This window comes from Triticum aestivum, chromosome 5A, assembly GCF_018294505.1.
Source record: "Triticum aestivum cultivar Chinese Spring chromosome 5A, IWGSC CS RefSeq v2.1, whole genome shotgun sequence".
NCBI classification, from domain to species: Eukaryota; Viridiplantae; Streptophyta; class Magnoliopsida; order Poales; family Poaceae; genus Triticum; species Triticum aestivum.
In genome coordinates this window covers 61,007,141-61,079,229 of record NC_057806.1, presented here as the reverse complement: position 1 = coordinate 61,079,229, position 72,089 = coordinate 61,007,141, and the positions used below count along the sequence as shown (strand labels likewise).

The following is a 72,089-nucleotide window of genomic DNA, read 5'->3' as shown; positions in this document are numbered from 1 at the left end:
TCCAAGGTCTTCCAGCCCCGACGAGGAGGAGAACCGCCTGGCGAATCCATGGGAGCGGCGACAAACTGCCTTCTCTTCGGGGGGAGGGGAACTAGCGAGGAGGAGATAAGAGCGTAGTAACCGCAGGGCCTCATCCCTTCCAACTATAGATCGTTCCTCAGCGAAGGGGTGAGGCTATTATTTACTACTAGTACTCCCTCTGATTCTTTCTACTCTATGCATAAGAGCAGACCCGGATACCAAGGCAGGGGCTCACTGCATGCTTTCTGGACGGAAATACCCCTAGTGCATGGATGGGAGGAGTTAGCAGCTATAAATGCCTCATGCAGCCCATTGGCTGTCCGCCCGCGTTCTCCTCTCTCTGCATGCTGCATGGATGTCTCCCTCTCTCTCACATGACTGCATGCGGTGGCACTGGCCTATGAGAAGCTCGCGTGGAGATAGCAATCTTCTCTCCAGAAGTGATTTTTTTGAAAGAAAGGGATTATGGAACGTTATGGGATTGCATTATACTGTAAATAATAGCACTAATAAGAAATTTTTGGCACTAGGTAGTAGTTTTTGGCGTGGATTAAGAAATTTTTGGTATGTTTTTGCCATTTTTTGTACACGGCAACTAGTGTCAAAAAACGTCTTACATTATGTGACGAAGGAGTACGTACTTGTACTGTAGCAGTACTAGTACTACTTTATTCAACTAGTAGTGCGATGTACTGTACTTCTAGTCTAGTCTAGTATAGTGCACCAGTTTTGAACTCTTGAATCTCAGGGCCAAGGAGCTACAGTTGGAAGTGGAGGGTACTACTGTTCTCTAGAACCATCGATGTACTATCAATGCAGGGGAAGTACACTTGCGTAGTGGCCTAGTGGGTACTCTCGGTGCTCTATTCAGTCGCTCCTCTCACGTAGCTCGCCTACTCAGCCGCTCCTCTCATGCACACACTAGCAGCCTGTTTATCAGCGACGGTTACTGCGGGGGCAGAACATTTGAGTTATTTGATACAGCGAGACTAGGCTTTTCGCTTCCATTTTAGGAGGTGTAATGGATCTCGTTGAACTTTGTTAGTAGTTCCTTCTTTATGAATGAGATGAAGCAAAGCTTTTGCCTCTGTTTCAAAAAAAACACGACAAGAGGAATTTCTTTTATAGTAGAGCCGATAATGGAGTGAAGTCCATGCATGCAACGCCACAAGCTACAGAGTAGTAGTAGAGCACTTTACGTACAGAGCCATATTGCACAGTTCCCAATGCCCCGCCAGGCTTTTCCGGCTCCTCGGGCTTAATTGGGAGGCGCTAGTTTAAATATGCTACTAGCTGGAAGCTGCAAGCAAGGTGCGGCTAGGGCAAGCACGCGAGCCATGGGATGCTGGGAAGGAAAACCCGTTCACGTGGCTAGGCTGTCCAGTGCACCCAGATTGTGGGGCCGCATGTCCGTTTGACTTCAAAACTCAAACTACACGTGTAAAATATTGGCTCGCAGCAAAGTTTAGTAGTACTATTTTTTTAAAAGGCCGTCGTGCGTTCGGCCGGGATCGAACCCACAAAATGAGGTATACACTCCCACGACCACTAGTAGTACTCGTCAGAGTACAACGCAACCAGAATCACCTTTTGTCGCTAGTAGTACGTACATTGTTCCTTACAAGAAACCCCTAAGAGCATGCTTAATAGTATAGCCAGCTGCTGGCTATAAGCCAGTGCCATGTCATCTACGGCCCATCTTATAGCCAACATGTAGTAGTAGTTTATTTCTTATAGCCCGCTGACTCAGCTCTATTGTACTTGCTCTAATAATGCAAGAAACCACTAAAATGCCAAGAAACTACTACCACTTTCATACATGGCAGACTTAAGATAAGACTACCTTATCAGCCATTGTACATGCTCTTACCAACAAAAATCCTCGAGTGACCTCCTACCTCCGGCCCGTCCACATAGCCATCCTTGGCCATGGGACGCAGCTACCGCCGCCTGCAGAAGGCGAGGTCAAAATCGCCAGCGGTGCAGAGCCCATGTTGCGGTAGCCCAGATGCCAGCTCCGTCCGGCGCTCACGGCCGCTAGCTAGCCAAGATAGCTCCATCCAGCTGCTTGTCTGCAAGGTTTGCTAGCTAGATTGGCAAGGCAGCGCGGGGTCTTGCTCGCGCGCGCCGCGCTAAGGCCAGCCATCTGGCTCGAGCGAAGGCCAGCGTGGCGGCTTGCTCTCTCTTGAGTCACGCTTGGGCCAGCCTGCCAACCCGTGCGGAGGCCAGCGTGGCGTCCGTCCCGTCCGGCGGAGCGGCGGCCAACTCGCTCATCACCGGCGCCACCGACGAACACGCATTAGTACTGTTTGAAGTAATGTTCAGGAAAAATAACGATTTGAGGGGGAATAACAGGATAGGAGGTCATATGTGGGTCCCTTGTGTCAACGGTCAAACAAAATTTGTTGGTTTAAGCTGCCTTGTCAGCACGGACATGTGGGCCAACCCTGTCATAAATGGGTTTAAAGAACCTAATCAGTAGGAGTACTAGGTAGTTTTTGGCGTGGATTAAGAAATTTTGGGTATGTTTTTGCTATTTTTTGTACAATAGATTCCTCCTAGGGCTGGTTGAAAGTGGTAGTTTTTTTGTCAAATACTCTACATATTGTAAGTAGGAGTGAAAGTTAAGCTTTGGAAGCCAATAAGCAAGGCTAGTTACATAGTGCATATGTGTACATGATTGAAAGTAAATATCAACCATGAGTGACTAATATCTTGATGGAAAACTCGAAACTATGGAATACTAGGAAAAGAAATGCATGGTTGGAAATACTAGCACTGTTCATGTCCGTTGCAACGAATCATAATTAGAATAATACATATTCACAAACTTGGTACAAAACACTCTAATTTTGATATACATATGTCACTGGAGATATATTATGTTTCAATTAGAATATATTCCTTGGGCTGTTTTGGTGAGGTCAGGGAGGGATGTGGTTGGTTTTAAGATACTAATTATGAGTTTTTCTGCAAATTGGTAGACAAGTGGGATGTTGGTGAGAAAAGGCAACAACTTACCTCACAATCGTTAGATGTAGATCTAATGGTCAGAAACGACGGATGGCAGACACACTAGCATCACCAACTTAGTCTTGTGTAGGAGTACTAGCAAGATCTGTGCATTGCACCAAACATCAATATGCATTTTTTTATAAAACACTTGTTGTGATTGACCCTTGCGGGAGTAATCCCATGTGTAAAAACTAATGATATCTCGAGAAATATGAGATAAGGTGAAGAGGAGTGCGGTGTGGTGGTGGTTGGTGGTCGAACTGAGCGGAGGCATGGGGATTGACAACACCGGCAGCGGCCACCAGGCCAGTTTGTTCGAGAGGCTTCCTTTCTTAATTGCTCAACAATGAGGTTTGTTGGAGATATGGATGAACGAGGGAAGGCCTTGTCTGCAAATGTGGAGAGGGGTGCGGGTATCTTTTAGTTTAATTTCCATCCTTCGGATATAGATCGGACGGTCTATATTGCAAGATGGCACACATACCATCATCACCAACTCGGTTTTTTATGAGAGAAGAAATATAAGTATGGAGATACAAACATATTATCGATACTTTCTTCCGTAAACTAGCATCTACATTCTATTCAACGCCTCGGCATGTGGGCCCTTAGCACAATGACTTCTCGACTGTGTAAAATGAAGATTTTCCCGTCGCCGACAAGGAGGGGGTGACGGCGGCGCGCTTTTTGGCTTGCTCTAGTCCTAGTAGTCATACTAGGTGGTCTAAGCACATGTAGATTTATTCTTTTTCACGTCTTGTGTTCGCCGTACTACCACGACTGTTCATGAATAGACGGTAAGTTATTCACGGGGAAACCCTTGTTGAGCATGTTTGCGAGAGAGAGAGAGAGAGAGAGAGAGAGTGCGTGTGTGATATGTTAGAGACTGAGGCAACGATAACAGATTCTTTGTGTCTATGTGTGTGGAGGATAGAGAGAGACATGTACATGGGGCTTTGTGTTGTGTAACGTGGAGACACATATACATAATTAGAGAGTGAGTGTGTGAGATACACATGCAGACATGAGGAGAGATGAGGATCCAGCTAAATGGGTGTTTGTGCGTGTCTGTGTGTGTTTGTGCACGCGTTTGTGTGTGGGAGGGAGCGAGTGTATGTGGAGTAGAGAGACCACTGATGATGTAAACCTAGTATAAGGGAAGGGGGAATGGTGTGAAATGTGTAGTAGCGAGATAGCATGGGTGCGGGCGGGGGGAGCAGACTATTTGGAAGAGTCATCGAGTGTGTGTGGGGGAGAGGGGTGTGAGAGCGAGAGAAAGAGAGAGCTAGCGCCGGAGAGAGAGAGAGAGAGAGAAAGAGAGAGACAGAGAGCGAGGAAGAGAGGGGGCGAGAGGGGTCGTTTGTGTCCATAAATGGCGTATAGATTGGGAGACAATGTTGATGTTGTCCGAAATTGGCCTATGAACGGAGACGCAAGGGAAGCGAGTCATCGTGTGTGTGATAGGGACTTCATGAGAGATCTAGAATAGATGGTGTAGTGAACAATGTGTGAAATCGAGAATGATTATACATTAGGGAGGTATGCAAAGAGTCACGACATATATGTATACAGGGAAGGAGCTGGGGCGGGTCTGCATGTGGTTGAGATAGAAAGAGGAGAGTGGTGCACAAGGAGACAAAGTGTGCTTGTTTGAAGTGGGGGTGGTGTGTGAGGTGAGTGCGCGAGAACCACATAATTAGGGAGATAGACGTTTGGGGGCGACGTTTTGTGTGTATGGGAAATATACACTCTACATAGTGCGTGTGCTTGGGTAAGAGAGATAGCAGGAGACCTAGAGAGTGAGAGAAGAGATGTGTGCATGCCCGAGAGACAAAGTGATAGAGACCTATGTTGGGGTCCTGACTTTACAAGAGAGAGGGGTGTTAATGTGCTTCAGATAGACGTTTGGGGGAGAGAACGACTTCTGTGTGTTTGTGGGGGGTGACTTCAGATAAAGAGTGAGGTGTCTATATTTGAGGGACTTTAGCGTAATTGAGATATTGTGCACTCATGGTTGATCAATTTGTTTCACAGTTTGTACTATGAGATAACGATACTTTTGAACATGCGTGATATACCTTGATGTACCAGAATTACAAACCTAAGATTGGAATTTTGGAATTCGACTCCATCATTAGCTTTTGTAATTCATTTAAACCGAGGTACATTTTTTAAGCCGGGATTTCGTGATTTCAAATTCATATATCAAACCTAGAGATATACACATACGGGCATGTTCAAACTTTATAATCATTCACTTTATTCATACACATACACATTTTTTCTTTTTTCATCATATTTAGGATAAACACATTTGGAATTTCATTTGAATTGGACCGTATGATGGTATTTGCTTGTAGTAGCTCAATGATCCATATTTGAATTGAATGTACAATATAAGTTTCGAGTTGGAGACATTGATTTTCAGAACTTGCACATTTTTTTGCATGCAAAACAAACAAATTGTCGGCCATGATATCACAGTTGGCCGTACGAGAGCAGAATACTTATAATTTTAGGTGCCAAAAGCTTTCAAACTTCCCGCTCACATCGAAATATCACGCGCCCGAAAGTTTAGCCCTGCGATATTCCTGTTTTACCCCTGCCACATGAACGGAAAAGGGCCGCTTTGGTAACTCCATTGTTTTCCCCTCTTTGCCCCCAAAATTCTTCCCCAGAGCCCCTCCCCTTCCCCTCCCCGACCCCCCCAACCACGGCAAGCCGCCGAATCTAGTCCTCCGCCGCAGCGGTGGACCTCACACCCCGCCGGATCTACCTTCCACACCTTGGAACCCCCAACTGCCAACTCACCACTTCACCGGAGCCGCTTCAGCGACTGGCTTGTCCACCGCTCCAGATCTCCTTGACCGCCATCATGGTCCACCGCACCGGATCTGCTTAACCGGCACCCTCGTCCACCACAGCGTAGGCCCTTCACTGACTCCCTCGTCTGCCCCTTCGCTGGCCCTTCATACAAGCCCTCGTCCGCCACAACAGATACACCTCACCGAAAGCACTGTACAACGCACCCGCCGAAGCCTTCGTCCACTGCACCAGACCCGCTCCACGGATGCCATATTCAACTCCACTGGCCCTGCTTTACCGACGCTGCAGCCTGATCAGGTTATTTCGATTTGTACTCCTTCGGTTTTTCTCTTTATCGTGCAACTGTTCACTTGCCACAGATGAACTTTCTTGTATGTCGACAGGCGCCGCAACTGTAGCACCGGAGCCGCTTCAGTGACGGCGACAGCCGGCCCAAACTCAACCGCAACACGAGCACCATCGACGATCCTTAGCTATCAAGTATGACAATGATACCCATACGCCGCCGAGAATCAGGTATTATTATCCAACGGCCGGCGCCTACGTTCACTTTCCTAGCATAAGCACCGCACCTTTGAATTTCTTCAGGGCATCATTCAGTTTTTCATGAGACGCGTTATTCTGCTTGCACCTGTAGGGCCATACTTCTGGCAGTGAACATGTTACATGTGCTAAATTAAATACCAGTGCACATATAGTTGATATGCTTTAGTTTTGTTCTGATGCCACCTGTTGGTTCCATCAGACTGCTTAATGTTCTCTACACTTAATTACACATCAGTAAACTAGCATGTGGTTCCGCTGCTTTTTGTTCGTTTTACCCTACATTTTCTGATGCTAGCTATTACATCACTGCTCCGAGCCTCTGTTCGTTACTTGTTTCTGTGTTCTTGATCTTCCCAAGTTGCATGACTAATTTGATGCTTCTATTAATTATGGAGTTGCCAACCCCATGAAGCAAAATATTTGTTCTTTTGGGGCTGGCACCTCGAGCAAGCATAAAAATAGAGGGATGCAGATATACTCCCTCCGATTCTATTTACTCTGCACATAACTCTTGACCCGCATACCAAGGAGGGCACTGGTTTAATTTTTCTGGACTAATTTGCCAATTAATTAGGGCAGAGGTGGATGGGGTGGGGCACAAAACGAAACCAGCGCTAGGAATCGGCAACGCGCAGACTAATATGAGAAAACTGAGAAAAAGTTATACGCAAAGTAAAAAGAATCGGAGGGAGTATTGTCGTGTATGCACACACCCTTTTTTCATTAGTTTAGATGAACCATTGATGATCAATTCGGACCAGTGCATGCAATTAAAATTAATTTTACCTAAATAGATGGTGTAGAATAAACTACAACAACTAGATTTGCAACCACGGGATGCTGACGATATCTTCAAAGAACATTGCAACAGCAGCTAGGCTTCACAGCAACATATGGTAAGCCAGTGTGTTTTAGTACATGTGAAATGTAATGCGAGTGGGATGCTTTCTTGCCTTGTGCCCTCAACGTGTAATCCTACCGAATTACAAATAGTTTAGTTGTCTGCTTTGCTGTATTGCTTGATTTGAATGCTTATTTGTTGTTACGCTATACCTGAGTTGGCCAATATGTCAGTAGTGCTTGTTGTACTATCGGAAAGAAATGCATGCCTATTTCATTTGAGTCCTTAACTTTTCCTCTCAAATTCATCACATCACTGTCTTTGTAGTTTATATGAGGCCACACTGTTAAGTGCTTTCTCAGATTATCTCAACTGCTTAGATGCCTTGGCAACTTAAATATAGCTGTTGTACACTCCCTTTCAACTAGGGATGTCAACTGGGTCCGGTTTAATCCCGATTAAAGTCCACTAGTGGTATGATAGTTCAAAAGAGTTTTTGTTTTTTTGAGGGAAATGAACTAGGGAGGTAGCAAAAACTAACTAGATGGGACTGGCGGATTTCATTTATTTTCCACTTACATCCCTAGTTTCATCTTACCATTTTAATTTCTTTTCGGCTGATGCTGCTTCGAACCATTTAAATATAGTTTGCCATGCTCGGCAATAATTCGTCCGTCGTTTACCATGTAAGCTTACTGCCTGGATCATACGATAACTATCTCTTACCGATGTCCAGCGGAAACCTTTTAGAATGCCATTCACACTAGGACACAATGTACAACCCCCAGAATTTATTTGTGGAAGCAGTGCACCATCCATGTTACCAGATGGTAGCAGTTTAGAGGCAACACCGCCGGAGAGCAGTCTGAGCACAGATATTATAGTGCTTAAGGCTCTACTAGAGGCAGAAAGAGATGGTGTGGCTGCCATGAATGAGGTAATATTTATCTTCAGGCTGGAAATTACGGAATTAGCGGCACGCATTATGCAAGCAACCAAAGAATTGGAGGAAGTAAGAATGTTGCATTTGAAGACGGAGGAGGTCCTGCTATTTCTGCTATCTGAAGCCCAAGATAATCCTGGTTCTTCTTTAGATACCAGTTCAAATTTTCATTAGATTATTATACTTGCATGTTGTGTCCTGTCTTTGAATGGATTATGTTGCAAGACCCCCTATTTTGTCCATGTGTCGTAATGATCCGAATTTTTTAGGTGAGGTAATCCTCAGAACTTGTATGATTGACATAAGGTGAACTATTTGTCGTGTGAGCATATTGTATTGGATGAAATAACTGTTTGACTCAGAGTGTATCCAACCTACTGAATTCGAAGATCACGACATTTCTAAATCATAATCATATATAAAGGTGGAATAAATCTTTGTTGTGGTTTTGAAGAAATAAATAACAAAATGTATAATTATCTGTGGATATCCGTAATCGAATACAAATTGGATTTGAATTTAGTTTGCCAGGTCCCAGGGAAAACGTGAATGCTAATTCTCCCAAGTTTTCAATGAAGCGGCTAAACAACCATTATAATTTGTGGGCTGCTCGAAGCAAGTGTTTGCAAGATGGAAATTATTGTCTACCCCTGAAACTTGACATCCTTATCGACAGGATTTACACTGCTGTCGATAGGGGTAGACTAGTAACTTCAATCAGACGTGACACGACGGCCTTTGAGCCCATCCAGACACGGTGGGCGCCAAACGTGGGCGGCAAAACACATTTGATTCAAGCTCATATGAAAGACATGTGTCTCTTCCTCCATTTCCCCATTCTTACACGGTGGGTGGCAAAACAAACTCTCCTTGTCCGAAATCGATGTAGGCTTATATTTTAAATAGGGGCAGATGTGTAACTTCCATCAGACGTGACACAACCGCCCTACCTGTCAGCCCCGTTCATACACCGTGGGCGCCAACCGTGCACGGCAAAACACCCTCTCCTCGCCCGAAATAGTTACCGGCAAATATTTGGGAGATGAGAGATTACCGCCCTATCCCCAACCGACGCGTTGTCCGAAATTTTAAACAGGGGATAAGTTCGTAACTTTCTCCCATTTCAGAGAAGCGCGTCCCAAATTTTGAGATCCCCCCTCCCCTCCATTTCCCCATTCATACAACGTCAGCGGCACGACAACCTCCGCACTGCGGCCAGCCTCCTCCGTCCGCCACCCCATCCTCTACCTTGCCGGAGCCCCTACCCCTACCCCGTCGTCCACTGCAAGAGATGGACGTCTCTCATCCACGGCGCTGGACCAGCATCCTTTCATCGCCTCCTCCCGCTTCATCGGCGTCGTCGTCCACCTTGTCATTGCTGCTCCTACGACCGCCTCATCCACAGCAACAGGATATATCCCCCGACCCGGCCGTCTGCCGTCTAAAGTCTTCTTCCCCGCCGCCGACAGCCATCGCACCCGCAGCGCCCTCAACGTATCAGCATAGGCCTACACGGCGTTGCAAGAGAGGTGGTACTCTTCCATATGTGCTTAAGTTATTGATCTCTCCCGGAAAATAGATCGTAATTTGTTTATTGTACTTTTCTTGTCCGTACCAAATCGTAGTGCCTAGTTGAAAGCAAACATTGGTTGCGAAGTAGCTTTGTCCGGTTTGCACCTTCAGATCCGCCATGGCACGGGCACTATACTCGTAAGGCTTATGGTTTCCCCCCTTTATATTCACTACCATCATCGTAGGTGCTTCGTGTCGTGCTAGCACTGCTCCTCAATACCTCAACCCAAAGCTTACGTGTTGAAATATGAATCGGATATGATGCTCATATCACTAAAACAGAGAACGTTTAATTGGTCACCTAATGTTCCTATATTCGTTTCGAAAAGCATGTGCGCCACCCACTGGTCCAGCTAGTTCCACTTTCCTGATTTTTCTCTAGATTCTTAGGGTTTTCCCCTTTTATCTACTCTACTATGATCTGCATAGGTGCTTTCTGTCGTACTAGCATTACTCCACCCTTCAAGCTAAATAACACAACACTTAGAATTCGAAAGCTTACTTGTTCAAATATGATTGTGATATGATACTGATATTAGTTAACCGACACATTTAATTGGTTAGCTAAAGGTCCCACTTGAGTTTCCAAATGCATGTCGTGACATATAGAGAGACAGCATAATTGCATTTCTTTGTCACTTGTTGACCGTACTTTCTTGTCCATACCAAATCTTAGTTGTTATTTCAAAGAAAACATCGGTTGCTAACTACCCTTTGCGCGGTTTGCAGCTTCAGATCTGCCATCCCACTGCCACGGTCAACACTGTACTCATCATGCTTATGTTTTCCCCATTTTATGATGACCACAATCAGCCTGCGTGGTTCATGTCGTAATAGCACTGCTCCACCCATCAAGCTAAACAAGCTTAGTTGTACAAATTCATATCTGATATTATTGCTGATATTAGTAAAATTGAGAGATGTTTAATTGGTTAGCTAAATGTTCCTACTTTAGTTTCGAAATGCATGTGAGCCACATATGGAGAGACCGGAAAGAATAGTATTTCTCTGTGCGCTCTGGTTCATCATGGGTGGCCAACCGACATTGTATTAAAAGACTTGTAATATCTTCAATCTGCTTGCTCTTCTGCTCTTCTTTAAGATGATACTCTTCTCTTGCGGTCGACTGGTCAGGTCGAGTTGTTCTCCCATAGTATATTTCGAATCTGTCAGGTCAGGTCGACTTGTTCTTCTTTACTATATGTTGAAGCTATCATCTGCAAAGTGTCATCACTTCTGGAGCTCTCATATTTTGAGTAGTAGGCCACATTATATTAATGCACACAACAAATTACAGCATGCATGGCATCTTTTAAAAGAATTGCAGAGATAGCACAAAGGGGTTTACAGGGAGGCAGTATTGGATTAGAATCACTTCTGCATTACAAAGAAAATCTCACTTGTTTTTATGTTTTCATGCATGTTAGATATTGAACATTATCAAAATGAATATGAGAATGGGTGCACGAGAGGAATATTGCGGAATGATCCACTGCCTAACAAACTTGGCATGGTGGAGGATGGCCTATCTTATTCACCCATCAAGGTGCTTGCTCTAACTTTGCAAAGTTGCATTGGTCGCACATATTTTGCTTCTGACCTCTTGCATTACTTCTACTTTGTTACACCATCTGCTTAGTTTAAGCATCATATATGAGTATATGCCATACCTATCCATTTTCTGTACCTATTCCATGTGTCGTCACACTATGTTTTTCCAGTCAAATGTTGTTCTTTTGTAATAGGTGTCCAAAAGGAAGAGGGTGAGTGCAGGTCGTCAAGGAGTACAAACTAGGTATTTGGAAAAGGTAGTAATACCTGTTAAATCAGATAGATCAGTAGCCACAGAAAACATAGGCCCAACTGGACCACACTTTACCCCTACTCCAGTGGCCAAACCCCTATTAGAACTGCTGGGAGCCCAGCATCAGGTACTATCTATGATATCAATTCAAAATTTGAACTCCTAAATTTTTGCCTGTGCCTTACCTTCTCTCTTGTATGAAAACTAATTTCGGATGAATCTCCTTGCTCAAAGGATCATACGATCTCAAAACAATAATGGGCTCTGCTTTGCTCTTGTCAGTACCTCTCTCCCTTTTGCCTTGTAACGATGTACTTAATTAATTGCTATTTGATTATGTATCATCAGTCTGCACCTGAGCTTCATTATCCTCTGTTTCTTCCAATATTATTTGATCTATATTTACTCTTTGCAAAATGTAGAATAATGGCAACACTTTATAAAGAATTTTCTTTGGGGAATTTATTGAATTATCCTTCCATCAACATGGAGAAGGGCTTTTGTCCATCCCGTGTTAACATGTAATGTAAGTTCATCCTTCTCAAGCCTTCAAACTTTGTTCTAGTATAGATTTGGGTAGGCATCATTTCCTCCACTGTTGTTTGCTTTGCTATTTACATCTGATTGGATGTTTGCAACAACTACCAGTTTCAAATTGTAGTTGTAAAAACATGTTCCTTATGCAGAACAGATCCATTTATTTGCTTATATAATTGTGAAACCTATTACGTGTCTCCTTGTTTCTCTTTCAGACTCGTATCTCTTACGCCAGGCAGAACTTTAGGGAAGATAGTGAGCCAAACCATCTTGAGGACATCGAGATGACCCCAAGGTCCTGTCTTGATGAAGACAGTGAGTTGAAGCTACTCACCAGCAGGTGTGAGACAACCTCTGTGAAGTCGCTGCCTCAATCAGTTCGACTTCTTCAGTCTCGACTTAAAGCGGAAAGGCTTGCTTCAGCTCAGCTCCGACTTGAAGTCAAAGATGCAATGAAGATGTCAAAGGACTGCCGTGGGCACCATCATGCCTTAAATCTAGTGTTGATGCATCTATCGTTGACACAACTGAGGTCTACTCAGCTTCTTCAGCTGTTTGGGGGGGGGCGACCTGGCCAGGCCTAGTGCCTTCTGAAGTGCTCTCAATTTTGTATATTCTTTTATCGGCGCATTTATTTGCACTGGTGGCGAACTATGATGCCCAGTGGATGTAATATGTGTGATAGCCATGATAGCCTAGCATAAGTTGCTTGCTTATTTATTTCCTTGTTGTCTTGTTTATTTGTTGCTTCTAGTCATTGCAGTTCTTTTTCTGCGGTTTGCTAGTGGCTGCAATAACCTATTTTTTAAAACTAGGCCACAATAACCATGGTCTAATATTTACTGTAGTGACACTGGGCCTCCTACGGGCCATAGAAACAGTGGGCCTTGTACGGGTCGTAGAAATAGTGGGCCTTCTACGGGCCATAGAAACAATGGGCCTTCTACGGGCCGTATCCTCAATGGGCCTTATACGGGCAGTATGATCGATGGCCAAACATGGGCCAATAACATGCTGCATTATGGCCGTAAACGGGCTAGAGTTGGAATCATCCGTTCAAGGGCCAACCATAACAGGCCATCGTTAATAGGCCGTATTTGATGACGCTATGAAAACGGCCCAACGTATTAACGGGCCACAAACGGGTCGACTATAACCACGTGCTGAATTTGGCCCACAAGCAGAAAATGACAGTAACGGGTCGTAAGTAAATGAATGCTGGAAATGAGCCCAAGAATAAATGGGCTCTGAGAAGGCTGAAAGATAACATGGGCTGGAAACGGCCAAACGGAATAACGGGCCGTTAATGGGTATAAAGTGATACACTGTTCATTACGGGCCAGTTTCACCACAGGCCGTAATGGGTGTAAAGTGATACACTATTCATTACGGGCCAGTTTCACCACGGGCCGTTAGTAGGCCAAGAGTTACATAGGGCCTCATATGGGCCGAAAGACGTCATGGGCCATACATGGGCCAGAAGTGAAAATGGGCTGGAATCATATTGGATGGCCCAGATGACGCTACTGGGCCTAATTCAAATAGGGCGTAATGGGCCTTGGGTTAGCGGGCTGTAAATGGGCTATATTCGAACATGCCGTTAACAGGCTTTCCATGGGCCGGCCTGCCAGCTTTTGACCAAGTCAAACGGGCCATCCTTTTCACAGGAATGGGCCTCTGTTGGGCCATGCCACGTGTCGACGTATCATAGGCGCCTTCCGTCCAATGAGTGGTTGACATCTGTCCCAACGATGAGCCGACACGTGTTTCCTCCAGCCAATGATGATTTTACACGTGGAAAATCCCCATTGGTCGGGGCTGTTAACGGGTTATCGAATCCAAAACCCGACCCGATAGCTTAACGGCGTTCCGTTACGGTGGATGCCACATGTCGGTCACCCTTGATGAAAGCACTTCTGTGACGCGCGATTTATCGTCATGGAAGTGGACACTTCCGTGATGATAATTTTGCTAATGTCATGGAACACTTCTACGACAGCACAGGTATGACTATCTTGATTCTGTCATAAATTTGTCATGGATGTACATGCATGACGAAAAAGCGACCTACTGTGACAAACACGTATCATCACGGAAGTGTATTTTTTTGTAGTGCTTGCTGCAATTTATTTTATTTAGCGTTCGATCTATCAATATTTACAACTTTAGCTCCCGTCACACGCCGTTTCTGGCGCCATACCCTGAAAGGGATTAACAACCCCTTTAACACGTCGGGTTGCGAGGTGTTGTTATTTATGTGCAGGGGTTGTTTATGATGTGTTGCTTGATTCTCCTACTGGTTTGATAACCTTGGTTTCATAACTAAGGGAAATACCTACCATCGTTGTGCTACATCATCCCTCCCTCTCTAGGAAAATACCGACATAGTTCCAGCTGCCATCAAGCGTGCTCCCCTACTTGTCCGAAGCCATCACCGTCTGCACCCACCGCTGCGCCCTGGACGCGTCCCCGTCGCGCCCCTGACCGCATCTCGCCGAGCCCCTGCCCATGCCGCCATGCCCCCTGCCCATGCACCCTCGCACCCATGGTCGTGCCTCTGTGCGCGCATAGCCTCGCCGCCTACCTGCTGCTGCTTCCCCGCCGTCGGCCGTGCTGGTCGCCCCCGCCGAATGCTCTCGTAGCCCATCATGGACGGAGCTCTGATGCCGGTGCTCGCTCACCCGCTCCAATCACGCCACACCACCGCCGGCTCATCCAGCCCGTGCCCACGCGCCTCACTGCTGGCCGCCGAGTCCGGCCTGTGCCCCACCGCTCCCCTGCGGCTTGGCCCGCCCGTCCACCGACGCGCGCCCACCACTGGCCACGTCCGTCGCCGCTTCCTGCCACTGTCCCCGGCCGCCACTCCAGCTGTTGCGGCTCCTCCCCTGCGCCTGCACCTGCTCCGGCCACCGCCCGTCTACGCCGCCCTACTCGCGGAGCACTGTCGCCGGCCGCCGCAGCCCCCAGCTGGCCGTCGCCCGGGTTCTCCCTGCTCGACTGCACAACAGCACCCGATGCCCGTGGCCCGTTAAGGCCCAAAGGCCTATGACAACGGGGCCCCACGCCCCTTTTTCAAAAAAAGAGTTTAAAAAAATATTAATAAATAAATAAATTAGTTAATCAATTAAAAATTTAATTAACTTAATTAACTAGCTAGTTAATCTATAATTAGTTAAATGTCTCAATGATAGGGGGGCCCACCCCCTGTTAACCAGTCAAACGTTCACTGGTCAACTGGGACCCCCTGGCCCACTTGTCAGTCACTGTGTACACTTTGTGTACACTGTGCTGGGTGCACCTAGCATTTAACGTGTATTTACGAATCAAAAGTATTTTCAAAATATTGTTAAAACTTTAGAAAATCATAGGAAATAATCTGTAACTCGGTTGAAAAAGTTTTATACATGAAAGTTGCTCAGAACGACGAGATGAATCCGAATATGCGGTCCATTCGTCCGCCATGCATCCCTAGGATAGAGAACATCAAACCTTTCCCCTCTGGTTCGTTTGTCCAAAAATACCAAACTTTGGGAAAGCATTCCCGGATGTTATCCCCTTCGCCGGTAACGTGTAGCACCGCGTTAGAACTCGTCTAGCTCTGCCTATTGTCCTATTATGCACTTGCTTGCTTTGTATTTACTGTCCCCCCCTCTTCTCTTCGGTAGACCCCGTTACGGCTGCCGATGCCGCTGTGATCGACTACGTCACCGGTGACCCCTCGTTCTCATTTGAGCAACCATGCAAGCCCCCCTTTGATCATCCGGATATCGCCTATTCCATTCTCTCATGCTTGCATTAGATTTTGCTACTGTTATTGTTTGCTCCTATTCTGATGCATAACCTGCTTTTGTAACCTGCTCATTGTACCTTACCTGCTTATCCTCAACTGCTTAGTATAGGTTGGTTAGTGATCCATCAGTGACCCCACCTTGTCCTTGTTGCCCCTGCTTCATCATCGATGACTCAATCAACGTGATCGACGACTAGAGCCCGACACCTCACATCACCTCACACCCCTTTTGTTGCTTGACTCTGCAGAGTTACCATCGAGTGGCGAGGGTGGTACCTCATACATCACTCCTGGTGAGATCTCTGTAGTGTAGCTATTCGGTCGTGGTCATCGAGGGTGATTCCTCCTTAACCACTTCCGATATGACTCTGTCGTGCAGCCCCTCCAGTGTGAACCATGAGGGTGGTTCCTCTTACATTCACCTTGATGATTCCATCGAGTGGAATCCACCGAGGGTGATTCCTCGGGTTTTCCTCCTTGATGCTTTGGACACACGGTTACCTGGACTTTACTTGAGACCATTGTTGAAGTCGGGTCGGCCCTGCGGGGTACCCGCAAGATGATGTGAAAGTCGGGCGGGCCCATAGAGCACCCATGAATTTTCTAAGAGGCACGGTGGGGCATTCTGGGCCCTTGTCGTAAGTTCATGAGACGGGGCGGTGGGGTTACAGTATCATGAGTCTCTGCTTGTCTCCGCGAGCCCCCAATGCACTAACAGGTTTGGGTATTTGTTCTGAGTTAGCCTCTGGCCTTTACGCACTAACCACCACGCGAGAATAGTTATGGGCCTCGACGTCGCAGTATCAGCCGAAGCTTTGTCAAACGTCCAGTTCAGCATTGTGGGCCTGTCGGGCCAGTGCCATCCAGTATGAGGTGGTGCTCGTCCCGGCTCATCGCACAACGACCCGGAATGCAACGGGCGATGGGCCCAAACCCCGGAGTGCTTAGGATGTAGACCGGCAGGGACCTCTCTACTGAGTCTAGGTAGGGCTATGACGTGTTGATCTTCCGAGGCCGGGAATTGACCCAGAAAAGTGTGTCCGGCAAAATTAATCAAGCGTGTTGGAAAACGTGGTGCACCCCTACAGGGAAGATATCTATTCGAATACCGTGTCCCCGGTAATTGATGTTCAGACTTGTATCTCGATCTATTACAACTAGAACTGGTTACTTGAGACATGAGATGGATATGTGGCTCCGGGATTGCTTTCTCGCAGGGAGTCCAGGAAGGACCTCTGGGCGTTAATGTTACAACATGTTTGTTAATTAAAATGCTATTCTTTACTCTTTTACATGCTGCGAGATGCTTGGAGCTACATGAAGATGCTAATCTTTGATAGGCTATGCCTTCCCCTCTACTCTGGCATTCTGCAGTTCAGTCCATAAATACATACCTTCCATTTGATACCAATGCATACTTAGTATAGATCTGATGCTTGCGAGTACTTTGGATGAGTACTCATTGTTGCTTTGCTACCCCTTTCCCCCCTTCTTCCTTCTTTCCGGTTGTTGCAACCAGATGGTGGATCCCTGGAGCCAGATACCACCGCCGACGGATACTACTACATGGAGGCCACCGAAGGCCAGGAGTAGTTAGGAGGTCCCAGGAAGGGGGCCTTGCCTCTTCGATCATTGTTGCTTTTGTGTTTTCCTTCTTAAGGCATCCTTGTCTAACTTTATGTCTATACTCAGATATTGTTGCTTCTGCTGACTCTTGTGTATCGAGCTATGTATTCGAGCCCTCAAGGCCCCTGGCTTGTAATATAAAGCTTGTATTATTTTTATTTGTGCCTAGAGTTGTGTTGTGATATCTTCCCGTGAGTCCCTGATCTTGATCGTACACATTTGCGTGTATGATTAGTGTACGATTGAATCAGGGGCGTCACAGACGCCTCATGTCCATGGTCAGGAAACCTTAACCATCCTTGATCAACGAGATTCACTAGGGACACGGTGTTTGTTTATATATTCACACGTGTATTTAGGTTTCCGATCAATACAATTCTAGCATGAATAATAAACCTTTATCATGAATAAAATAACAACTTTATTATTGCCTCTAGGGCATATTTCCTTCATGATCTCCCTTGCTACACGAAGATCTTGCTTGCATGCCAGGATCTCCGTCATCTCTGGATCAACAACATTTGGAAAGTGATGACACACATCTGCTCTAAAAGCTCCATTGTGATCTCTAAGTACCGCTCCACCACCACCCTTGTCACCTGTTTTTCAAACTGCTCCATTTGAATTTATCTTGATCCATCCTTCATCTGGCATCTCCCATTTCTGCATTTCTCTTTGCACTGGTACATGATTCTTTGTCGGATGAACATCTTTCCATTCCACCATATGGGCACACACAGGCGCAACTATTTCATGGGGAGCCTTGATCCTCTTTCCATCTCTTGCCTCATTTCGGACGAGCCATAGCCCATAAATTGCCTGCACCATCACCTCCTTCTCTTCTTCAGCTGCAGTAGCGAACCACCTGAGTAACCAGCGAGCTAAGTCACTCTGGGACTCCAGCGGATATGGCCTGATCACCGCTACAACGCCCTTCTCCGTTTGAAATAGCTACCCAAAAGAACTGAGTGTTGGCACCCCAAAAAACTATGGTAGATTGTTTCTTCCCTTCCACAGGCTACACAAAAGACACTGGTTTTATTCTTTGCCAGTAAAGTTCCAAGCCAACTGCCAGCCTGTTCCTGATCAGTCTCCACATATGGATCTTTGCCTTACCAGGCGCACACGTGTCCCACAACGCCGTGTACCCCTTGTGTGTGTTAACTAAACTAGAAGACTCCGGCATTCCGGTTCTCGCTCTGATGATGGATATCTTCAGATGGTAGGCCAATCTGATGGTGAAACAACTGTTTTTTGTGAAGTTCCAAGCCAGTTAATCCTCCGTGCCCATTTCCCCAACAGCTGTCTGTTTGATATCTGCCGCATCATCTACAGAAAACATTGCATCCACTCTTTCTCGATTGCAGCTCCTACCATCCGGTGATAGCAGGTCTGCCACCTTAGTCCCGCCGGGTATGAAAACTTGACCCAGGGGAATGCATGATTGCTGCGATGGCATGTGAGATGTGACACCAATACATGTTTACTGAATTTAGCAACAAAACTATCACAGACCGGAACACGCATCAAACTCATGAGTCCTTCCAACACCCAAGTCCGGATAAAATTCAGTGAAACGAGACGGCCATACGCTTCGAGGGCACATAAGCACAACTCAACCAAGTCATGATCCAGTGTTACTCCACTCTTTGCCAAAATATGAAATTGAACTTAATTTGATGCCTCAAAATGATGCCAGATAAAATAGTGCCGGCTGATTAAGAAGATGCGCATCATAAGGTTGAGTTAGACATTGTCGGACCCAGTCCAAGAGACCACCAATCTTCCTCATCCTCAGGCTCAGGCGCTCAACTCAGCTTCCACTGCCACTCCATTCGCTCGTAGCACAACGACCCGGACCTGCATCCTCTCCATAATAGAGATACCAGGCGAATTGGAATTTCGATAACTTTTATTTGATTTTAGTCCGGTTATAAAAATAAGATCCATGGGCACTAGACTTGAACTCTGGGCGCAGGGTGCACCACCTAACCTTTGCCACTAGGCTACTGCCTAGTTCTCAGCCAAGGTAGGTTATGACGAAGAGATAATAGAGTCGCTCACCATGAACTATGGACCCTCCACCTTTGACCAAGTCCATCGTGGAGTAGTAGATCAAGTTTTACCATCATACGCTCACTCCTTATCACCACCAATGGTGAATTTGTCAAGGACCAATGGCCCATATAAGTGTTGGAGATATTCCCTAGAGGCAATCATGTATGATGATATTTCCTATGTGTTTATGAATAAAGATAGTCCTTGGACATTATCAATGATGTGTATCAGCAAGTATGTGACTTGTTTGTGGGACTATGCATTGGTATGATGACTGTCCTAAAAGGTCCCTAGTCGAAAGGGTTATGTGGACGCACAGCCAACTAGACTAGCATATGACATGGTCGATGGCTTGGTCTCACTAGCCATGGAGCATTGGATGCTAACCGGATAATATGGACTTGGAAGGATCTGGTCGGATTCGACGTAGTCAGATCCGAGTCGAGATAAGGTCCGAGTCGGACAGACCCAACTATGAGACGCAGCGATATGTCATCTGTGAGTCTCTAGTACAACATATGTTCTATGTCCTAAGACCCGAGCTGACGCATGTAATTGGGATGGTGACAGACTTGCTTTGGGCCAACCAAACGCTACTCCATAACTGGGTAGTTATAAAGGTAGGTTTCGGGTTTGTCCAGAACCATGCTGCGAGACATGGTCGAGCAAGATGGGATTTGCCCCTCCGATCATGGGAGATATACTCTGGGCCCCTTGTGTGATCCGACCAGGATAAGCATGGCCATGCGACAAGGATTATGAGATAATCCGGTTTGTGGTCGGCATCACTTGAACGAGAAAGAGGTCGGGCTAGCACAAGGATGACAGACTCGCCTTGAGCTCGACAACATATATCGTGTGGCAAAAGGAATGGAAGTGTGATGTACAGGTCCGCTAACCAGCTTCATAGTCTGCTTGGTTTTCGGCATGCCTTGCTAGAGGCCACTGCCAACCGTGTAGTTCGGAGGTGATCCAAACTGCGACCAAGCCGACTTGAACCTAAGGGGTCGCGCGCTTAAGGGAAGGAACCTACGAGGTCGGATCCGAGGACACTGGTCGGATGTGATCCGAACTGTATTCGGATTGTGGCCGAGTAGACTTATGTGCTTTAGGGTCCGTGCGAGGCCCAAGTGTTGAGCCCGTGATGGACGCCTATACATATAGTGGAGGTGCGACACACTTATGAGCTAATCGCTTCGGAAACTGGCAAGCCCATAGGAAAGATTTTTGTCTACAACTTTCTATTCAAAAGGATCTTTTACCTCTCTTCTCTTCCGAGTTTATTCAAATATACCCTTTTAGTGAGTCCATACCCCTTTTCATTTTTTGACCACTCAAAGATTCGGCTGATGAGACCACTCCAAGAAGTACAAGATATGGGACCACTAAGACCACATCAGAATGAAGAGGATTTTACCGTATATTATAATGATGGAAACTACAATGGTTGAAGACTCCGAAGACTAGGGGAATTTGAAGGCCCTATAGAATTTTCCAGATTTGTATGACCTAGGAAGGCACCCCTTATGGAACTTGGCATACTAAGGAAGCCGTCAATACCTAAGATCAAGGTGTACCGGAGAAAGACCGAGCATGGAGAGTTAAAAACCTCAAAGTTTTGGCAAGAAAACCCTAAGGCAGGAGATATCAACTATGGAAGATAGCTCATGGCAATGACAAGGGCAGAAACACAGTTATCCATGATGTCATCGCCACTGATACTATGGTCACCGAGCTGAGCTAAGCATGCATTTGTTTGGAAGGATTGGATGGTAGAAGGCTGATGGAGCATCTATCAACAAAGGATGCAGTTTTAACCTTAGCTGGAGTATCACCAGGATCTGGAGAATTACATCATGAATTTTAACACGGGCCCGCAGGAAGCCATATTTTGACAAGGAAGCATTTCGTGAAGAACTTAGGTCCAAGAAGCTGAAGTAGCCAAGCTGGAGGAGCAAAACCTCGAGATACTAGAGATTCGTCAGGAATTGAAGGACAGTAGGACCATGGTTCATGTGAAGGATGTTGAAACCAGAAGTTTGGGACACAACTCCAGAATATTAAAGGACGTCACGAGAGACTTCGCGTCAACAGAGTTGATATGGCAAAAGAACTTGAGAAAGACAAGCATGATCGGAAGAAGCCATTGGAGGCATGAACAAGGCTTGAAGAGTTTGGAGACGTTGAAGATTTATTGACCTTTAGAAGACCAAACCCCTGTTATATACCTATGTTAGATGCGACGTTTGTGAGATGTCATTTGTTTGATGTTTTTCCCGATAGCCACAAATAAATTCTGTCTTTTCAAAACTTTTGTTTGTATTGTGTGTATCTCTCTCTATCTCTCTTATCTCACCCCAAACACATGGACCCAATAGAGGATGAATGAAGATGAGCTTATATTTTCTGGACCGATGAGTCAATTGGAGACGGACCAATGGATTCAGAACATGGAGGATCACATGAAGAATAACCCTATAGTCGGAAAGGATATGACCCAGCATGCTCTTCAGTGCTTTGAAAGAGGTGCTGCTACTTGGTGAAGGATGTACCAAACCATCAATGGATGGCAAGGAGTAACCACTTGGAAAGAATTTAAGTTGACTCTGCCAAAGTCCCGGCTTGTGTCCCAGAAGTTGAAGCCTTATGGAAAGGATATGAAGAAACCTTGTGCATGCAAGATTTGTGGAGAAATAGGACACACCAATAAAGAACACAAGGATGAATGCCCTGATTGTGAAGGAAGTCACCCAGTTGAAGAATGCCCAACTAGGCAGATTACTTGTTTCTTGTGTGAAGGGACTACCCACTATCCTGCTTAGTGTCACATTTACCCCATGGTACAACGAACCATCCAGCAGAAGAAAGAAGTAATGAAAGGAGCCCTCATGGAAATTTTAGAAGAAGCTGTGATGAAGGAAGAGATGGAGGACACACCTAAAGAAGACCCGAGTAATCCCTGCACTGAGTCTTGCTATTCATGTGGAGAAGAAGGACACATCTCCCAAAATTGTTTGAATGGGGATCTAGTAGAGTTCCCGACAGAGGAAGTAACATATGACCCACAGGAAATAGAAGCCCTGATTGGAATGGAAAAGTCCAGGAAGATAAACCGGTTGGAGCCTAGGAGGGACCTGAGTCATATCACCTGTTATAGGTGCAAGGAGTCAGGGCACTACCTCAACAGTTTCCCAAAAAGGAAACCTCAATACTTGTCAGAAGTAATATGTTTTAGTTGTAATGGAGCAGGGCACTTTGCCAGAGAATGCCCCAAGGAGAAGGAAACTTGTGCTAGATAGTTGAGTTTGCAACAAAAGAAATGGAGTAGTAGAAGTGAGAACATTTTCTTTTATATTGAGGTGTTGAGTTGAGACATGTAATGGAAAAGCGAGAGATTGTAATCAATTGAGAGTGAATAAAGTTAGCATCGTTGGTACTTATATGGATTTTATGAGTTGTTACTCTATGAAGAAGGATTTTGACCATTTATGAAGATATGAGAAATATGGTCTATGGAAGATTTGTGCATTTTAAGGGTGGTAGTACCCTATAAGAACCCTTGACCCCTGGAAAAGATAAGGATACTCCACTGAGTGGATTTCGGACAAAATGAATACGAGTTTTGTCTCGATATGTGCGATACCCCAAGAGTGTGTGGGATGAAGTTGGAGACCGTCAGTTGTTTGGACCAAATGTGATCAAGGAGTCAGAAGAGAATGTTAAGTTGATTCGAGATAGACTGAAGGTAGCTCAGTCCAGGCAGAAGAGTTATGCAGACTAAAAACACAAGGAGGTAGTCTATGAAATTGGAGACAGAGCATGTCTTCGTGTGCCCCTCTGCGAGGAGTTAAATGAATTGGAGTTAAGGGAAAGTTAGCCCTGAGATTTGTAGGACCATACCAAGTTTTGGAGCGTATGGGAGAAGTGGCCAACAAGTTGGAGTCACCCGAAGGACTGTCAGGAGTTCATGATGTGTTTCACGTTTCCCAGTTGAAGAAGTGCCATGCAAAGATGGCCAATATTCCCTTGTAAGGACGCTTGACCCTAGAAAGGATAATGATGTTCCACGAAGTGGAATATGGACTTCATAAGTATAAGTTTTTATCTCGGTATGAGGGATATCCCACGAGGATGAAGAGATAAATTACTATTAGATATAAAGGAGGTATGATGTCGGAAATATGGATCAATGGAAACTCCATGATGAGTCTGAGTAATCATGTCCTAGTTTGGTGCCAATAGAAGGAAGGAAGACAGTACAATTGGATGGATTTAAGAATACTAGGAAGTTGGAAGTTGGAATAATGATCAGTTGCCCGATGATAAGTTCAAGGACTACAAGTGATGAGATGGGCCATAACCCACAGGCCACAGGACCTGCCAAGAAGCAAGCACATTCTTGCTGAAGGAAAAACCCTGGAGGAAGATACGACGTTTATCGGCAGACAATTTTATAGGAGTAACACAAAACCTGAGAGTTGTGAAGGAACGATAGATGTTTGTTTGTCTTGCAGAATCAATGGATTATTACGAACGCAGTTCATGGACAAGAGAAATTCTGCAATGCTTGTGAGGATGACCGAGTGTTAGAATGCGAGATTCGCTAAACTGTATACAAGGTAATGATTTGGGTGCGGGATGGATTGATCACCATACCGACTTACTCTTATTATTCGCCTTGCTATATGGGATGGTAAATCTGAGTGACTTACCTATAGTAGAGAGACGATGATCAAAACCTTGTTTAAGCCTTAGAATGGTATAGGTATTTTTCCCTTGTACAAGGCAGTTTTTGCCAACCGTAGGTTATACGCTGAGGATCAACCCAGACCCATTTCCTGCAGGAGAAACCATAAATGGTTGACCACCATGAGATATCGATAGTTGTTTAGTATTGGCGCCAGACCCGTCAGCTAAGAAGACCCAGTCACAGAAGAACCTTACCTAGATCAAAGACACAAGAATTGAGGAAAAGGTTATGCCACTACCGAAAGAGCCCAGATAAGGAATTATCCTGAAGATTTGAGAAGACCGACACTGTTAACAATATGGATGAAGTATATGAGTTTTGATGGAACCGTAACCATGCTTCTAAGGGTGGTAGCACCCCAAACCCCCTCCTGCGACAATCAATGGATTTTGAGGAGACCCCAAACCTAACCTATTTCTTTCTAGCCTCTCCAAATCTCGAGGACGAGATTCATTTTAAGGGTGGTAGGTTTGTAACATCCCAAAATTCTAAATTTTGGAATGTTATATTAAATAGATAGATTTGATTGATTGTTTGATTGATTGACTGAAAGTGAGTGAATTCGAACTTTTTGAAAGTTAAATGAGAGGGAATAAAAGGACTTTCCCAAACTTCCATTTTTGTATTTATGATCTCCGTGAATTCAAAAAAAAATTCAAATACAAAACCCTCGAGAGAAGATGACATGACTTCTTCTATTTAAATAAATGAAAAGGGTTTTGAAAAGATTTGAATTTCATTTGGAAATATTTTTAATTCATAAACTTCAAGCAACTCAATGATTTTCATGAGAGAAGATAAAATGACTTCTTCAAATTATATGAAATATTAGTTGAGAGTTTAAAAGGATCAAAATTTAACCTTTTGAAATTATTTTCAATTTGGAGTTATTTGGGTTTTATTCAAATTATTTTTCTCCAAAAATAAAATATACGGAAAATAGGGTAACATGAATCCCTACATCAGAAATTTGGAGAGAAATAAATTTGAATTAATTTTGGTGCTTTTATAATGATTTTTATTGGATTTTATTAGACCAGTAGCACTCTTTGAATTATCTAAATTTGTGTGAATTTTATTTAATGCTAGGTAAATGTGCATCTTGTAGAAAATCTTTTTCTGAAAATTTTGATATATAATATGCCTATATAAAGTTTTAGTTTTATTTTCGTTTTTCAGTTTATCGCTTTCTGTTTAAAAAAACAAATAACAAAAACTGCGCGCGCACCTGAAACTAACTGTCGCCCACGTGCGCATCATAGTACCAGCGGGCGCCCCATCTTTTCTTTTTCTTTATCCTATGTGGGCCAGCCCAGCCGACCATATTCCTTCCCCATATATTTTTTTCTTTCTTTTTCCATAATTTTTCTTTTCTTTTCTATTGCTAAAAAATATATTTTACAGTGTCGCGGCCGGCTGAACCGCCTAAAGGCCATCTGGCCCATGGCGCACCTTCCATCTCTGTTTTGTATATTTTCGTCTATGTTTAGTCTCACATTGCCTAGCCTTTAACCTTTAAGCCTCTTTTCTACTAATAAATATAGACCCATAAAGCCTCCAAAAATCATCCGATTCGGGTTAAATCAATATTTTGGTTTGACTAGATTCATTTAAGAAAAATATATTTCTCCTCTCCGGCGCGACTTTTGGAAATTGTCTCTTCTCTCCAAAATCGTCTTTTCTCTGCCTTACAAAGGTATTTTTCTTTGTTTTTTTTGTTCTTATACTTCTGTAGTTTATTATTTTTAGACTAATACGATAGAATACTTAGATTATCAATTAGTCTACGTATTTATACGTTAGACCTTAACGATAACTATTTTTCTTTCGTAAAACAGCTTGACCCTGATTTTTCAAATAGCCATAACTTTTCAGTCGTTTATCCAAATTAGATGAAACCAGCGCCTATAGCTTCGTCTTGTTTTCACCTATCCAGTGAACCTGTCACATCAACTTTTTGAAATTTTGAAATTTCGAATTTTGTTCAGCTTCATATTCAAACTTCTTTTGAACATAACTTGAGTTTCGTAACTCCGATTTAGTTGATTCTTTTTGCAAATCGAAGCTCTTGACCTAGACTTTCTGATAAGGCCAAATTCACTTAATTTTGGTACTGTTAGAAATTGTTTTATGTTGCAAGAGTTATTTGCTTGGTTTTGACGTTTTCTGAATTGTTTTCTTTGTTCTCTCCGATCTTTGAGTGATTGCTTATGTGTGGTTACTATTGCTTGCTTAGGATAGATTGACCGGAGTGTGACGAGTAGAACTATCAAGAGTTTTGAGTGTGAATCATCTTCATCAATATTGCAGGCAAGTTCACACTTTGATCATACCCCTTTATCACCTAGTTTTTGTGCATTAGTTCCAATCCTCAAACATTGCATGGTTAGGATGTGATTTTAACATGTGGGTTGGGAAGTAGTTGATGAGGTAGAACCTATTGCTCTGTTACATTCAAACCCTTGGGAGTTACTTATTTTAATTGCTTATATTGCTATGCTATGCTCGTAGACATGGTTTGGGTGAGTGAAATCCATGATAGATGTGAGATTGTTAATTAATGGTTCAACTTAAGGTGCAACTTAAATACACATATGGGTGGACTGAGGCACCTGGGTATTCCAGCGATTGCCTGTTTAGGCACCTGGGTATTCCAGCGATTGCCTGTTTTTCTTTATGGACCGCCACCCAGGCTCAAAGGGATCATGAGATTATTCATACTAGAAACTTTCGTGTGCAGCCGCAAGCTACTATGGGCTCTAGCATAGTTGATTAAGTCGTGCAAACTCTTACAATGGTAGACTAGTAGATGTACGGGAAAGTAGGTGTAACGGTCTACCTGATCGTAAGGTGCTAGCGCTTCTGAAAGACTATGTCTCGGTCATCCGTTTCTCAAACACCATGTAGTGCGAGAATCCCAACGGAGGAGATCGAGTCTTGTGGGGAAAAGTGCGCAAACCTCTACAGAGTGTATAAACTAATCATGATTAGCCGTGTCCCCGATTATGGACGTCTTGAGTATCTAGTACTTGGATTATCATGTGAATCTCATCATGTTACTCTAATTAATTTTGTTGGGTTTTAATGGTGATGCTTAATTGGGATTGAGAGGGTGTCTACACTCTCAATGTTTAACAACCACCATGATAGTTAAATAAAATTTATTCCTTTGCAGTAGGGAAAAATTGGCTTTATGCAAAACTGTAACCATAGAGCTTTCCACCAGCCAAATATGCATATAGTATAGTCTTATTCCTTCATTGCTCTCTATGTGTTACATTGCCAGCATATTCCATGTGCTGACCCGTTTCGGGCTGCAACGTTCATGTTGTAGACTTTTCAGACGACGAGTAAGGTGCCTTTTAGGTCGTGGTTCTATACTCAGTGATGCCGTTGGAGTTGATGAACTCACTTATCTTCCAAGCCTTTCGATGTTATCGTTATTAGATGCCCTTAAGCCATATTTATTGTAATAAGTTCTCTTTTGAGACACTCGATGTAATAAGTGTGTGATTGCTACTCTTTTATAAATCCTTCAAGTACTGTGTGGTGTCAACATTACTGATCCAGGGATGACACCTGAGCATAGAGATTGGACCGTTTGAGGTCTGGTCACTACAGATGTGATCCAAACTGTATTCGGATTGTGGCCGAGTAGACTTATGGGCTTTAGGGTCCGTGCGAGGCCCAAGTTTTGAGACCATGACGGACGCCTATACATATAGTGGAGGTGCGACACCCTCATGAGTTGATCGCTTTGGCGCTATCACTAGGGTTTGCATGTGTTGCGAATAGACACCTCCACTCGCCGCCGGTTGTGTGATCGTACCTAACAGTCCATCGCACGATGTTCCTCCTGCATGCGCGGATACCGTTAGAGGTGGTGCACTTGCGCCGCTCCGGCGAACCTGTACGTGGGAACCGACCACCGGTTGTACGAGGGAGATCGGACGAGGAGGAGACAATCCACGCGGACGCGCTTCCCCAACTCTTCTTCCATTGCACGGCACTGCACGTCTAGTGGTAACGAACTATGATCCATCTCCCATAGCATGTTCTTGGTTGTTCTGTGCATAGGAAATTTTAATTTGCAGTCGACGCACCCTACCGTAGATCCCAACAGTGGTATCAGAGCCTCTGCTATAGGATTTGGATTCAGATCATATGCATATTAGATATGTGGAGGCAATAGATGAGATCTGTTGTCATTGATAAGATTGGATGTGTGCCCGGTTGATGATATCAACTGCACATGGTGATCGATGTGGCTATGTTTTCTGTTGATTGGAATCGATGAGGTCGTGACACGATCTACCCCTACCGGTCAGTTATCCGCCATCGGGGTTAATAGTGAAACGTAAATTCGAATCCGAATCGGGACCGCCATGTGCGTAGCGCCTTGTATTTCATACACGATCACTCAAACCGGTAGAATGTGATTCTATGCATAACTTTATTTTGCAGGGTTTGATGTGAATAGTATGGCTCATGTGTATGTGATGCATGTGTGTAAATTATACAAGACCTGCGTGTCATGTTTGTCAGCCGGCAGGAGCCAAAGTGTTGTCATTATATTGTATAACGACCTACATGTCGACTTGTGACTCTATGTAAAATTCATTACTAGATGTAGTAGTTGGATAATAGAGATCATGTTGGTGGCTTGGCATCCCGGCGTGACAAACAAGATGGAGTTTCTAGATGGTCATCGGAGTTGAAGCCGACCTGGAAGAACATCCATGAAGGAGCCATGCTATTTCACAATATGTGTTTATTTGTGATTGTTATGCTTCTTTGTTTCTATGCATGTTAGAATGGTAGAAAGATCCCTCATGAATATCAAGTAAATTGCCATTCCCGATGTTGCACCTTCGCATGTCAAGTACGTCTAGTAGTGGGATCATAAAATTGGGGTGCTGCTAGGTGTCCTTGAACTGAAGGGTTCATGTCGGACACGGACATGCACTGCATTAGGTTAGCTTGACAAGGCTATCAAAACGGTTTTGGGCCTTGTGGCAAAAGAGGTCGGGAGCCGGGGTATGAGATACCTACCCGACCAACAGGAGTCGTATAGAGATACGATTAGCAAGGAGTTGCTTACCGGGTAGGCATGTTGTCTAGCGGTGATGCCAAAGCTCACTAGTCGCATGTGCTAGTTGGATCCTGAATCACTGAGAGTTTGCGGAGGGATGCTGACTTCAGTGGGAGTATTTCTGTTTAAGGCTAGAATTACTCTACATAAACACATTGCTTAGTGATTGCATATTTTTCTGTTGTAGATCAATGGCACCACCTGCTCAACCCAACTTTGCATTGAAATCAATTCTGGAAAAGGATAAACTGAATGGAACAAAATTTACTACCTGGTATAGAAATTTGAGAATTGTTCTCAAGCATGATAAAAAGGAACATGTTCTAGAGGATCCGCTTCTAGAGGAACCTACCGATAATGCTAGTACCACAACCAAGAATGTCTACCAGAAACTCATTGATGAATCAAACGAGATTAGTTGCCTCATGCTGGCTTGTATGGAGCCCGATTTGCAGCAGCATTTCAAAGACGTTGGGGCTTTCGATATGATTGAGAGTCTCAAGAGCATGTTTCAGGTGCAGGCTAGGACCGAAAGGTTCAACGTCTGGCGATCCTTGATGGATTGTAAGCTGAAGGAAGGTGATCCACTGAGCCCGCATGTGATCAAGATGATCGAATATGTGCAAGCTTTGCATCGGTTGGGCTTCCCGCTCTTGGATGAGCTGGCTACTGATGCAGTTCTGGGTTCTCTTCCGCCCAGCTATGGGACGTTTATCTCGAACTATCATATGCATGGCATGGATAAGAAGCTCACTGAATTGCATGGGATGCTCAAAGTGGTAGAGCAGGATATTAAGAAAGGCACGCATCAAGTGTTGATGGTGCAGAAATCGGCTAAGTTCAAGAAGAGTTGGTCTAAGAAGAAGGCTAAGGCAAAGGGCACGGAGATGGTAACCTCTGCCGCTGCGCCGAAGTCTGGACCAGACTCAAAGACCATTTGTTATCATTGCAAGGTACTGGTCACTGGAAGAGGAACTGTAGCAAGTGGCTTGCAGAGCATGGCAAGAAGGACGGGAATGCTGCTTTAGGCAAAGGTACACTTGTTGCATATGTTATAGACATGTACCTTGCTGACATACCTAGTAGCTCTTGGCTATTTGATACTGGATCGGTTGTTCATATTTGCAACTCAATGCAGGGGCTGGTAAGAACTAGGCGTGTGGCACAAGGGTAGATTGACATCAGGGTTGGCAACAAAGCAAGAGTTGCTGCATTGGAGGTCGGCACGATGCAGCTCCAGCTTCCTTCTGGATTTATTTTGGAATTGAATAATTGTTATTACATTCCTGCACTTAGTCGGAACATTATTTCTGCCTCATGCTTGATGAGTCAGGGTTATGAATCCAATTTAAAGGACAATGGTTGTTCGATTTATTTGAATGGTATGTTCCACGGCTATGCACCCATTGTTGATGGGTTATTTATATTGAATCTAGAACAGGAACCGGTCTATAACGTGAATGTCAAGAGGCATAATCCCAATGACATAAATCCGACATACTTCTGGCATTGCCGGCTTGGACACATTAGTCTGAAATGCATGAAGAAGCTCCATGATGATGGACTCCTAACTTCGACCGACTTTGGGTCGTTCGAGACATGCGAATCATGCTTGCTCGGCAAATGACTAAGTCTCCTTTCGCAAAGAGTTGTGAGAGGGCATCTGAGCTGTTGGAACTGATACACAGTGATGTGTGTGGACCAATGAGCACAACTGCCAGAGGTGGCTATCAGTACTTCGTGACTTTTACCGACGACTTGAGTAGATATGGATATATCTATTTGATGAGGCACAAGTCAAAAACTTTTGAAAAGTTCAAAGAGTTTCAAAATGAGGTTGAGAATCAGCTTGGCAAGACTATAGAACTTCTACGATCTGATCGTGGAGGTGAGTACATGAGCCAGGAGTTTGATGATCATCTGAAAAGCAGAGGTATAGTACCTCAGCTCACACCTCCGGGTACGCCACAGAGAAATGGTGTATCGGAACGGAGGAATCGTACCTTGTTGGACATGGTTCGATCTATGATGAGCAGGTCGGATTAACTCTTGTCATTTTGGGGATACACTATAGAAACTGCAGCTTTCACTCTTAACAGGGTACCATCAAAATCCGTAGACAAGACACCACATGAGATGTTGACTGGGAAGAGTCCCAGTTTGTCTTTTCTAAAGATTTGGGGTTGTGAAGCATTTGTCAAGAAACTTATGTCAGACAAGCTTACACCCAAGTCGGATAAATGCATATTCGTGGGATATCCTAGGGAAACCTTGGGATATAACTTCTACAACCGGGAAGAGAACAAAGTGTTTGTTGCTCGGAACGGGGTTTTCCTTGAGAAAGAGTTTCTCAACCGGGAGGCCAGTGGGAGGACGGTCCGACTCGAAGAAATTCGAGGACCACTCGGGGACGGCTCGACTGGTGATGAGATCATACTGGAGTCAGTCAGGGAACCCGTAGTGGAAGCGGCACCGGAACCATGGAGGTCGAAAAGATTACACAGAGTGCGCGATGTATTGTTGCTAGAAAGCGACGAGTCGTCCACATATGCGGAAGCGATGGTGAGCCCAGATTCTGAGGCATGGCTGGAGGCCATGAGATCCGAGTTAAAGTCCATGGATGAGAATCAAGTTTGGGACTTGGTTGATCCGCCGCCTGGCGTAATGGTCATTGGTTGCAAATGGGTCATTAAGAAGAAAACTGATGTGGATGGAAATGTTCAGATCCACAAAGCTCAGCTTGTCGCTAAGGGTTATGGACAAGTTCAAGGAATTGACTACGACGAGACTTACTCGCCGGTAGCGATGCTGAAGTCGGTAAGGATCGTACTAGCTATAGCTGCATATTTCGATTACGAGATATGGTAGATGGATGTCAAGACGGCTTTCCTTCATGGAAATTTAACCGAGGACGTGTATATGATATAGCCCGAGGGTTTTGTCGATCCGACTAGCACTAGTAAGGTATGCAAGCTCAAGAGATCCATTTATGGGTTGAGGCAAGCATCTCAGAGCTGGAACATTCGTTTTGATGAGGTCATCACTGCTTTCGACTTCATCAAAAGCGAAGAGGACTCTTGTTTATACAAGAAGTTAAGTAGGAGCTCGATAGTGTTTTTGATCTTGTATGTGGATGACATACTACTGATCGGAAATGATATTTCGATGTTGAACTCGGTCAAGGAGTCATTGAATGGCAAGTTTTCGATGAAGGACCTTGGTCAGGCAATGTACATTTTAGGCATTAAGATCTATAGAGATAGATCAAGGAGGCTGCTCGGCTTAAGCCAGAGCACGTACATAGATAAAGTGTTGAAGCGGTTCAACATGAGTGAGGAAAAGAAAGGGTTCTTGCCACTCTCACATGGTATAAGGCTAAGTGTGTCGGGACCCCGATTCTAAGTCACACCAATCTAGCCTGTAACACCTCATATCACTTTGCGGCCTCACGCACGGTATTCCCACGGGTGTCGCCTTACCATGGCCCGGGACCGTTTGCACCTTTTGGCTCACGTATATGATAGTATCGCTAGCATCCATATGACAGAGAACCCGGGCCGACATGGCTAGTCGTGAACCCAAAGCGGTGCTAACCTATGGGGATAGGCATACATGAATCACATCGAGCATGTCGGTCAACAACATATGAATCCGGGCTGTAGCACTGGGCTAACAGGACTCCGGAAGTCACCGCGTGACATTTCCCCGAAGGGACAGACACAGGAACGAATTGAAACACATGCCGGCCAGTCAAGTGTTTTGAGCAGTAGTGCTGGGCTAGCAGGAGTCCGGTGAACCGGGCTGTAGCGGACTACTATGGCTCAAGCAAGCACTAGACTACATTTCCCCATAAGAGAGGCTGCCAAGGATAAACAACTAGATTGTCGAATCCCACACATAGCAATACACGTCACATGTACGCATAACATGCAAGTATGTGAGGTACAACATGGCATCACAATATAATGCAAACTCATATAGATAAAGGCTCAGAAGAACCACATAGCATTAAATACAAACAGAGGTCACATTACCCATCATTCAGAGCATACAAGCAACAAGCGGAAGCATTACATGTCTGAGTACAGACAACTACAAATGAAAAACACTGAAGAGCCTGACTATCTACAACATCCGATCAAGATCGTAGGTGAGGTACAAGCTACTTGTCGAAGTCCAAGTGGTACTACTAGTGAGACAGACGTCTCATCTGTAAAACATAAATAAAGCAAACATGAGTACAAAGGTACTCAGCAAGACTTACATCAGATCCTATAATACATGCATTTGTATCAAGAAGGTGAAGTGGAGTTTAGTTGCAGCAAGCCAGCTTTGACTCAGTGGCTATTCCGTACTACGACTGCTGGTAACTCTTTTGAGGTGGCGCACACGAGTCCACTAATCACCACGTCAATACACTACTATGGATTCATTCCCGTCTTCCTACGAGAAGGCCATCCATAGCACTCACACTTGTCTTGAGCATTTTAGAGTATCCACTTCAAGTTGTCTATGTACCACGTAAGCATCCAAGAAGTCTGTAACCGAGGGCACGGCTATTCGAATAGATCATGATAACCTTGCAGGGGTGTACTTCTTCACACACGCTCTCACCACTTATCACCATGTACACGTCATGTATCTCGGCAACCTTCAAGCGGAAGCCTGGCGAGGGTGTCGGCCACGACCTGACTAACCACACAAGACTCTAGTCCAGGTTTATCGCCTATTCAGGTTCCATCCGCATGGAGATCCGGCCGGGGTGTCACTCACGGCCCCAAACGATGTGTGCAGGGTTCCCAAGCCCACCTCGCCGGATGGATCTACGCTTGGTACACCGTGCCACTTGTGCCTAGTCTGTCCCAAGCCCACCTGGCCGGGTGCCACTTGGTAGACTACTAACACTACCTACAAACACCAGAAACTAATTGCAACTCCTGGACAAAGATCAAGTTGGTTAATAAGTCGAGAGAGCTTGGAGTGCCCGGAGCCCAATGTGTGGTAGTAGCTAGTCATTGGACAACATACACAGAACTCAGTGCTTAAGGACGGTTCCAGTGAGACAACCCACCATGTACTCCTACATGGCCTCTCACCGCTACCTTTACCAAATCATGTTCACACGCTTAACTCTCAGCACCAGAACATATCGTACCACTCCAATTCATTCCCGATGGATCAGACCTGACACAACTCTAAGCAATAGCAGGCATGGCATGGCAAGAACACAACATGGCTCAATCAACTCCTACACATGCTAGTGGGTTTTAACTATTTATTGTGGCAATGACAGGTCATGCAGAGGAATGGGTTCAACTACCGCAGCATAAAGTAGCAGTTGAAACGTTGTTGTCCTAATGCAATAATGAGAGAAGGAGCGAGAGAGTAGGATTGTATCGGAATGAACAAGGGGGTTTGCTTGCCTGGTAGATCAACAGGGGGGCACTGCTCCACTGATAGGTACTCTCGAACACTTCCCGGAGCAGGACCTATCGAGAAGGAACGGTGTCGGAAATCAAACACAAGCATATGCAACATTATGATGCATGAACATGTCATGAAGATGTGATGTTGTTTGAGCTAATGCAACCAGCATTCAATTGGTTAAAGTCCATTTGAACTAAAGGTTCAAAAGCATCTTTAACATAAGCTCTTAAATATGCCATTTTAGTGTTTCCCTTATATAGCATGTATAGATTGGTTTTTCATGCATGAAAATGGTACAGATGGATAGATTGAATTTTTCTGATAATTTTTCATATATAAATTATTTCAATCTGAGCTACGGTTGAATTTCTATGAATTTTTGAAGTTTATATCATTTTCTGGAATTTCTTGATTTATTTTAATACCAGGAAATGATATATTGCGTCAGCATGACGGCAGCATTGCGTCAGCAGGTCAAAGGAGTTGTCCGAGTCAAACCTGACGACCGGGTCCCACATGTCATTGGCTCATTGTTAACTGGGAGTTAATCCCGTGTTGACTGGGATTTGACCTATTGCGGGGCCCGCCTATCAGTGTCTGTTAGAGAGGGGTTAGTGGTGATTAGAGCCTAACTAAAACGTCCACGTCAGCCCACCGGAGTTCGGCCGGCGACGACCTCAACCGAGGCGGAAACTCGCCGCAAAACAGCTATGGGGCTCGGTTTTGCGCGTGGTTTGCGTCTACGGGTAGCTGAAGGTCTCGCACATCTAAAGGAGGCAACCGCTCGCGCCGGAGTGGACTAAATCGACGGCGGCGGCAGCTTTTGTGGCGGCCGGAGTTCGGCCTCGACCGGAATCGCGGCTGCAGCGTGCAAAAGACAAGGGGAGAGGGGGATTCGAGGTGGGAGCTCACGGCGGAGTTGCTGAGCAGGCCAGTGGGCTCGGGGAGGCACTGAAGACTGCGAATCGGAGTCGGCGGTCGGCAGCGTCCGAGGAGGAAGACGATGGCGACGGCGGCTCCACAGGGCGTCCGGCGTCTTGTGGCTTGACGGAGAGGAAGAGGGAGATGCGGAAACTCTCGGGCTTGTCAGAGAGGAGAGGGGGAGGCGGTGGCTGCGGCTATGGCGAACGGCGGTGACGGCAGCGCTCGGGCGCGGTGAGAGAGAGCGAGGGAGAGGAGAGGAATGGGCACGGGAGAGTGAGAGGGGAACGGGGCGGCGCGTGGCGTCGTCCAGGGAGGCCAGAGCGACGAGGAGGGGAAGCAGGAGGTGGCGGGGAGACGTGGCCATGGCCGGCTGGCGCGGCCACGTAGCAGCTCCTACTGGCAGGAGCTTGAAGAAGCTCCTGGCAGTGTGGTTGGGCCGGCCTGCTGGGCCGCTGGCCAGGCCAGGCTGCACAGGGGTTGCAGGTAAGTATTTCCCTTACTTTGTTTTCTTTTCTATTTTTCTAACATTTGTTTTGATTTGATAAAAATACCAATTCATTTTATTTAATTCTGACAATTTTTGCAGGGCCTAAGGGATTATTCCAAAGCCCCTCACCAAAATTCAGAATTATTGGACAATATTATATATATATATATATATATATATATATATATTTATCCAACGCAAATAATTACTGGATTAATTCCAAATGGCCAAAATAAATATTTATGAGCTCCTAAAAATATTGGTTTGAAATTTTACCTCTACCCAATATTTCCAGAGAGAGACATGAACATTTTCTTGGACCCTTTTGGAGCAATTTTTATTTGGGTCATTTTCAGAAATGATTTGTGAGGGTTTTACAAATCCCCATTTCAAATTTAAATGAAATTTAAACGTGATGCACACATGACTAGCTAGCCTAGGTCATACCAGAACTAGGGATGTGACAACTCGCCCCCACTCGGAAGAATCTCGTCCCGAGATTCAGGAGTCGGCGGGAAGGAAGCGGGTTACTCAAGTCGAAGACGATCTTCACGCTCCCAAGTAGCTTCTCTCTCGGAATGATGAGACCACTGAACCTTGAGAAACTTGATGTTATGACGTCGGGTGACACGCTCTGCTTGATCAAGGATGCAAACAGGGTACTCTCGATAAGTGAGGTTATCTTGGAGATCAAGCGTTTCGTGGTCCACTCCGCGGATGGGATCCGAGAAGCAACGCCTGAGTTGAGAGACGTGGAAGACATCATGTACTCGAGAAAGATGTGGGGGTAGTTCCAACTGGTAGGCAACCTCTCCTCGTTTAGCGAGAATGCGAAAAGGACCAATGTAACGAGGAGCCAACTTGGCTTTGATACTGAAACGATGGGTACCCTTCAAGGGAGTAACCCAAAGATAAACCTTGTCGCCAACTTCATAAGCCACTTCCTTATGACGACGGTCATACTGGCTGTTTTGACGAGATTGGGCTGTTTTCAAATTCTCACGAATGACGCGAACTTGCTCTTCTGCCTCCTGGATCATATCCGGTCCAAAGAATTGTCTTTCACCGGTTTCTGACCAGTTCAAAGGTGTTCGACATCTTCGTCCATACAGAATCTCAAAAGGAGCTTTCTTGAGGCTGGTTTGGTAGCTGTTGTTATAAGCAAACTCGGCGAAGGGAAGACACTTCTCCCAATCCATACCGAATGAGATAACACAAGCTCTAAGCATGTCTTCAAGAATCTGGTTGACCCTTTCCACCTGACCACTTGATTGAGGGTGGAAAGCGATACTGAAGGAAAGATGGGTGCCCATGGCAGTTTGAAACTCTCCCAGAAATGAGAAGTGAAAAGACTACCACGGTCTGAATTGATCTCTAGTGGAACACCATGAAGTGATACTATTCGAGAAATATATAAGTCAGCAATCTGACTAGCAGTGATACTCTCTCGAACGGGTAGGAAGTGAGCCACTTTGGAAAGACGATCAATGACTACAAAGATAGCATTATTCCCTCTCTTGGCCCTGGGAAAGCCGGTGATGAAGTCCATACCAACTTTATCCCATTTCCACTCAGGAATAGCTAAAGGTTGAAGAGTGTCAGCAGGTCTCTGATGCTCTGCCTTCACACGACGACAAACGTCACAGTTAGCAATAAATTGAGCAATTTCTCTCTTCATCCTAGTCCACCACAACCTCTGGCGTAGGTCCTGATACATCTTAGTACTACCGGGATGAATCATGAGAGGAGATTCATGCGCCTCCTTAAGGATTAATTGTCGAAGATGTTGATTCTTGGGAACCACCAAGCGACTCTCAAAGAAAACAACACCACGATCATCTATAGAGAAACTACCACCAACTCCCTTGTTAATGTTTCTCTTGATCCGGGAAATTCCCGTATCCTGCTGCTGAGCAGAGATGATTTGATCCACAAGAGTAGGTTTTGCCACCAAGGTAGAAAGGAATCCGTGAGGAGCAAGGTGGAGGTTAAGCTTACATAATTCCTCATGGAGAAGTGGTTGGCCCTGCTGCAACGTGAGATTGTTGCAATAGGACTTACAACTTAGCACATCAGCCATGACATTCCCCTTACCTGGGGTGTAGGTAATCCCTAAGTCGTAACCTGAGATCAACTCCAACCAACGTCTTTGCCTAAGGTTCAAATCTGGTTGGGTGAAGATATACTTGAGACTCTGGTGATCGGTGTAAATCTCGCAACGTTTACCGAGAAGGTAATGTCGCCATGTCTTAAGTGCATAGACTACGGCTGCAAGCTCTAGATCATGTGTAGGATAATTCTCCTCATGTGGATGCAACTGTCGAGATGCATAGGCAATCACATGGCGATCTTGCATAAGAATGCAACCTAGTCCCTGTTGTGAGGCATCACAATAGAAAACAAAGTCCTTAGTGAAGTCCGGTGGCACAAGTCTGGGAGCAGAAGTCAGGCATCTTTTCAGTTCCTGAAAACTGTGCTCACACTGTGGGGACCACTCAAACTTTTTATCTTTCTTGAGAAGTTTCGTGAGAGGTTTGGCCACTTTGGAGAAGTTCTCAACGAATCGGCGACAATAACTGGCTAGACCAAGGAAACTCCTAACTTGCTTAACTGTTTCAGGCGGAGTCCAATCAAGAACGGCCTGAACTCTTTCAGGATTGACAGCAATGCCCTTACCAGAGATTACGTGGCCGAGATAGGTTACTTCTGGCAACCAAAATTCGCACTTGGAGAACTTGGCATAAAGGCGGTGCTCTCTGAGTTTTTCTAACACAAGTCTAAGATGTTCGGCATGCTCTTCCTCGTTCTTCGAGTAAATAAGGATATCATCGAGGTAAACCACGATGAACTTATCTAAGTACTCCATGAAGATCGAGTTCATCAAGCGAGAGAAAGTAGCTGGAGCGTTGGTTAGACCAAAGGACATGACGGTGTACTCGTACTAACCATAACGAGTGACAAAAGCCGTCTTAGGAATATCCCCATTTCTGATCCTGATTTGGTGGTAGCCTAACCTCAAATCCATCTTGGAGAAGACTGAGGATCCAGCGAGCTGATCATACAGATCGTTGATCCTGGGGAGCAGATACTTGTTCTTTATCATGACCAAATTAACGGGACGATAATCTACAACCATTCGGTCCGTACCATCCTTCTTCTTGACGAAGAGGACGGGGCAAGCCCAGGGAGAAGAACTAGGACAGATGAAACCCTTTTGCAAGGATTCATCGAGTTGTTTCTTAAGCTCGGCTAGTTCTAAGGGTGCCATCTTGTAAGGTCTCCTAGAATTGGGGCAGTTCCGAGGATAAGATCTATAACAAACTCTACATCTCTATCAGGTGGAATACCTGGCAGTTCTTCTGGAAAGACATCCAGAAAGTCGTGGACTACCGAAATATCTTCAAGGTCAGGAAGAGGGCTGGCATTTAGGGAATATAGTTGACGCCTTGCAATTTTGGTGGAGACAGTGACTACCTTGCCAGAGGGGTGTGTGAGCTGAACAGACCTGGTGTAACAGTCAATCTTGGCATAATGAGCTTTCATCCAGTCCATACCCAAAATGATGTTAATATCTGAAGACTTGAGGGATATCAAGGAAGCTAGAAATACAAGTCTGTCAACATGTATTTCATTGCCATAACTTATCCTAGAAGTTTGCCACTTGGATCCAGGAGTTTGAATGAGTAGTGGGGAGGGCATATCACAAAATGACATGTCGTGCAAACAGGCATAACTTTCGGAAATGAAGGAGTGAGATGCCCCGGTATCGAATAGAACCGAAGCTGGGTGACAGTTGACAAGGAGTGTACCAAGAACGACATCTGGATCATCATGAGCGTCTTTAGCTGAGACGTGATGCACACGTCCAAGTTCAGTGGGAGCTGACTTGGCACTGATCATCTGGTGTGAAGGCTTACTACCACGGCCAACAGACTTCTCGGGCTGAGGTGGAGCAACAACGGTTTGAGTGCAAATACGGGCAATGTGGCCTGGCTCTCCGCAATTGTAACAAATCTTGGAGGTAGGACAAGGACCCGCATTGACAAGTGGTCTACCAATAGGCATGGGTGTAGCATATGGTTGAACTGGGTGAGGTGCCACACAAGAAGGCCTCGGTGTATAACCGGGTGGAAGAGCGGAGTTCGGAACCCAAATCCGGCGCTTCTGAGAACTAGAACCGGAGGAAGAAACCAAATCACGGGTGTGCTTACGAGATTCCTTGTAGGTGAGTTGAGTTGTCTCTGCATTAATGGCCTTGTTCACAAGAGCGTGGAATGTATTGCAACGATGCAAGTGGAGATCACGACGCAACTTGGGGTTAAGACCCTTCCGGAACCTAGCCTGCTTCTTGGCATCTGCGGACACTTCTTCTGTAGCATAGCGGGCGAGGTTCTCAAACTCTCTACTGTAAGCATCAACAGCCATCTTACCCTGGGTGAAACTACAGAACTCTTCTCTCTTGCGATCGATGAGGGCTTCAGGAATGTGATGCTCGCGAAAAGCCTCAGCGAAATCTCTCTAGGTAGGAATTTGACCAGCTGGAAGCATAGCCTCATAGTTCTGCCACCAGAGACTAGCAGGACCTTCCAGGTGATATGCAGCATAAGTGACCTTGTCACTTTCAGCTACGTTCGCAGAACGTAGCTTGTGTGTGATACTATGGAGCCAGTCATCTGCATCGAGTGGCTCAATGGAATGATGGAAGGTGGGTGGTTTCAGATCAATGAAATCCTGGATGGTCGCTGACTCTTTGCACCGATGTGCGGTGTTCTCCTCGATACGTGCCAACAAGCGGTTAGACTCACGCTTGTTCCTCTCCATCTCTATCATGAACTCTGCCAATGAAGGTTGGTCGGGAGGATCCTCCTCATCCCTACCACCTCCGTGGTTCAGGTAACGAGCAACAGAACTTCAGTTAACTAACGACATCCTGAGAAGCGGAACCAAGGACGAGGTCAACAACAACTATAGGATGCAACATGTAGCACAAGGAAATTTAGTATCTCTCAAACTCCTAGGACAATTCCGGCAGCATAACGGCAGTAAAATGCTCAGAATGAGACATTCTGCAAAAGACGGGGTAGCACCATACTCAACATCATCACTCAAGGTTCTAAGATATTACTAAACAGGCTACACCAGAGGTACTCGAACTGGGATATGACTCTGATCAACCAATCCTAAGAGACTATGGAGTAGTAACACGTGATCCTAATAGACAGAAAAGAAAGCCTAGTTCCTTAACCCCGTAGGAAAGATAGGATGACTCAGATCAGAAGGGCATGAGATATAAGGAGTAAAAAGAGCCTTACGTTCCCTTCCACAATCAATTCCCTTACATAACTAAAGAATTTCTAGACTCAACTTCGACCAGGTTGGCTTGGAAATCCTACAAGCAGTCGGGCTCTGATACCAAAGCTGTCGGGACCCCGATTCTAAGTCACACCGATCTAGCCTGTAACACCTCATATCACTTTGCGGCCTCACGCACGGTATTCCCACGGGTGTCTCCTTACCATGGCCCGGGACCGTTTGCGCCTTTTGGCTCACGTATATGATAGTATCGCTAGCATCCATATGACAGAGAACCCGGGCCGACATGGCTAGTCGTGAACCCAAAGCGGTGCTAACCTATGGAGACAGGCATACATGAATCACATCGAGCATGTCGGTCAACAACATATGAATCCGGGCTGTAGCACTGGGCTAACAGGACTCCGGAAGTCACCGCGTGACATTTCCCCGAAGGGACAGACACAGGAATGAATTGAAACACATGCCGGCCAGTCAAGTGTTCTGAGCAGTAGTGCTGGGCTAGCAGGACTCCGGTGAACCGGGCTGTAGCGGACTACTATGGCTCAAGCAAGCACTAGACTACATTTCCCCATAAGAGAGGCTGCCAAGGACAAACAACTAGATTGTCGGATCCCACACATAGCAATACACGTCACACGTATGCATAACATGCAAGTATGTGAGGTACAACATGGCATCACAACATAACGCAAACTCATATAGATAAAGGCTCAGAAGAACCACATAGCATTAAATACAAACAGGGGTCACATGACCCATCATTCAGAGCATACAAGCAACAAGCGGAAGCATTACATGTCTGAGTACAGACAACTACAAATGAAAAAGGCTGAAGAGCCTGACTATCTACAACATCCGATCAAGATCATAGCTGAGGTACAAGCTACTTGTCGAAGTCCAAGTGGTACTACTAGTGAGACAGACGTCTCATCTGCAAAACATAAATAAAGCAAACATGAGTACAAAGGTACTTAGCAAGACTTACATCAGATCCTATAATACATGCATTTGTATCAAGAAGGTGAAGTGGAGTTTAGTTGCAGCAAGCCAGCTTTGACTCAGTGGCTATTCCGTAATACGACTGCTGGTAACTCTTTTGAGGTGGCGCACACGAGTCCACTAATCACCACGTCAATACACTACTATGGATTCATTCCCGTCTTCCTACGAGAAGGCCATCCATAGCACTCACACTTGTCTTGAGCATTTTAGAGTATCCACTTCAAGTTGTCTATGTACCACGTAAGCATCCAAGAAGTCCGTAGCCGAGGACACGGCTATTCGAATAGATCATGATAACCCTGCAGGGGGGTACTTCTTCACACACGCTCTCACCACTTATCACCATGTACACGTCATGTATCTCGGCAACCTTCAAGCGGAAGCCTGGCGAGGGTGTCGGCCACGACCTGACTAACCACACAAGACTCTAGTCCAGGTTTATCGCCTATTCGGGTTCCATCCGCAAGGAGATCCGGCCGGGGTGTCGCTCACGGCCCCAAACGATGTGTGCAGGGTTCCCAAGCCCACCTCGCCGGATGGATCTACGCTTGGTACACCGTGCCACTTATGCCTAGTCTGTCCCAAGCCCACCTGGCCGGGTGCCACTTGGTAGACTACTAACACTACCAACAAACACCAGAAACTAATTGCAACTCCTGGACAAAGATCAAGTTGGTTAATAAGTCGAGAGAGCTTGGAGTGCCCGGAGCCCAATGTGTGGTAGTAGCTAGTCATTGGACAACATACAAAGAACTCAGTGCTTAAGGACGGTTCCAGTGAGACAACCCACCATGTACTCCTACATGGCCTCTCACCGCTACCTTTACCAAATCGTGTTCACACGCTTAATTCTCAGCACCAGAACATATCGTACCACTACAATTCATTCCCGATGAATCAGACCTGACACAACTCTAAGCAATAGCAGGCATGGCATGGCAAGAATACAACATGGCTCAATCAACTCCTACACATGCTAGTGGGTTTTAACTATTTATTGTGTAATTGACAGGTCATGCAGAGGAATGGGTTCAACTACCGCAGCATAAAGTAGCAGTTGAAACGTTGTTGTCCTAATGCAATAATGAGAGCAGGAGCGAGAGAGTAGGATTGTGTCGGAATGAACAAGGGGGTTTGCTTGCCTGGTAGATCAACAGGGGGGCACTGCTCCACTGATAGGTACTCTCAAACACTTTCCGGAGCAGGACCTATCGAGAAGGAACAGTGTCGGAAATCAAACACAAGCATATGCAACATTATGATGCATGAACATGGCATGAAGATGTGATGTTGTTTGAGCTAATGCAACCAGCATTCAATTGGTTAAAGTCCATTTGAACTAAAGGTTCAAAAGCATCTTTAACATAAGCTCTTAAATATGCCATTTTAGTGTTTCCCTTATACAGCATGTATAGATGGTATTTTCATGCATGAAAATTGTACAGATGGATAGATTGAATTTTTCTAATAATTTTTTATATATGAATTATTTCAATCTGAGCTACGATTGAATTTCTATGAATTTTTGAAGTTTATATCATTTTCTGGAATTTCCTGATTTGTTTTAATACCAGGAAATGATATATTGTGTCAGCATGACGGCAGCATTGCGTCAGCAGGTCAAAGGAGTTGTCCGAGTCAAACCTGACGACCGGGTCCCACATGTCATTGGCTCATTGTTAACTGGGAGTTAATCCCGTGTTGACTGGGATTTGACCTGTTGCGGGGCCCGCCTGTCAGTGTCTGTTAGAGAGGGGTTAGTGGTGATTAGTGCCTAACTAAAATGTCCACGTCAGCCCACCGGAGTTCGGCCGGCGACGACCTCAACCGCGGCGGAAACTCGCCGGAAAACAGCTACGGGGCTCGGTTTTGCGCGTGGTTTGCGTCTACGGGTAGCTGAAGGTCTCGCGCATCTAAAGGAGGCAACGGCTCGCGCCAGAGTGGACTAAATCAACGGCGGCGGCAGCTTTTGCGGCGGCCGGAGTTCGGCCTCGACCGGAATCGCGGCTGCAGCATGCAAAAGACAAGGGGGAGAGGGGGATTCGAGGTGGGAGCTCACGGCGGAGTTGCTGAGTAGGCCAGTGGGCTCGGGGAGGCGCTGAAGACGGCGAATCGGAGTCGGCGGTCGGCGGCGTCCGAGGAGGAAGACGATGGCGAAAGCGGCTCCACAGGGCGTCCGGCATCTTGTGGCTTGACGGAGAGGAAGAGGGAGATGCGGCGAAGCTCTCGGGCTTGTCAGAGAGGCGAGGGGGAGGCGGTGGCTGCGGCTATGGCGAACGGCGGTGACGGCAGCGCTCGGGCGCGGTGAGAGAGATCGAGGGAGAGGAGAGGAATGGGCACGGGAGAGTGAGAGGGGAACGGGGCGGCGCGTGGCGTCGTCCAGGGAGGCCAGAGCGACGAGGAGGGGAAGTAGGAGGTGGCAGGGAGACGTGGCCATGGCCGGCTGGCGCGGCCACGCAGCAGCTCCTACTGGCAGGAGCTTGAAGAAGCTCCTGGCAGTTGGGCTGGGCCGGCCTGCTGGGCCGCTGGCCAGGCCAGGCTGCACAGGGGCTGCAGGTAAGTATTTCCCTTACTTTGTTTTATTTTCTATTTTTCTGACATTTGTTTTGATTTGAAAAAAATACCAATTCATTTTATTTAATTCTGACAATTTTTGCAGGGCCTAAGGGATTATTCCAAAGCCCCTCACCAAAATTCAGAATTATTGGACAATATTATATATATATATATAAATATTTATCCAATGCAAATAATTACTGGATTAATTCCAAATGGCCAAAATAAATATTTATGAGCTCCTAAAAATATTGGTTTGAAATTTTACCTCTGCCCAATATTTCCAGAGAGAGACATGAACATTTTCTTGGACCCTTTTGGAGCAATTTTTATCTGGGTCATTTCCAGAAATGATTTGTGAGGGTTTTACAAATCCCCATTTCAAATTTAAATGAAATTTAAACGTGATGCACACATGACTAGCTAGCCTAGGTCATACCAGAACTAGGGATGTGACAAAGTGAGACTCAGAGTCCTTCTGACATCTGATGAGCAAAGCAGGATGAGTAGGATTCCATATGCCTTGGCAATCGGATCCATCATGTATGCCATGATATGTACGCGGCCCGATGTTGCTTTTGCAATAGGCCTAACAAGTAGATACTAGCCCAACCCAGGTGAGAGTCACTAGGCAGCGGTAAAGACTATTTTGAAGTACCTGAAAAGGACTAAAGAGATGTTCCTAGTTTATGGAGGTGAGGAAGAGCTTGTCGTAAGGGGGTTACGCCGATGCTAGTTTCCAAACCGACAGAGATGATTGTCGATCACAGTCCGGATTCGTGTATGTCATGAACGGAGGAGCAGTGAGCTGGATGAGTTCCAAGCAAGATACGGTGACCGATTCTACTACAGAAGCCGAATACATTGCGGCTTGTGAAGCTGCAAAGGAAGGTGTTTGGATCCGGAACTTTCTGGATGATCTTGGTATTTTCCCAGCCTCGGTAAAACCGTTGGACCTTTATTGTGATAATCCTGGTGCCATCGCACAAGCCAAGGAGCCGAGGAATCACCACAAGGTCAGACACGTAGATCGGAAATATCACCTGATATGAGTGATCATAAAGAGTGGTTATGTAGAGTTATGCAAAATTCACATGGATGCAAATGTTGCGGATCCATTGACTAAGCCGCTTCCACACCCCAAGCATGAGGGGCACGTTAGAGCTATGGGAATTCGATGTCTATTTGATTGAATCTAGTGCAAGTGGGAGACTGTTGGAGATATGCCCTAGAGGCAATCATGTATGATGATATTTCCTATGTGTTTATGAATAAAGATAGTCCTTGGACATTATCAATGATGTGTATCAGCAAGTACGTGACTTGTTTGTGGGACTATGCATTGGTATGATGACTGTCCTAAAAGGTCCCTAGTCGAAAGGGCTGTGTGGACGCGCAGCCAACTAGACTAGCATATGACACGGTCGATGGCTTGGTCTCACTAGCCATGGAGCATTGGATGCTAACCGGGTAATATGGACTTGGAAGGATCTGGTCGGATTCGACGTAGTCGGATCCGAGTCGAGATAAGGTCCGAGTCGGACAGACCTAACTATGAGACGCAGCGATATGTCATCTGTGAGTCTCTAGTACAACATATGTTCTATGTCCTAAGACCTGAGCTGACGCATGTACTTGGGATGGTGACAGACTTGCTTTGGGCCGACCAAACGCTACTCCGTAACTGGGTAGTTATAAAGGTAGGTTTCGGTTTTGTCCAGAACCATGCTGCGAGACGTGGTCGAGCAAGATGGGATTTGCCCCTCCGATCAGGAGATATATTCTGGGCCCCTCATGTGATCCGAGCAGGATAAGCATGGCCATGCGACAAGGATTATGAGATAATCCGGTTTGTGGTCGGCATCACTGGAACGAGAAAGAGGTCGGGCTAGCACAAGGATGACAGACTCACCTTGAGCTCGACAACATATATCGTGTGGCAAAAGGAATGGAAGTGTGATGTACAGGTTCGCTAACCAGCTTCATAGTCTGCTTGGTGTTCGGCATGCCTTACTAGAGGCCGCTGCCAACCGTGCAGTTCGGAGGTGATCTGAACTGCGACCAAGCCGACTTGAACCTAAGGGGTCGCACGCTTAAGGGAAGGAACCTACGAGGTCGGATCCGAGGACACTGGTCGGATGTGATCCGAACTGTATTCGGATTGTGGCCGAGTAGACTTATGGGCTTTAGGGTCCGTGCGAGGTCCAAGTGTTGAGCCCGTGACGGACGCCTATACATATAGTGGAGGTGCGACACACTCATGAGCTGATCGCTTCGGCGCTGTCACTAGGGTTTGCATGTGTTGCGAATAGACACCTCCACTCGCCGCCGGTTGTGTGATCGGACCTAACAGTCCGCCGCACGATGTTCCTCCTGCACACGCGGATATCGTTAGAGGCGGTGCACTTGCGCCGCTCCGACGAACCTGTACGTGGGAACCGACCACCAGTTGTACAAGGGAGATCGGACGAGGAGGACACGATCCACGCAGATGCCCTACCCCAACTCTTCTTCCGCTGCACGACACTGCGTGTCTAGTGGTAATGAACTGTGATCCATCTCCCGTAGCATGTTCTTGATTGTTCTGTGCGTAGGAAATTTTAATTTGCAGTCGACGCACCCTACCATAGATTCCAACAATAAGCTCCCCCCACCCACTATTAAGTATAAAGAAGAATGATATACTCTTCAGAATGTATAATGTTATTACTAGGATGTACACTTTGATTAGTAAGTTTTTAGATGGAGGCATCTGCCCAACCTTAATCTGAGGCAATTTACACATGCCACACAAGTCTTAAGGAAACAAAGTACGACACACGATAACAAAGCAGGCCCCTAATTGTGGCAACTTTGATTAGTAAGTATGATATAAGACTACAAATATACTTTATCAATAATTAGAGAGATGGTAAGGGCATCTCAAATGGTTGTAAGATAGTTGTTGGTAGACTTTGCCACATAGGATTTTTGATGATGTGTCATACAATAAATGAGAGAAGAGAGGAAGTTTGCGATAATTCATGAGTAGACATGGTGCCACGCGAGGCTGTAATCCACACCCTCTATTTCTTTGGGATTCGTGCCATATCTCACGTATATAGAATTCAGTGGGACGAATTGATGTTGTATATACAATGTATCTATCAGTAATAAGTGTGCATGCCCCACAGCTAAACGAGGTTGAAGTTAGTGTTTCATTGAAGGAGTCCTGCAACACACCTGACCAACTCATTTACTAGGATTAACGCACCACATTACCCTTTGGTCTTACTACGTGCTGCCCCATTACATATTTACGAGTGCACCACCCTCTATGGCTGCAACAGAAATGTGTATTAAGCTAATTAGTGTGAACTTTTAACTATGCAAGATCAGTTAGGTCTATCTCCATATTAAGTTATACATGTGCATACACATGATTAAAGGTTCCTAAATTGCAGTAAAAAATTAAAATTTCAGAAATCCAAGATTTTAATTTTGGAAAATATGTCCACCTAAAATAAATAATTGACTACATTTTTTTCAGAATGATGATTTGATATACTTTTTGGAGTATCCCCGTGATAATCAAAGTTGTTTCCAGATGACATTACCTATCCTATATTTACAGTTATCTATTACCTCTGTTCTAAAATATAAGTCAATGGGGGAGTTCAGTTTACACTCCCCCAACAACTTATATCTAGGAACAGAGAAAGTACAAAACTATCCATGCACATACTGATTGCCGTTTATTCTCGTGATAGGAGCAGACCTTTGCATGCAGGGCTTTTTTTGCGGGGTTTTGCATGCAGGACTCTAGCGATGTATTGACGACGGGGCTACAGTGCAACCTCGACAGTAGAAGATGGACATGACAGCCTTTTCTTGAAAGTGCATGAACATGACAACCTTGGGCAGATGCAACATTAATCCATGAAGTTGTTCACTGACAAACAGCTAGTACCTGGGTGTACGCCAGTAATGATATCCCTGACCTGTTTTGGAACATTAATAATTGACCTTGCCGTGGTATAAATACGCCCACATTTAACTCCCCTGTCCCAGTGAAGCGTCGTATTCTAGCCCAGTATTTATAGTGTATGGAATATCGTGCATCAGTATCCAAAAGTCTCTATATAATCTGAGGATCTAAAAGCATGAATGGCCGGCCTAGATTAAGACCTCGCGTGGCACTATGTTCCAAAAATTCGCGTCCGGAAGTTTGTATGTACATGAACCAACACCCCTTGCACAAGCTCCAATGTAGAATGAGAGAGCACCTTATTTATTATCTTACATCCTATTGGGCAAACTAAATACAACCCATTGGAGTTGTTGTATGTTAAGGTGTTGGTTGATGACATGACATATTTTACCAACAAGCTAACATACAGACTGTTGGAGATGCCCTAAGCAAACAATAAGATACTAAGCATTAAAAGATGAGCAATGCTAGACCTACTAAGAGTTACTTATGGATTTTACGTACTTGCTTACATGGAGTATTGGGATTGGAAGCGGGGGAAGGAAGGGCCCCACCCTAGTGAAATTGGGAGGGGGAGGGGGGAGTAGACCTTTTGTAGGTGTAGGATTATTGTTAAAAGATACTCGCTCCTCTCACAATTACAAAATGTTTTAGCTTATTTTTTTTAATCAGAATAGACACATTGTAGTATATTTGTTCACTCATTTAAGTCCGAACGCATCTTATATTTATGAAGGGGTGTAGTAAACATTGTTTATCATAGGGCAAACATGACTTCATCTTCTTCCTTCAACTACCCACTTGCTCATCGTTAACCGTCACTTTCCAGCCCCCATGAAAAATGTAGTATGATGCATCTCATCTAAACATCTACTACTAATTCCCAACCCCCTTACGCTATCTGAAAGTGGTTTTGACCATTTTAAAGTGATGTTTAGACGATGTACAGTGCCAAATTGGATGTTTAGGGTTAGATCACAAGTTAGCAATGTACACATGCCCCCGCAAACCAAAACACAAATGTACACAAGCTTCAAATAACAATTGCGCGAGAGTTGAATAAACAGCGCGAGAGTTTAGCTACATCTCACTGACCCATTGTTACCCACAACCACAATGGCACAAACACACCATTAAAATATTGTACGTAGCAGGCTAATGAATTCGGTGACCGGCTGATCGAGTGGTCAGGTGGCAGACATGGATGCGACGATGGCGTGCGCGACGATGGCCATGGAGCTGAACCGGTCGTTCTCCTTGGGCAGCGTCGCCTCGCCGGCCATGCCGGCGCACCCGGACGCGACGTACTGCGCCGCGTCCAGCACCTCCCGCGCGCCGCTGTATCGCCCCGCGGCGACGGACCGCGCCGCCCACCGCAGAGCCGGGACGGCGCCGGCATAGAGCTGCAGGCACGACCGCATGCCCTTCCTGGCGTCGGCGTCCGCCGCCGAGGCCGGCGCCGGGACGCGCTCCGCGTCGAGGGCGAGCGCGGACTCGATGCTGGCCTTCGCCGCCGTGGCGTTGGCCGCCGCCAGCCTGGTCGCGAGCGCCGCGAGCTCCGGCGCGCCGCGCGCGGAGCGGCAGGAGGAGGAAGCGTCGACGCAGAGCGTGGACGCGCAGAGCTCCGGCGTGACGTAGAAGCTGCCCAGGCTGCCGCAGAGCTGGTCCAGCGGCGAAGAGGGTGCGGCGCCGTGGACACCGGCCGCCGAGAAGAGGGCGAGGAGGAGGAGTGCGCCGAGCGTAGGAGAGGAGGTGGCCATGGCCATGATGCTGGCGGGCGGACGTCTCTGTATCGTCTCTCCCCTCGCCTCGGTCCTCTTAAATGATAACGTGAGTGACCACGCCCGGTACGGTCTTAACGAGCGTCACGTTCTCTCTGCTTCTCGTTTCATCAGAAGATACTGCTGCGTCAGTGATCACTCGGCCAGTTGAGTAACATGAGTTGAGACGAGATGATCTGGGCTCAGCTCGCTCGAAATGTCTCACACTAGTTACTGCTGGTACATGTATACTGCCGATCATCTATTCATCGATACGTATAAAGTCCCATTGAATGCCACCTACTAAGCGACGGGCAGTAATGGATCGCGCCAGAATAATGTGACCCATCCGTCGCCTCGTCTATGAGTTAATGGCGACACCGGGGCGCACCGTCCTCCGCCTGCCCCGCAGCCGCATGCAAGCGCAATCACTCATGGCTCGTGCCGTGCGGGCGGATCAACCACCGGAAGAGAAACGCAAATCCGATGGGACAAACACAAGCCCCGCATGCATGCATGCATGCATATGCTCTCATTCATTCATCAGCTCACCTACCCACAACCACACCAGGAAACGAAACAAATACGAGCGAGCTCGATCACACTTCAGTTCACGAGCGTCAGTGTAGTCAGCGTCAGGCGAACAACCACCACCAGCAAGCCATGACCTTCCGCGGCTCATCCCTCCTCCTCTTCCTCCTCCTTGCGCTAGCGCCGGCCATCCAAGTCCAAGCCGCTCCCACCGCCGGCGCGCCGGTCGTCGACACGGTGGCGGACTCGTGCAACGCGATCCGCGACTTCGTGGACTACGCCTTCTGCGCCGCCGCGCTGCGGTCCAGCGGGCCGGGCGCCTCCACGGCGGACCGCCACGTGCACCTCCTCGTCGCGGCGGACCTCGCCGCGGCGCGCGGGACGTCGGCGCGGGACGCCGCCACCGCGATGGCGCGCGACGAGCGGGACCCGGGCGCGCGCGACGGGTTGGAGGCGTGCGGGATCCTCTACGGGGCCACCTCCGTCCCGGCGCTGCAGTTCATGCGCGGCTACGCGGCGGCGCGGGCGTGGGACCGGGCGCGCTCGCTGCTGTCGCTCACCGGGCAGGCCGGGATCGGCTGCGAGGCGGCGCTCGCCGGCGCGCCGGAGGCCAAGGGGAGGATGGCCGCCGCCAACCGCGAGTTTGACCAGCTCAGCACCATGGCCACCGCGCTGCTCAACAGGGTCGATCGTCAGGGGTGACGTGGCAGCATGCCACCGCCGTCGACCGGCGCACCGTAGTTCTTCTTGTGTTAATAACCAGAGTTCCTTGTGTTGATTATTACTACGTACTACTAGTTCCTTGATCAAACTAGTAAGCCCGCGCATGTAAAATTTAAATTATGAATACTCAAGGCTCACAGTTTGAGTTCACATGAAGCTACCTTTTCTAATCGCGTCAACTGGTTTGGAGTACATCCATATACTCGGCAGTTTTTCTTTTCTGATGAACTCTGCCTTTTCATTTTTCATTAAGAAGAGAAAGGATAGTTCAAACACAGGGTTTAGCATTTTTTGTGTGGGGTGGTTGACATCCAGCCTCACGTCTCAATATATAGATGATCACAATTACAATTACATATATATACAAATACGTGTACAATGACAATATACTAAATCCTACTTTACATGCTCCCTCAATCTAAACTACATACAAGATTCAGATTGGTTTTAAAACGGTCTAGCATCTGTCTAGTAGCAGGTTTAGTAAATACATCTGCTAACCGATCATCTGTAGAAATAAACCTGACTTCCAGTTCACAAGCAGCTACTCGTTCTCTCACAAAGCGGAAATCAATCTCAATGTGTTTACTCCGAGCATAAAACACTAGATTCCCCGTCAGGTAAGTTGCCCCTAAGTTATCATACCACAATATAGGAGTGCGCTGCCGTGGGACTCCAAGTTCTGTGAGAATTGAGTCTATCCAAATGGCTTCAGCCGCGCCATTGGCCAATGCCTTATACTCTGCCTCGGTGCTTGATTCTTGAGACTGTGGGTTGCTTCTTCGAGCTCCAAGATACAAGATTAGGTCCAACAAAGATAGTAAAACCGTCAGTGGAGCGCCTATCATCAACACAACCTCCCCAGTCTGCATCGGTGAATATACTCACTCCAGTAAATCTGGACTTACGAATCCGTAGTCCCATGCCTAGCATACCTTTGACATATCTTAGAATACACTTGACTGCTTCCCAATGATCCTCCGTTGGCTGAGACAGGAACTGGCACACTTTGTTCACTGCGAAGGAGATACCAGGACGAGTGAGGGTCAAATACTGAAGTGCCCCAACCACACTGCGATACCGAAAGGAGTCATCTCTACCCAGCAGTGCACCACTATGACGTGAGAGACTCTCGGATGTAGCAAGCGGAGTGGAAGTGGCCTTGCAGTTCTCCATGTTGACGCGATGAAGAAGATCCAAAGCATACTTTTTCTGCGTCAAGGTCATGCCCCGTGAATGAAAGGACGCTTCCAAACCAAGAAAGTACTCGAGGCGACCCAAATTTTTGATGGGAAAGCTAGCAGACAACGACTGTACAAGACGATCCACCATGGCAGGGGTAGAGCCAGCAATCACAATATCATCAACGTACACCAGCATGTATATCTGTATAGTACCCTGGGAGAAGATGAACAGAGATGCATCTGATCTGGAAGCAACAAAACCGAGCTGCGAAAGGCGCTGACTCAAACGAGCATACCAGGCACGGGGCGACTGCTTGAGACCATAAATAGACCGCTGAAGTTTACAGACATGAGAGGGATGATACGTCCATTTTGCATCATGCTTTTATATCGATATTTATCGCATTATGGGATGTTATTACACATTATGTCACAATACTTATGCCTATTCTCTCTTATTTTACAAGGTTTACATGAAGAGGGAGAATGCCGGCAGCTGGAATTATGGGCTGGAAAAGGAGCAAATATTAGAGACCTATTCTGCACAACTCCAAAAGTCCTGAAACTTCACGGGAGCAAGTTTCAGAATATATCAAAAATATTGGGCGAAAGAAGTACCAGAGGGGGGGCCACCCACCATCCACGAGGGTGGGGGCGCGCCCTACCCCCTGGGCGCGCCCCCTGCCTTGTGGGCCCCCTGGCAGCCCTCTGATGCCCATCTTCTGCTATATGATGTCTTTCGTCCAGGAAAAAAATCATAAGCTAGCTCACGGGACGAAACTCTGTCGCCACGAGGCGGAACCAATCTAGGGCTCCGGCGGAGCTGTTCTGCCGGAGAAACTTTCCTCCGGGAGGGGGAAATCATCACCATCATCATCATCAACGATCCTCTCATCGGGAGGGGGTCAATCTCCATCAAAATCTTCACCAGCACCATCTCATCTCAAACCCTAGTTCATCTCTTGTATCCAATCTTTGTCCCAAAGCCTCGGATTGGTACATGTGGGTTGCTAGTAGTGTTGATTACTCTTTGTAGTTGATGCTAGTTGGTTTATTCGGTGGAAGATCATATGTTCAGATCCTTTATGCATATTAATACCCCTATGATTTTGAACATGAATATGATTTGTGAGTAGTTACGTTTGTTCTTGAGGACATGGGAGAAGTCTTGCTATAAGTAGTCATGTGAATTTGGTATTCGTTCGATATTTTGATGAGATGTATGTTGTCTTTCCTCTAGTGGTGTCATGTGAATGTCAACTACATGACACTTCACCATTGTTTGGGCCTAGAGGAGGGCATTGGGAAGTAATAACTAGATGATGCGTTGCTAGAGTGACAGAAGCTTAAATCCCAGTTTATGTGTTGCTTCGTAAGGGACTGATTTGGATCCATATGTTTCATGCTATGGTTAGGTTTACCTTAATACTTCTGTTGTAGTTGCGGATGCTTGCAATAGGGGTTAATCATAAGTGGTATGCTTGTCCAAGGAAGGACAGTACCCAAGCATCGGTCCACCCACATATCAAATTATCAAAGTACCGAACGCGAATCATATGAGCGTGATGAAAACTAGCTTGACGATAATTCCCATGTGTCCTCGGGAGCGCTTTCCTTTATATAAGAGTTTGTCCAGGCTTGTCCTTTGCTACAAAAAGGATTGAGCCATCTTGCTGCACCTTATTTACTTTTATTACTTGTTACCCGTTACAAATTACCTTATCACAAAACTATCTGTACCGATAATTTTAGTGCTTGCAGAGAATACCTTACTGAAAACTACTTATCATTTCCTTCTGCTCCTCGTTGGGTTCGACACTCTTACTTATTGAAAAGACTACGATATATCCCCTACACTTGTGGGTCATCAAGACTCTTTTCTGGCGCTGTTGCCGGGGAGTGAAGCGCCTTTGGTAGGTGGAATTTGGTAAGCAAAAATTTATATAGTGTGCTGAAATTTACTGTCACTTGTTACTATGGAACATAATCCTTTGAGGGGCTTATTAGGGGTATCTTCACACCGACCAGTAGAGCAAAGAGTTTCTCCTCAACCTACTGAACCTACTGAAAATGTTTACTTTGAAATTACTTCGGGTATGATAGAGAAACTGCTAGCTAATCCTTTCACACGTGATGGAAAATTGCATCCCGATTTGTGATACGTCTCCAACGTATCTATAATTTTTGATTGCTCCATGCTATATTATCTACTATTTTGGACTATATTGGGCTTTATTTTTCACTTTTATATTATTTTTGGGACTAACCTATTAACTGGAGGCCCAGCCCAGAATTGCTGTTTTTTTGCCTATTTCAGTGTTTCGAAGAAATGGAATATCAAACGGAGTCCAAATGGAATGAAACCTTCGGGAACGTGACTTTCTCACCGAACGTGATCCAGGATACTTGGACCCTACGCCAAGGCATCAGAGAGGCGGTCACGAGGGTGGGGGCGTCCACCCTAGGGCGCGCCCCCTGCCTCGTGGGCCCCTCGGTGCTTCACCGACGTACTCCTTCCTCTTATATATACCTACATACCCCCAAACGAACAGAACAGGAGCCAAAAACCTAATTCCACCACCGCAACTTTCTATATCCACGAGATCCCATCTTGGGGCCTGTTCCGGAGCTCCGCTGGAGAGGGCCGTCATCACGAAGGGCTTCTACATCATCATAGCCTCTCCGATGAAGTGTGAGTAGTTTACCTCAGACCTTCGTGTCCATAGTTAGTAGCTAGATGGCTTCTTCTCTCTTTTTGGATCTCAATACAAAGTTCTCCCCCTCTCTTGTGGAGATCTATTCGATGTAATCTTCTTTTTGCGGTGTGTTTGTTGAGACCGATGAATTGTGGGTTTATGATCAAGTCTATCTATGAGCAATATTTGAATCTTCTCTGAATTCTTTTATGTATGATTGGTTATCTTTGCAAGTCTCTTCGAATTATCCGTTTGGTTTGGCCAACTAGATTGGTAGTTCTTTCCATGGGAGAAGTGCTTAGCTTTGGGTTCGATCTTGCGGTGTCCTTTCCCAGTGACAGAAGGGGCATCAAGGCACGTATTGCATCGTTGCCATCGAGGATAACAAGATGGGGTTTATTTCATATTGCATGAATTTATCTCTCTACATCATGTCATCTTGCTTAAAGCGTTACTCTGTTTTTAACTTAATACTCTAGATGCATGCTGAATAGCGGTCGATGAGTGGAGTAATAGTAGTAGATGCAGAATCGTTTCGGTCTACTTGTCACGGACGTGATGCCTATATTCATGATCATGCCTAGATATTCTCATAAATATGCTCAATTCTGTCAATTGCTCAACAGTAATTTGTTCACCCACCGTAGAATACTTATGCTCTTGAGATAAGCCACTAGTGAAACCTATGTCCCCCGGGTCTATTCTCATCATATCAATCTCCGTCACTTTAATCTTGTTTTGCTTTTCTACTTTGCCTTTTACTTTTCACTTTGCATCTCTATACCAAAAATACAAAAAATATTATATCTATCAGATCTTACTCTCGTAAGTGACCGTGAAGGGATTGACAACCCCTAATTGCGTTGGTTGCGAGTAGCTATCGTTTTGTGCAGGTACGAGGGACTTGAGCGTGGCCTCCTACTGGATTGATACATTGGTTCTCAAAAACTGAGGGAAATACTTACGCTACTCTGTTGCATCATCCCTTCCTCTTCGGGGAAATCCAACGCAAGCTCAAGAGGTAGCAAGAAGGATTTCTAGCGCCGTTGCTGGGGAGTCTATGCAAAAAGTCAACATACCAAGTACCCATCACAATCCCTATCTCTCGCATTACATTATTTGCCATTTGCCTCTCGTTTTCCTCTCCCCCCCAATTCACCCTTGCTGTTTTATTCGCCCTCTCTTTATATCCTCCCTCGCTCTCTCTATTTTCCTATTTTTGCCCGTTTCTTGTTTGCTCGTATGGTTAGAATAGTCGCTTATTTATTACTATACAGAGAACCTAAGAATTATGGATCCTCATCCGCTTGCTAATCTTTTTAAGAGATCCAATTATGTTGAACCAATTTCTAGTGAGTTTTGTGCACTAGATTATCTTTTTGAAGTTTTGCTTGAAATTCGTGAATCTGAAAATTGTGATGAAGTATTTTATGAAGTGATTCACGATAGATCTTTGAATAAAAAGCATGATTGCAATGATGTTATTGTAAATTCTATTAATGTCAATTGTGCTAATAATATGCAAAACCCTAAGCTTGGGGATGCTAGTTTTGCTATGTCCTCTACTTGTTGCAATGATCATGATTGGGGTGATTCTTCTTATGATATTGAAAATTTATTTAAGCCCCATGATGAATATGAGATTGATAATAGTGTTTGCAATATTACTGAAAGTGGGTTTGGAAGAGTGTCAACTTTAGATCCCACATATTTGTAGTATGATCAATCTTATGAAATTTTTGATAAAAGTGGGTCTGGAAAGGTCATGACTTTAGTTAATGTTAATCCCACTATTTTGGAAGAGTGTCAACTTTGCATGCATGTGGATCGTGTTGAAAATATTTTATGTGATAGCTATTTTGTTGAATTTGCTTATGATCCTACATATAATTATTACGAGAGAGAGAGAGGAAAATATGGTGGTAGAAATTTTCATGTTACTAAATTACCTCTCGTTATGTTGAGATTGCCATTGTTTCTTTCCGCTTCCTCGCATATGCTAGTTTTTGCTTGCCTTGATAATTTGTTTGCCTATAAGATGCCTATGCATAGTAAGTATGTTAGACTTAGATGTGTTTGTCATGTGTTTTATGTTGCTCTCTTTGTGCTTCAATTCTTGTCTTTCATGTGAGCATCATTGAAATATTATGCCTAGCTATAAGGCCTTAAAGAAAAGCGCTTGTTGGGAGACAACCCAATATTTATCCTTGCTGTTATTTAATAAATAAATTATTTAGACTCTGTTTTGGTTGTGTTTTTTTGTGTTTAATTAGTGTTTGTGCCAAGTAGAACCGTTGGGAAGACTTGGGGAAAGTCTTGTTGAACTTGCTGTAAAAAACAGAAACTTTAGCGCTCACGAGAACTGATTTAATTTTTATTTGAAGAGTTCTATTTATTTAATTCTTTTTGAAGATGATTAATAGATAAATTCCTCACGTCCATCAATTTATTTTAGAATTTTTGGGGTTCCAGATCTTGCTCTAGATACAGATTACTACAGACTGTTCTGTTTTTGACAGATTCTGTTTTTCGTGTGTTGTTTGCTTATTTTGATGAATCTATGGTTAGTAAAATAGTTTATAATCCATAGAGAAGTTGGAATACATTAGGTTTAACACCAATATAAATAAATAATGAGTTCATTACAGTATCTTGAAGTGGTTTTTTGTTTTCTTTCGCTAACGGAGCTCACGAGTTTTCTACTTTAAGTTTTGTGTTGTGAAGTTTTCAAGTTTTGGGTGAATTCTTGTGATGGATTATGGAAAAAGGAGTGGCAAGAGCCTAAGCTTGGGGATGCCCATGGCACCCCCAAGATAATCCAAGGACACCAAAAAGTCAAAGCTTGGGAATGCCCCGGAAGGTATCCCCTCTTTCGTCCACTTCCATTGGTAATTTACTTGGAGCTATATTTTTATTCACCAACATGATATGTGTTTTGCTTGGAGCGTCTTGTATTATTTGTGTCTTTGTGTTTCAGTATGCCGCAATCATCCTTGCTGTACACACCTTTTGAGAGAGCCATACATGAATTAGAATTTGATAGAATACTCTATGTGCTTCACTTATATCTTTTGAGCTAAGTAGTTTTGCTCTATGTGCTTCACTTATATCTTTTTGAGCTAAGTAGTTTTGCTCTATGTGCTTCACTTATATCTTTTGAGCTAAGTAGTTTTGCTCTATGTGCTTCACTTATATCTTTTTGAACTAAGTAGTTTTTCTCTATGTGCTTCACTTATATCTTTTGAGCTAAGTAGTTTTGCTCTATGTGCTTCACTTATATCTTTTTGAACTAAGTAGTTTTTCTCTATGTGCTTCACTTATATCTTTTGAGCGCTATAATTTTGCTCTATGTGCTTCACTTAGATCTTTTTGAGCACGGTGGTGGATTTGTTTTAAAGAAACTATTGATCTCTCATGCTTCACTTAAATAATTTTGAGAGTCTTAATAGCATGGTAATTTTCTTAATAATAATATGCTTGGTATTCAAGATTTGTGAAACTTTCTTTTGAGTGTGTTGAATACTAAGAAAAGATTGAAGCATGATAATTGTTTTGAGATATGGAGGTGATAATATTAAAGTCATGCTAGTTGAGTAGTTGTGAATTTAAAGAATAGTTGTGTTAAAGTTTGTGATTCCCGTAGCATGCACGTATGGTGAACCATTATGTGATGAAGTCGGAGCATGATTTATTTATTGATTGTCTTCCTTATGAGTGGCGGTCGGGGATGAGCGATGGTCTTTCCCTACCAATCTATCCCCCTAGGAGCATGCGCGTAATACTTTGCTTTGATAACTTCTAGATTTTTGCAATAAGTATATGAGTTCTTTATGACTAATGTTGAGTCCATGGATTATACGCACTCTCACCCTTCCACCTTTGCTAGCCTCTCTAATACCGCACACCTTTCGCCGGTATCATACACCTACCATGTACCTTCCTCAAAACAGCCACCATACCTACCTATTATGGAATTTCCATAGCCATTCCGAGATATATTGCCATGCAACTTTCCACCGTTCCGTTTATTATGACACATTCATCATTGTCATATTGCATATCCCGGTACACCGCCGGAGGCATTCATATAGAGTCATATTTTGTTCTAAGTATCGAGTTGTAATTGTTGAGTTGTAAGAAAAATAAAAGTGTGATGATCATCATTATTAGAGCATTGTCCCAGTGAGGAAAGGATGATGGAGACTATGATTTCCCCACAAGTCGGGATGAGACTCCGGACGAAAATTAAATAAAAGAGGCCAAAGAAGCCCAAATAAAAAGAGAAATAAAAGAGGCCATAAAAAAGAGAAAAGGCCCAAAAAATGAGAGAAAAAGAGAGAAGGGACAATGTTACTATCCTTTTACCACACTTGTGCTTCAAAGTAGCACCATGATCTTCATGATAGAGAGTCTCTCGTTATGTCACTTTCGTATACTAGTGGGAATTTTACATTATAGAACTTGACTTGTATATTCCAATGATGGGCTTCCTCAAAATGCCCTAGGTCTTCGTGATCAAGCAAGTTGGATGCACACCCACTTAGTTTCTTTTGATGAGCTTTCATATACTTATATCTCTAGTGCATCCGTTGCATGGCAATCCCTACTCACTCACATTGATATCTATTGATGGGCATCTCCATAGCCCGTTGATACGCCTAGTTAATGTGAGACTATCTTCCCCTCATTTTTGTCTTCTCCACAACCACCATTCTATTCCACCTATAGTGCTATATCCATGGCTCACGCTCATGTATTGCGTGAAGATTGAAAAAGTTTTGAAAAAGTTAGAGTATGAAACAATTGCTTGGCTTGTCATCGGGGTTGTGCATGTTTAAATACTTTGTGTGGTGAAGATAGAGCATAGCCATACTAAATGATTTTGTAGAGATAACTTTCTTTGGCCATGTTATTTTGAGAAGACATAATTGCTTTGTTAGTATGCTTGAAGTATTATTATTTTTATGTCAATATAAACTTTTGTCTTGAATCTTTCGAATCTGAATATTAATATCACAATTAAGAAGATTTGCATTGAAATTATGCCAAGTAGCACTCCGCATCAAAAATTCTCTTTTTATCATTTACCTACTCGAGGACGAGCAGGAATTAAGCTTGGGGATGCCTGATACGTCTCCAACGTATCTATAATTTTTGATTTCTCCATGCTATATTATCTACTGTTTTGGACTATATTGGGCTTTATTTTTCACTTTTATATTATTTTTGGGACTAACCTATTAACCGGAGGCCCAGCCCAGAATTGTTGTTTTTTGCCTATTTCAGTGTTTCGAAGAAACGGAATATCAAACGGAGTCCAAACGGAATGAAACCTTCAGGAACGTGATTTTCTCACCAAACGTGATCCAAGAGACTTGGACCCTATGCCAAGGCATCAAAGAGGCGGTCACGAGGGTGGGGGCTCCCCCCCTAGGGCACGCCCCCTGCCTCGTGGGCCCCTCAGTGCTTCACCGACGTACTCCTTCCTCATATATATATATATACCTACGTACCCCCAAACAAACAGAACAGGAGCCAAAAACCTATTTCCACCGCCGCAACTTTCTGTATCCACGAGATCCCATCTTGGGGCCTGTTCCGGAGCTCCGCCGGAGAGGGCCGTCATCACGGAGGGCTTCTACATCATCATAGCCTCTCCGATGAAGTGTGAGTAGTTTACCTCAGACCTTCGGGTCCATAGTTAGTAGCTAGATGGCTTCTTCTCTCTTTTTGGATCTCAATACAAAGTTCTCCCCCTCTCTTGTGGAGATCTATTCGATGTAATCTTCTTTTTGCGGTGTGTTTGTTGAGACCGATGAATTGTGGGTTTATGATCAAGTCTATCTATGAACAATATTTGAATCTTCTCTGAATTCTTTTATGTATGATTGGTTATCTTTGCAAGTCTCTTTGAATTATCCATTTGGTTTTGCCAACTAGATTGGTAGTTCTTGCCATGGGAGAAGTGCTTAGCTTTGGGTTCGATCTTGTGGTGTCCTTTCCCAGTGACAGAAGGGGCAGCAAGGAACGTATTGCATCGTTGCCATCGAGGATAACAAGATGGGTTTTATTTCATATTGCATGAATTTATCTCTCTACATCATGTCATCTTGCTTAAAGTGTTACTCTGTTTTTAACTTAATACTCTAGATGCATGCTGGATAGCGGTCGATGAGTGGAGTAATAGTAGTAGATGCAGAATCGTTTCGGTCTACTTGTCACGGACGTGATGCCTATATACATGATCATGCCTAGATATTCTCATAACTATGCTCAATTCTGTCAATTGCTCAATAGTAATTTGTTCACCCACCGTAGAATACTTATGCTCTTGAGAGAAGCCACTAGTGAAACCTATGGCCCCCAGGTCTATTCTCATCATATCAATCTCCATCACTTTAATCTTGTTTTGCTTTTTTACTTTGCCTTTTACTTTTCACTTTGCATCTCTATACCAAAAATACCAAAAATATTATATCTATCAGATCTCACTCTCGTAAGTGACTGTGAAGAGATTGACAACCCCTAATCGCGTTGGTTGCGAGTAGCTATCGTTTTGTGCAGGTACGAGGGACTTGAGCGTGGCCTCCTACTGGATTGATACCTTGGTTCTCAAAAACTGAGGGAAATACTTACGCTACTCTGCTGCATCATCCCTTCCTCTTTGGGGAAATCCAACGCAAGGTCAAGAGGTAGCAATTTGCACCTACTCTACGTGGATGAAGTTTGTGGATTATTTAAGCTTGCATGTATGCCCAAGGATGTTATCAAGAAGAAGGTATTCCCTTTATCTTTGAAGGGAAAGACATTGACATGGTTTAGGCTATGTGATGATATGGGATCATGGAACTACAACCGATTGAAATTGGAATTTCATCAGAAGTTTTATCCTATGCATCTTGTTCATCGTGATCGTAATTATATATATAATTTTTGGCATCGCGAAGGAGAAAGCATCGCTTAAGCTTGGGGGGCTTAGTCAATGTTATATTCATGCCCCAATCATGAGCTCTCAAGAGAAATTATTATTCAAAAAATTTGTGCTCGGCTTTCTCTCGATAATTGCTCCATGCTCGATACTTCTTGTACTAGCTCTTTTATGATGAAGACTATTGAGTTCAAATGAGATTTATTGGAGAGAATTAAACGCAACTCTGAAGATTGGGATCTCGACGAAGGTAAGGAGTCAAGTATAACCCCAAAGTTTGATTGTGTTAAATCTTTTATGGATACCGATGCCTTTCGTGAATTTAGCACTAAATATGGACTTGACTCTGAGATAGCAGCTTCTTTCTGTGAATCCTTTGCTACTCATGTTGATCTCCCTAAGGAGAAGTGGTTTAAATATAATCTGCCCATTGAAGTAAAAGTAGTTGCACCTATTAAAGTTGAAGAAAAGACTATCACTTATAATGATCCTGTTGTTCCTACTGCTTATATTGAGAAACCACCTTTCCCTATTAGAATAAAGGATAATGCTAAAGCTTCAACTGTGGTTCATAAGAGTAATACTAGAACACCTACTCCCTCTGAGCAAATTAAAGTTGAACCTAGTGTTGCTATGGTTAAAGATCTCTTGGCCGATAATATTGATGGGCATGTTATTTACTTCTGTGATGAGGCTGCTAGAATTGCTAGACCTGATACTAAAAACAAACATAGACCTGTTGTAGGCATGCCTATTATTTCTGTTAAGATAGGAGATCATTGCTATCATGGCTTATGTGATATGGGTGCTAGTGCAAGTGCAATACCTCATTCCTTATATAAATAAATTATGCATGATATTGCACCTGCTGAGATAGAGGAAATTGATGTTAATCTTGCCAATAGAGACACTATTTCACCAGTTGGGATTGTTAGAGATGTTGAAGTCTTGTGTGGGAAAGTTAAATATCCTGCTGATTTTCTTGTTCTTGGTTCCCCACAAGACGACTTTTGTCCCATTATATTTGGTACACCCTTCTTGAATACTGCTAATGCTAAGATAGACTGCAAAAAGGATGTTGTTATTATTGGTTTGGGGGATATGTCTCATGAGTTTAATTTTGCTAAGTTTCGTAGACAACCCCATGATAAAGAATTGCCTAGTAAAGATGAAATTATTGGTCTTGCTTCTATTGCCGTGCCTCCTAATGAACCTTTAGAGCAATATTTGCTAGACCATGGAAATGATATGTTTATGAATGAAACAAGGGAAATAGATGAAATATTCTTTAAACAAGGGCCTATTTTGAAACACAACCTGCCTGTTGAAATTCTAGGGGATCCTCCTGCACCCAAGGGTGACCCCGTGTTTGAGCTTAAACCTTTACCCGATACTATTAAATATGCTTATCTTGATGAGAAAGAGATATATCCTGTTATTATTAGTGCTAACCTTTCAGAGCATGAAGAAAAGAAATTATTGGAAACTCTGAAGAAGCACCGTGCTGCTATTGGGTATACTCTTGATGATCTTGAGGGCATTAGTCCCACTCTATGCCAGCACAAAATAAAATTGGAGAAAGACGCGAAACCGGTTGTTGATCACCAATGACGGTTAAATCCTAAGATGAAATAAGATGTAAGAAAAGAAATACTAAAGCTTTTGGAGGCAGGTATAATTGATCCCGTTGCTGATAGTCAGTGGGTAAGTCATGTCCATTGTGTCCCTAAGAAGGGAGGTATTACTGTTGTTCCTAATGATAAAGATGAATTGATCCCACAAAGAATTGTTACAGGTTATAGAATGGTAATTGATTTCTGCAAATTAAATAAAGCTACTAAAAAGTATCATTATCTTTTATCTTTTATTGATCAAATGCTAGAAATATTATCCAAACATACACATTTTTTTCTTTCTAGATGGTTATTCTGATTTCTCTCAAATACCTGTGTCAAAAGAGGATCAAGAAAAGACCACTTTTACTTGCCCTTTCGGTACCTTTGCTTATAGACGTATGCCTTTTGGTTTATGCAATGCACCTGCTACCTTTCAAAGATGTATGACTGCTATATTCTCTGACTTTTGTGAAAAGATTGTTTATGGATGATTTTTCTGTTTATGGAACTTCTTTTGATGATTGCTTAAGCAACCTTGATCAAGTTTTGCAGAGATGTGAAGAAACTAATCTTGTCTTGAATTGGGAGAAGTGCCACTTTATGGTTAATGAAGGTATTGTCTTGGGGCAGAACATTTCTGAAAGAGGTATTGAAGTTGATAAAGCTAAAGTTGATGCTATTGAAAAGATGTCGTGCCCTAAGGACATTAAAGGTATAAGAAGTTTCCTTGGTCATGCCGTTTTTTATAGGAGGTTCATTAAGGACTTCTCAAAAATCTCCAGACCTCTGATTAACCTCTTACAAAAAGATGTTCCTTTTGTATTTGATGATGATTATGTAGAAGCATTTGAAATACTTAAGAAAGCCTTGATTTCTGCACCAATTGTTTAGCCGTCTGATTGGAATTTACCCTTTGAAATTATGTGTGATGCTAGTGATTATGTTGTAGGGGTTGTTCTAGGACAAAGGGTTGATAAGAAATTAAATGTTATCCAATATGCTAGTAAGACTCTAGACAGTGCTCAAAGAAATTATGCTACTACTGAAAAGGAGTTTTTAGCAGTTGTATTTGCTTGTGATAAGTTCAGACCTTATATAGTTGATTCTAAAGTAACTGTTCACACTGATTCATGCTGCTATTAAATATCTTATGGAAAAGAAAGATGCTAAACCTAGACTTATTGGGTTGGTTCTCTTGTTACAAGAATTTGATTTGCATATTATTGATAGAAAGGGAGCTGAGAACCCCGTTGCAGACAACTTGTCTAGGTTAGAGAATGTTCTTAAGGACCCACTACCTATTGATGATAGCTTTCCTGATGAACAACTAGCTGTCATAAATGCTTCTCGTACTGTTCCATGGTATGATGATTATGCTAATTATATTGTTGGTAAATTTATACCACCTAGTTTCACACACCAGCAAAAGAAAAAGGTTTTCTATGATTTAAGACATTACTTTCGGGATGACCCACACCTTTATGAAGGAGTAGATGGTGTTATTAGACGTTGTGTACCTGAGCATGAACAGGAACAGATCCTACGCAAGTGTCACTCTGAGGCTTATGGAGGACGCCATGCTGGAGATAGAACTGCACATAAGGTATTGCAATCCGGTTTTTATTATCTTGCTCTCTTCAGGGATGCCCGTAAGTTTGTTTTGCCTTGTGATGAATGTCAAAGAATTGGCAATATTAGTAGACGTTAAGAAATGCCTATGAATTATTCACTTGTTATTGAACCATTTGATGTTTGGGGCTTTGACTATATGGGACCGTTTCCTTCCTCTAATGGTTATACACATATTTTAGTTGTTGTTGATTACGTTACTAAGTGGGTAGAAGCTATTCCAACTAGTAGTACTGATCGTAACACCTCTATTAAGATGCTTAAAGAAGTTATTTTTCTGAGGTTTGGAGTCCCCAGATACTTAATGACTGATGGTGGTTCACATTTTATTCATGGTGCCTTTCGTAAAATGCTTGCTAAGTATGATGTTAATCATAGAATTGCATCTCCTTATCACCTACAGTCTAGAGGTCAAGTAGAACTGAGCAATAGAGAGCTTAAATTAATTTTGCAAAAGACTGTTAATAGATCTAGAAAGAATTGGTCCAAGAAACTTGATGATGCTTTATGAGCTTATAGAACTGCATATAAAAATCATATGGGCATGTCTCGGTATAAAATGGTTGATTGTAAAGCATGTCACTTACCTATCGAACTAGAACATAAGGCATATTGGGCCATTAAAGAGCTCAATTATGATTTCAAACTTGCCGGTGAGAAGAGGCTTTTTGACATTAGCTTACTTGATGAATGGAGAACCCAGGCTTATGAGAATGCCAAACTGTTTAAAGAAAAAGTTAAAATATGGCATGATGAAAGGATACAAAAACATGAGTTTAACGTAGGTGATTATGTATTATTATACAACCCTCATTTAAGATTTTTTGCAGGAAAACTCCTCTCTAAATGGGAAGTTCCTTACGTCATCGAGGAGGTCTATCGTTCCGGTGCCATAAAAAACAACAACTTCGAAGGCACAAATCCGAGGGTGATGAACGGTCAAAGAATCAAACATTATATCTCAGGCAATCCCATAAATGTTGAAACTAATGTTATTGAAACCGTAACCCTGGAGGAATACATAAAGGACACTTTCCAGAATGTTTCAGACTCCAAAAAGGAATAGGTACGTGGTACGGTAAGTAAACAGACTCCAAAACAGTTCTAATAGCAATTTTTCTTCGTTTTGGAATATTTAAGAAAATAGGAAAATAAGAAGCAGTCCGGGAAGGACACGAGGCGTCCACGAGGGTGGAGGGCGTGCCCCCTGCCTCGTGGACACCTCGTGTGCCCTCCGGACTCCGTTTTCTTGCACGATACTTCTTTTGGTCGGTAAAAATTCATTATATAATCTCCCAAAGGTTTTGACCACCGTACCACGCAAATATCCTTTGTTTTGTTTCGAGCTATTTCTGCTGCAGTCATAAAGCAAGATGTCTTCTCAAGAGTCAGTCGGGGAGATTCGGGTGTCTCATCCGACATCGGGACCAAGAGCAAACAACAATGCTGACCACTTTGGGCCATCAACTGAGGAAGAGATGGAAGCTGACTTGAAAAGGATAGATGCCATGGAGGAGGATGAATAAGTTACTTCTCGTGTTCTGAGCTGGATTCACGATGGGGGAACTACAGAGCTCAGCTATTCCAACTCGGTCATCCCTTCCATTGTTAGATTTCTTTCTTATGAAAATATGAAAAAGAGTGTTAATTGTTCTCCCGCAGCTATGCAACATCCTTGGGTGAAAGGAGCTTTAGCCGTCACGGGCAAGCTCCGTAAGGAAATAATGGACCTCAAGCAGCAAGTCAATAAGCTCGAGGAAGAGAATCACATCCTAAGGGGCATCATCGCCAATAGTATCACATCACCACCCCCGAAGAAGGAGACGTAAAACACATGGGTATGGGCACTCCCCTTGGCAACTGCCAAGCTTGAGGTTCCCCGGTATCGTATCACCATCACACTTTTATAATTTACCGTTTTTCTTAGTTCGATCCTTTTGGTAATACTTTGATCTAGTAGAATAAAGTTTTAATATGATCTAGTTTTGAGTTTTGCTTTATGATCCTTCTATGTAATCGAGTCCGTGAGCTATATATAATAAAAATTAGTGTTGAGTTAAGGGCTTGATTATCTTGCTATGATCTTGAGGGAATAAAATAAAAGAGAAAGAATAAAAAGAAATAAAGAGATCATATGGATCTTATGGAGAGTAATGACTTCACATATAAAGAGTATGATGAATAAAAGTTGTTGAGAGTTGACAAACATAGTTTTGGTCATCGTTGCAATTAATAGGAAGTAATAAAGAAAGAGGTTTCACATATAAATATACTATCTTGGACATCTTTTATGATTGTGAGCACTCATTAAAATATGACATGCTAAAGAGTTGATGTTCCAACATGTTGAGCTTGCCTTTCCCTCTCATGCTAGCCAAATTCTTTGCACCAAGTAGAGATACAACTTGTGCTTCCAAATATCCTTAAACCTAGTTTTGCCATGAGAGTCCACCATATCTACCTATGGATTGAGTAAGATCCTTCAAGTAAGTTGTCATTGTTGCAAGCAATAAAAATTGATCTCCAAATATCTATGATTTATTAGTGCGGAGAAAATAAGCTTTATACGATCTTGTGATGTGGAAGAAATAAAAACGACGGACTGCATAATAAAGGCACAAGTGGAAATATAAAGTGACGTTCTTTCGCATTAAGATTCCAACCATAAAAGCACATGACGACCTCTGCTTCCCTCTGCGAAGGGCCTATCTTTTATTGTTGTCTTATACTTCATGCAGGAGTCATGGTGATCTTCACCTTTCCTTTTTACATTTTATCCTTTGGCAAGCACAATGTGTTGGAAAGATCCTGATATATATAGCTAATTGGATGTGAGTTTTCATGAACTATTATTTTTGACATTACCCTTGAGGAAAAAGGTTGGGAGGCAAAACTATAAGCCCCTATCTTTCTTTGTGTCCGATTAAAACTTCATAACCATAAATATCGCGTGAGTGTTAGCAATTGTGAAAGACTAAATGATAGTTGAGTATGTGGACTTGATGAAAAGCTCTTATATTGACTCTTTCTGATGTTATGATAAATTACAATTGCTTCAATGACTGAGATTATAGTTTGTTGGTTCTCAATGAAGTTTCTAATTCATACTTCAAATTGTGACTGAATTGTTACTTTAGCATAAGAGATCATATGACAATATATGTATATGTTGTTGTTCTAAGAATGATCATGATGCCCTCATGTTTGTATTCTATTTTTATCGACACCTCTATCTCTAAACATGAGGACATATTTATCGATATCGGCTTTCGCTTGAAGACAAGCGAGGTCTAAGCTTGGGGGAGTTGATACGTCCATTTTGCATCATGCTTTTATATCGATATTTTATCGCATTATGGGCTATTATTACACATTATGTCACAATACTTATGCCTATTCTCTCTTATTTTACAAGGTTTACATGAAGAGGGAGAATGCCGGCAGCTGGAATAATGGGCTGGAAAAGGAGCAAATATTAGAGACATATTCTGCACAACTCCAAAAGTCATGAAACTTCACAGGAGCAAGTTTCAGAATATATAAAAAATATTGGGCGAAAGAAGTACCAGAGGGGGGCCACCCACCATCCATGAGGGTGGGGGGCGCGCCCTACCCCCTGGGCGCGCCCCCTGCCTCGTGGGCCCCCTGGCAGCCCTCTAATGCCCATCTTCTGCTATATGACGTCTTTCGTCCAGGAAAAAAATCATAAGCTAGCTCACGGGACGAAACTCCGCCGACACGAGGCGAAACCTTGGCGGAACCAATCTAGGGCTCTGGCGGAGCTGTTCTGCCGGGGAAACTTCCCTCCCGAAGGGGGAAATCATCACCATCGTCATCACCAACGATCCTCTCATTGGGAGGGGGTCAATCTCCATCAACATCTTCACAAGCACCATCTCATCTCAAACCCTAGTTCATCTCTTGTATCTAATCTTTGTCCCAAAGCCTCAGATTGGTAATTGTGGGTTGCTAGTAATGTTGATTACTCTTTGGAGTTGATGCTAGTTGGTTTATTCGGTGGAAGATCATATGTTCAGATCCTTTATGCATCTTAATACCCCTCTGATTTTGAACATGAATATTATTTGTCAGTAGTTACATTTGTTCCTGAGGACATGGGAGAAGTCTTGCTATAAGTAGTCATGTGAATTTGATATTCGTTCGATATTTTGATGAGATGTATGTTGTCTTTCCTCTAGTGGTGTCATGTGAACGTCGACTACATGACACTTCACCATTGTTTGGGCCTAGAGGAGGGCATTGGGAAGTAATAAGTAGATGATGGGCTGCTAGAGTGACAGAATCTTAAACCCTAGTTTATGCATTGCTTCGTAAGGGACTGATTTGGATCCATATGTTTCATGCTATGGTTAGGTTTACCTTAATACTTCTGTTGTAGTTGCGGATGCTTGCAATAGGGGTTAATCATAAGTGGGATGCTTTTACAAGGAAGGACAATACCCAAGCACCGGTCCACCCACATATCAAATTATCAAAGTACCGAACGCGAATCATATGAACGTGATAAAAACTAGCTTGACGATAATTCACATGTGTCCTCGGGGGTGCTTTCCTTTATATAAGAGTTTGTCCAGGCTTGTCCTTTGCTACAAAAAGGATTGGGCCATCTTTCTGCACCTTATTTACTTTTATTACTTGTTACCCGTTACAAATTACCTTATCACAAAACTATCTATACCGATAATTTTAGTGCTTGCAGAGAATACCTAACTGAAAACTGCTTATCATTTCCTGCTGCTCCTCGTTGGGTTCGACACTCTTACTTATTGAAAGGACTATGATAGATCCCCTACACTTGTGGGTCATCAAGGGATAAGTGGCATCCTCGAACCCAGGTGGCTGCTGCATGTACACATCTTCGGCCAAGAACTCATGTAAAAAGGCATTGCTAATATCAATCTGTCGGAGGCTCCAGCCACGAGACACAGCAAGAGACAAAACCAAGCGAACTGTGGCAGGCTTCACCACCGGGCCAAAAGTATCTCCATAGTCAATCCCGTGTTGTTGAGTGAAACCACGAGCAACAAGACGAGCTTTGTGCTTATCAACAGACCCATCCGGACGATGCTTGGTTTTGAAAATCCACTTGCAGCTCACAATATTAACACCAGGTGGCTGAGGCGCCAACACCCAGGTGTTAGTGTGACGGAGAGCAGCAAACTCCTCGGACATGGTGGCACACCAGGCAGGTTCACCCAGAGCATCACAATAGGAAACCGGTGCAACGAAGAAGGCACGGCGGTGAGAGTCATACCGAACTGTGCCATTAGTGTAAGACTCTCCTTGCACGTATGATCACGACGGCGTGTAACCATAGCATGGCCCGGAGCTGCATCGCCAGTAAGAGAAGACGACGGTGACAAGGGCTCGGCCGAGGGTGTCGTGGCTGAGGGGGGCTCAGCAAGGGGCAACACAGGCCGAGATACGATGGTGTGCTGGACTGGCCCAGGTGAGGGCGGCGACCCATGCGACGGACCAGGAGAGGGTGGCAACCCAGCCGCGCCGGGCGAGGGTGGCGACCCAGCCGCGTCCATGGTCGCACCATCAGGTGAGGCAGCCGCGCCTGCCTCGGGCGGTAGGTCATGCATGTCGGGCACATCAGGAGGCGTCGGAGCAGCAACATGTACCTAGGGGGAACTCAAAGCAATATCACCTGCAAAATACAAATTAGATGACAAATAGGACATGTCATATTTATGCACATGGACATCCGGAACCGGTTCATCAGAGGGAAAAGTGATGCATGTTCAAGAGAAGCAGGATCAACCGAAATGCTGGGTTGAGAGTAAGGGGACACAGTCTCGTCGAAAACAACATCACGAGAGATGCATATTCGACCGGAGGTACGGTCAAGACACTTATAGCTCTTATGCAAAGGACTATAGCCAAGGAAAACAC

The 72,089-nt window shown here is 44.5% G+C and overlaps 2 protein-coding genes across 2 annotated transcripts; one reads left to right on the top strand and one right to left on the bottom strand.

Moving 5' to 3' along the window:
* Positions 1 to 50,126: 50,126 nt before the first annotated feature.
* LOC123106581 (uncharacterized) lies at positions 50,127 to 51,059 on the bottom strand. The gene has a single exon (XM_044528694.1). The coding sequence runs from the start codon at positions 50,867 to 50,869 to the stop codon at positions 50,291 to 50,293; it is 579 nt and encodes a 192-aa protein (XP_044384629.1). The 5' UTR covers positions 50,870 to 51,059; the 3' UTR covers positions 50,127 to 50,290.
* Positions 51,060 to 51,339: 280 nt separating this feature from the next.
* LOC123106579 (uncharacterized) lies at positions 51,340 to 52,273 on the top strand. Its single transcript, XM_044528692.1, has one exon. The coding sequence runs from the start codon at positions 51,350 to 51,352 to the stop codon at positions 52,094 to 52,096; it is 747 nt and encodes a 248-aa protein (XP_044384627.1). The 5' UTR covers positions 51,340 to 51,349; the 3' UTR covers positions 52,097 to 52,273.
* The last annotated feature ends 19,816 nt before the right edge of the window (positions 52,274 to 72,089 follow it).

Excerpts from the sequence above, each read along its gene's own strand:
- LOC123106581 (XM_044528694.1), bottom strand. The coding sequence starts at position 50,869 with ATGGCCATGGCCACCTCCTCTCCTACGCTCGGCGCACTCCTCCTCCTC.
- LOC123106579 (XM_044528692.1), top strand. The coding sequence starts at position 51,350 with ATGGGACAAACACAAGCCCCGCATGCATGCATGCATGCATATGCTCTC.